This window comes from Nuphar pumila, chromosome 10 (assembly GCF_984573655.1).
Source record: "Nuphar pumila chromosome 10, dmNupPumi1.hap1.1, whole genome shotgun sequence".
NCBI lineage: Eukaryota > Viridiplantae > Streptophyta > Magnoliopsida > Nymphaeales > Nymphaeaceae > Nuphar > Nuphar pumila.
In genome coordinates, this window is record NC_143258.1 from 104321909 (window position 1) to 104392904 (window position 70996).

The window sequence follows — 70996 nt, forward strand, 5'->3', positions numbered from 1 at the left end:
AAATGCTTTTTCCCATTCAAGATAGCATCCATTACAACACACTGATCATCAATCTTCTGTGGATTTCAATAAAATAAAACTTATTCTATTCTAAAATGTTTATACATGCAATCTTCAGTGGTTCCATTAGACAATACAACTACTTGAAAGCCAAATGCCTCTTTCCCATTCAAGATAGCATCCATTACAACACATTGATCATTGAAAATGCCATAGAACTCAATCCTAAAAAAGAACCAACACTAAATAAATAACAATAATAATATAGCATTAACATTTTCCCTTTAGAGTTGTGTTAGAAAATGAAGTTTTGAAATGATAAGTTGAAAAAAGTGAAACAACAGTGTTAGGGATCTTGAATGGAAAAAAAGAAGAAACTAGTACACATATAACAAGATCAACGCAAAGATCTGATGCTATGTAAAAGGCAATGCATGTACTACTACTCTTTTGTAGTTTTCTTATCCATCTCCTTAAACTTTTGAGTCAGAATTTATGATCCAGTAGGAGAAAGCATGTGCAAAATAAGAGCTTCTAATGTTCATGGAAAGTTTTCTAAAAAAAAAGATGGAATATTAACAAGAAAAAGTAAATCAACAAATTATATAGGAAAAAAAACTAAACACTTGCTGCAAAAGGAAAATTTGTCCTTCATGGTCAAGAAGTTAGATATTATGCACTAGCTTCCTAGATAACACTTGGATCAAATAGTACCATAGTTTATTTTGTAGTTTGTTGGCCAGAATAAATCATCATATCTTGCCACCACCATTTATTGGCTCTTATTAGTGATCAGTAGAACAAATTTTTTCTACTTTCCTAATGTTTTCCCTCGGATCTTTCTCATTATATTCCATACTAGTGCCATGTTTCTCATATTCTTATTACTTATTTTAGCTTATTTCAGGATGAGTTAAGATGTGCATAATGTTATGACTTATTTTGATCATTTAATTCCTTTCCTACTTGAAGCATAGAGAAGCTTAGTCTCAGCACTTGTTCATGCCTTGGCTCGTGGCTGCTTACAAAACTGCCTGAGTCTAAATTCCTCCATTACTAGCATCTTTCTTTTAGACAGAATATCTAGCAAGAAATTTTCCTGTTAGAGCATACAATTTTTAATTTATAATAGAAATTTCCATTCAGATCCATACAAACCAATATATACCCTGCAATCCAGCTAAACTAATGAAACAACTTAGTAAGACCGTTCAAAAGGTATAAGTCTTGAGGAGCTTAGAGAAGTAAATTCACATCACTTTTGTTCTATCTTTTATGGAAAACAAGAAACCGCCAAAACCAAAATACTTAGGGCACCTTTGGAAGCGAGAAAGATGTAGGAAAAATGATGCAAAATGGAAAACTTGTATGGATTTTCTGACCCTTCCAAACGAGAGACTTTTTCACTGAAAGTTTTCTAAAAAGTACACTTTTTGATAGGAAACATTCCTCCATGGAGGGGGTGGAGGAATGTTTCTTACCAAGAGAAAAATTATTTTTACGCTCCCCACCTCCCCTCTCACCACATCTCACCACCACCACCACCACCCACCATCTCACCATCACCACCACCATTCATCTCACCACCACCACCCACCATCACTATTAAGAAAGAATCTACCATTGAAGGAAAGTCTGGTCATCTAAAAAATCAGACTTCTCAACGTGAAGAAGGAAAGATGCAACCTAACTACACGTTTCAAGGAAAACTATATTCAGAGAAATCAAAAGAAGGTAAGCAAATCAAGGTTGATCCTGACAATCCGAATATGGTCAGAAAAGATAAAGGAAATTTCAATCAAAGTGAGATTAATTCTGTTGTGCTCAACAAAACGTTGCTAAGAAGAAGGAAAATCAGAAATTTAATAATAATAAGGGGCGTGGGAGTGGCCCTAAAGAAAATGATAAGGGTCAATATCTATATCAACACCCCAATGATTCAAATCAAGGTGCAAACAGTGGTTCAAAAGGAAAAAAAATTGAAAATGATATTTGTCAAATTTGCCACAAGAAAAATCACTCTGCCATAAACTATTTCAATCGGTTCAACCATGCTTACCAATATGAAGAGATCCCTCAAGCCCTTGCTGACCTGATTGTTGTCGATAGTCAAGATTCAGAATGGTTTTCGGACACCAGCGCTAGTGCACATATGACAGGTAATAATTGTAAGTTATTTAACCTCAGAGGATATGATGGTCATGATTGTGTTATGGTTGGGAATGAAGAAAAACTAAACATTTCTCACACGGGTGACACCAAAATCAATTCAAAACCATTGCCCATTACTTTGAGAAAAGTTTTGTATGTTTCAAAAATAAAAAAAGATCTTTTATCCATAAGTCAACTTACTACTGACCTGCCATATATTTTTGAATTCTCTACCTCTGGTTGTGTCATAAAGAACAGGACAACGAACATGATAATGGTGACAGGGAATAGGTGAGGAGGCCTCCACACGTTGGATCAAGGTCTTTCGGTTTGCCTTGCTAATTAGATTAAGAAAGTGTCAGAAGAAAGGTGGCATGAGCGACTTGGGCATCCAACCATTGGTATTGTTTATCTCTTGAAAAGGAATAATCTTATTGATTTCTCTAAAGACAACAATAAAAAGGTTTTTTTGTTCTAGTTGTCAACTTATAAAACCGTCCAAGCTTCCATTCAAAAACTATGAAAGCATAAGTCTTGAACCTCTTGTTAAAATTCATTCAGACATATGGGGACCTACACGCATCCTGTCAAGAGAAAACTATTGATATTATGTTATTTTTGTAGATGATTTCTCACGTTTTATCTGGTTTTACCCTATAAAAAGAAGATCTAATTTTTTTTATTGTTTCAAACATTTCTATAAACTTGTAGAAAGACAGTTTGACAAAAGAATAAAAAAATTCAATCTGACGGGGGTGGCAAATATATGAACAATAATTTTATCAAGCTTTTAGATGACCTTGACATTAAAAGACAAATTTCATGTCCAAAGACTCCTGAACAAAAGGGTTAGTTCTCACTATGCTCTTCCATGCCAATTTACCAAAAAGGTTTTGGGTTGAAGCATTCTCCATTGTTGTGTTCTTAATTAACCGACTACCTTTCATATCCTTGAAAAATATTTCACCTTATTTTAAGATCCATGAAATTCAGCCTAACTATTTCTTTTTATGCATTTTTAGGAGTCGATGCTTCCCCTACTTACATGATTGTTGTAAAAACAAGTTTAAACAAAAAATGTTGCCTTGTGTTTTTTTGGGGTATAGTATTCACTATAAGGGCTACAAGTGTTTATACCCACCAACTGGAAAGATGTATATTTCCCAACACGTCGTTTTTGATGAATCAAATTTACATTTTCAATAACCTGATTTTTTATTCAAGAATGATGGCATTGAGGGGGGAGCTTAGCTCTTACCCAAGTTGGGACGGTGATGTTATTGCTAAAAATGATTCTGAAAAAGATGTCAAGCCCACATTTATTTGATAACCATGATTATGTTGTTGATAATGATTGTGAAAGGGACATACATGAAAACATTGTTTAGAATAGTTTTGAGCAGTCTGCAGAACAAGAGGTACAACAACCTCAAAATTTTCAAGAGACAAACATGCCTGATCAAGATAATGATCAAAGCATTTTTCTAGATGCCAACAATAGTTTGATGCCTCAAGAAGGCCCCAATATTGAAACTGCCGAAGACAATGCTGAAATTGAAATCAACACTGGTAACAATGAGATGCTTGTTTCTCAATCTGAATCCGATAATAGACTCATGACCAGCACAACCGAAGCAGACATTGATAATAGGATTAGTAGCAAAAATTGGGTCCATACCAAGTCAATGTCTAGGTCGATCCCTGAAATGCAGTCTGATGTCATGACCATCAATAATGATCATGTTCTTACTAGATCCATGCATAGAACTGTTAAGCCAAATCCCAAATATTTTGGGTTACATGATCTTGTTAGATCCATTCCCAAAGAACCGTGAAGCATTAAGACTGCTTTCTCTCATCCTCGATGGAAGACAACTATGGATGAAGAGCTGGAAGCTCTTCTTGCCAATAATACTTGGAAAGTCATTCTTAAGGAAGCCAATGACTATGTCATAGGCTCAAAGTGGATCTATAAGGTCAAGCTCAAACCTGATGGGGCTCTTGATCAACTTAAATCATGTCTCATTGCTCGAGGTTTTACTCAAATCAAAGGGATAGATTTTTATAAAACTTTCTCCCCTATGATAAAAACCAAGAAGCATCAGAATGGTGCTCATGGCTGACATCGTTAAAGGATAGGACATTCGTCAACTTGACGTCAAAAATATTTTTCTTTATGGGTTTTAAAAAAAACAAGTTCTTATGAAACAACCTTTTGAATACGAAGATGTGACTAAACCAGAGCACGTTTACAAATTAGAAAAGGCTCTCTATAGACTCAAACAAGCTTCAAGGGCCTGGTTCCATAGACTAAGTGTTTTTCTCAAAAATCTTGGATTTCTCTATAGTACCACCGACCCATTAATGTTTGTTAGCCATAGTTCCTATGTAACTCTTATTTTGCTTATATATGTGGATGATATGATTTTGACTGGAAGTAATGAAGATCTCATAAAAAAATTTATTAAGAAAACCGGGTGAGAGTTAATTTCCCATTAAAGACTTAGGACAACTTCATTTTTTTTTAGGAATTGAGGTTAACTATAATGATCATGTAATTTTTTTATGCCAAGAAAAATATGCTAAGGATCTTTCAGAACGGGCACAAATGCTTGACTGTAAAGCCATAGCTAATCGCATGGCTCAAAAGCATCAATCCACCTTCACTAAAAAAGTTCATGATGCAATGGTGTACAAAAGTCTAGTAGACGGGCTTCAATACTTGATTATTACAAGACCCGAATTATCCTTTAGTGTCAACTATGTCAGCCAATTCATGCATGATCCCACGATTGCTCATTTTTAAGTTGTTAAGCGGATTCTCTGATATGTTAAAGGAACAACAATATTTAGTTTAAGGATATTAAAGCATAGTACTCTTGATTTATACGCCTTCTCTGATGCAGACTGGGCAGGATGTCCTAACACTAGATGATCTACTACTGGCTTCTGCATGTTTCTTGGAAGTAACCTCATATCATGGAGTGCCAAAAAACAAAGTTCAGTAGCTCGATGTAGTGTCGAAGCTAAATATAGATCCATGGCTTCTACTACTGCTGAAGTCACTTGGGTATCTTTTATTCTTCGAGATATTGGAATTCCTTTATATAGAGTGTCTTTGCTTCATTGTGATAACATTAGCACATGCATATGTTAGCCAATCATGTTTTTCATAATCGCACAAAACACATCCAAATTAATTATCATTATGTTTGTGAGAAAGTAGCTCAAGGAACCCTAATCACTAAATATATTCCTTCAAAACGTCAACTTGCAAACATATTTACTAAACCCCTAACCAAAGGACCATTTATTAGCCTAAGAGACAAACTCGACCTATGTAAATGTCATCGTTTGAGGGGGAGAATTAAGAAAGAATATGTCATTCAAGAAAAGTCTGATAATCTAAAAAATTAGACTTCCCAACATGAAGAGGGAAAGATGCAACCTGACTACACGTTTCAAGGAAAGCTACATTTAGAGAAATCTAAAGAAGGTAAGCAAAGCAAGGATGATCCTGACAATCCAGATATGGTCAACAAAGATAAAGGAAATTTCAATGAAAGTGATATTGATTCTGTCATGCTCAACAATAAGGTAAGTCAAGGAAACAAAAAATTATCCACCAAAGGTAAGTCTCTCAAAGAAATTACAGCATATGGAAGGAATAGAGATTTCTTAACAAAAGCAACCAACTTTCTGTCTTACCAAAATCAGCATCACCGAGGGTCATCTAAGTCAATTTTGCATTAGGCTCAAAATTTGGAAATGGCATCAATCATGGGTTGTCGTCCCCCTCCTCTTGCACCTTGACATCTCTTCACATCTATATAAGTCTTTTGTATTCCAGTGTATAGACATCGAAAAATAAAAAGAGCTTTCTTCAGTCTATGGACATAGGTCTTTGACTGAACCACCTCAATTGCTTGTTATTCTTTTTTTTCTTTAATCACCACCACCCGACTCCTCCCTCTCATTTTTTCACATTTTTCTGCTCTATTTTTCTCATGCTACACAAACAAGCAAAAAACTTTCTTTTGAGAAACTTCTCATATCAAAATCTCTCATAGGCACAACTTTTTTTTCCTATGAGAGTTTTTCTCTCTTCCAAACGTGCCCTTAGGTTAGCACCCAACACAGGTAAAAATGTAATTTAAAATCATAATAGGTCATTTGTATTAAAGAAAAAAAAGACAAAACATTACTATGATCTCCAGATCTTTCAAAGAGACACAAGACCCTGAGCCCCCCAAGGCATGAGATTAGTTGTATACTCTTCAAGATGAAGTGTAGCCTCAATTATTTATAAGCGATACATGCCTCAACCATCAACATTGTTGTAACTCCATAAGCACCTGCAGGGAAAATACCTCCAACTCTCCTTGAGGCATATGCATCATATTTCAAGGATGACACCATAACCTCTGAGAATATAAGGTTAACCAAGCGAAAAAAGTATGGCACATCTGAAACTTTTCTCTAGAGAAGAATAAAGGCAACTCGAGGTTAGCAACTATATTTAGGAAAAAATAACTTTGCACCTGAATTCTGAAGCTCTTGAGAGTAAGATGTTAGACACATTTCTCAGATATGGAAGAAAAATAAGCTTCTTTTACATATACAGACTTATGACTACTGGTTTGATCCACAAGATTCTGGTTAGTATAGAAGGATCCAGGTTTGATCCAGATCATATCTAGCCCATCTTCCCAAATGATTAGAAACCACAGTTTCAGACCCCACTTCTTAACAGGTTGTCATGTCATGATCCAACCTGGATGTTAAGATCCAACTCATATCTGATCAAGGACTAGAGCCCATTGCATCAAAAGTTCATATAAACAGTTTGGTCCAGATCTGATCCATTTCAACCCTAGATTTAGTTGTTTGACTTGCACTTACATCATCCTTGTATCTTTAGTCCTCAGTAAAGGGTAGTTGTGTTTTTTGTCATTTAATATCATCTTTAATGAGAGCAAAGGAAGATGTTCTTTACACTCCACATATTCCCCCCCTTCTTTCTCTTCTCCTCGTTGTTCTTCAAATATAGTTGTAGATTAAGAGCCATAAACACGACATATAGAATCAACTGGTCTTTTAGATGAAGCTAACACATTGAGACTATTAGATTTAGGTAACCTTTGTTCCAGAATAGCCAAGAGAATAAGAAGAAGGCGATATCGAGAGGCCTCAGAAAACTGCCTGATTCCTAATAGGGAAATTATGGATATGCTTCCTCTATTAATAAAGAATCATCAATATTACATAAAGTTACAAAACTACCACCATTAAAAAAGTTACAACAAAATAGTTATGAAGGACTACTTAAACTAAACAAAAATATTAAAACAGAAACATTAAAGTGACAATCAAAGTGTCATTCAGATTTCCCTCAATCCCATACATCATGACAAAACCAAGCACATTGAAATTGATCAGAATTTCATTCGACAAAAGATTGAAGATGGAGAAATTGAGCCCCATTATGTTCGAACAAAAGATCAAATTGCAGATTTGCTTACTAAAGGGCTACAAAATGTCGATTCTGGTTTTTGAAAAGCAAGTTGTTCATGGTCCAGCACCATGCACAACTTGAGGGGGGCTATTATAGCATGCACGTGTGTATTTAATTATTAAAGTCATAGATGGATATTGGATCTGGTTTTGGATCCATTGTTATACTATATCTTAAATGTATATCATGTTGTAAATACTCATTAGATATAAGGGTATTCCTGTAAAGCATATTAGGGCACTCCATTTATTTAATAACATCGATTCACGTCCTGCAGAGAAGGAGGATTTCTCCAAAGCAATTTCATTTTCTCCTCTACTTTTCTTCTTTCTGATTGCAGCAGGTGCCGGTGGTATCTCCCTCATTTTCTAACAGGGCCATTAGCATAGTTTCTAAAAGAGGGAGGTATTATACCTCAATATACCATGCCTGGTAGTGCTTACTAGAATGGTGTAGCTGAAAGAAAAAATTGTATGCTTAAATAAATGGTTTGAGCAATATTGAATCACGCAAACTTTTTCTTGACCTTGTGGGGTGAAGCTCTTAGGACAAAAGTATATATTTTGAATAAGGTTCCTTCGAAGGTTGTCCAAAATATTCTTTACGAGATATGGATTGGTAGAAAACCTTCTTTATCATATATGCACATATGAAGTTGTTCAACTGAAGTTAAATTATATAACCCACATATAAAAGCCTTTGATCATAAGAACGACTAGTAAATTTTTTATTGGTTATCAAGAAAGATCAAAGGGTTTTAGGTTTTATTGTCTATCTCATGCACCATAGATAATAGAAACAGATAAAGCAAGATTTCTTTGAAATAGTTCTATTAGGATAGATGCATATCAAAGTTTCAAATTTGAGGAAATACAGGATTTAAGTTCCATACTTGTGAAGAAAAAAGGTCAAGTTTTTTTTATCATTGTTTTTTTGGATAATGCTAAGAAAAATCCAGTCAATGAACATCAATCTCAAGTATAACAAGTTGTTGATGAAGATATACAACAACAACAGGAGGCAAAGGTTCATTTTGAACCACCTGTAGCACCTGTATAGAGGTCTACGAGGACTAGAAAATTTGCTATCCATCTAGACTATGTGGTGTATTTACAATGGTCCAATGATTTCGTAGACATTGATGATGACCCCTTTACCTTTTCAGAAGTCATTGAAAGTAAAAAAAATGATTTATTGAATCAATGTCATGAAAGAAGAGCTTGACTCTATGGCAAAGAACTAAGTGTGAGATCTTGTACCTCAACCTGATGGAGTAAGATCTGTTGGCTGTAAGTGGATCTTTAAGACCAAGACAAACTTCAAAGGGCAAGTAGAGAGGTACAAGACTAGGCTCGTTGCAAAGGGTTTTACACAGATGGAAGGCATTGATTATAATAAAACTTTTTCTTTTGTCTCAACTAAGAAATCGCTAAAGCTAATCATGGCCCTCATAGCTCATTTTGATTTAGAGTTACATCAAATGGATGTGAAAATTGTTTTCCTCAATAGGGATCTGAAAGATGAGGTATATATGCAACAACCTTCTGGCTTAAGTGTAGATGACTTGAAATCAATGTATGGACTTAAACAAGCCTCTTGTCGGTCACATAAAAAGTTCAATCAGGTGATTTTGAACTTTGGATTCATTGAAAACATTGTTGATCAATACATATATCTTAAGGCTAGTGGGAGTAAATTCATAATTCTGGTTTTATATGTTGATGATATTCTTCTTGCAACTAATGAATTAAACATGCTACATGAAACAAAAAAAATTCTTTCCTCTCATTTTGACATGAACGACATAGGTGTGGCCGCATATGTCCTTGAAATTGATATCCGTCATGATAGAACTAAGGGTGTCCTTGGCATCTCTCTAAAAAAAATTATATTCTTAAGGTTCTTAAAAGATATGGAATGGACAAATATTTTTTCTGGATTGACACCCATAGTGAAAGGGGATAAATTGAGCCTAAAGAATTGTCCTCAAGATGATAATGAAAAGGCTCAGATAACAACTGTCCCATATGCTTCGACGGTTGGGAGTTTGCAGTATGCGCAGACTAGATATCTCATTTGCTATGAGAATGCTTGGTAGATATCAGTTTAATCCAGACATTACGCACTAGAAGGCAACAAAAAAGGTCATGCACTATTTACAAGGAACGAAGGACTATATTTTGACCTACAGAAAGGTTGACCACATAAAGATCATTGAATACTCTAATGCGAACTTAGGAGGATGTCTCGATAGTAGAAAGTCCACTACTGGATACATCTTTCTACTGGAAGGTGGTGTCATCTCATGGAGAAGCGAAAAGCAGTCTACAACTATTACTCATACCATGGAGGCAAAATTCATTGTTCTATACGAGACTTCATCTCAGACCATTTGGATAAAAAACTTCATTATGGGTCATGGGATTGTGGACTCTATTGAAAGACCACTAAAGATATAATGAAGTTGTATCCTTCTCGAATAACAATAAAAGCTCAACCTTGTGTCAACACATGGAGTTAAAGTACTTTGTTGTTAAAGAAATGACTGAGAATCATTTAGTGTGTATTGAAAATATCGGTATAAAGGAAATAACTATGGATCTTCTTACTAAAGGGCTAACACCGGGATTGTATTCTCAACATGTAATGAGGATGGGTTTATTTAGTTCATTTTGATGTATGATAATATATTATGGTTTTATGCGATCACATTTCTAAAACTAAATTGATTCTTTATGGTTTTGTGCATTGTTGATTCTGTGTAAAGAGTCTCTCATTTTGAAAAGAGAGAATAGCAGAATAACAATATTAAAAGAACCAATAGAATGGGTTAGAGACCAACCTATTTATAAAGGTATTCTTAATATGCTAAACACTGAAAATGAATAATATTGTATTATATGAAAAAATGATATATCATATAGAGATGTTCATCTCCATGACTTGTATGATTCATTCTTGTGATACATGATAGCATGTGAACCCGCATGAAAATTGAATTGAGAAAACAATAAAACCTTGATAAAGTGTTTTTTCATGTCAATGGGTCAAGTGAAAGAATGTTAGAATATGAATTGTATCCAACCTAATACGACCCGGTTTGACATGGGTACATCATGGGATAACATGGCAGGGCAATTATTGCAAGTACCTATGCAGGGTAACCACTAATTGTGGTAACCTCCCACTACAGACTTTTCTGAGAAGTCTATAAAGACCCATGGTAGTGTGATGAGTGCTAGCTCTTCTCTCAACTTAAGGGTTGGGCTCATCGAGGGCATCGATAGGTTGAGGAAAATGATGAACACCTGCGTTAATGCTCCCTTCGCTCACTTTTGTTCATGGCAGATACCGGTATGTGGTTTTGGTTTTTACATTCCGGTTATATATGCCAACACAAAATACCTCCCAATCTAGGGCTTATTATCATGAATCCTTGCATTTTTCACTCTTTTACTTTTTTCATCTTTTTTCTCAAAACTGAAGTCTAGTTGGTCTTGATCAAACAGTCTATCATCCTCACCTAGCTCTTTCTCTAGTTGATCATCATACTGTTGTTCATTGTTGCTTGGAGATCACTACGGGTGAGTGACTACTCAATCTCTAGTTGTTCTTCTTAACGAAGTAATATCCCATTGGCACATCCTAAACAAACTTGAAGTTAAAATGTGTTCAGAATGAGTGGAACTCATATAGATTGGGTGAGCTGCTAATCTGAATCACCATTAAGGAGGTAAACTCCTTCAAATACATCTTAGTTTAGGACTTCTTACCATCTAAAGGAGGAATTCTTATTTTTTTATCATTTCTTCCCTCCTTTTCCTTAGAACTGAAGTTTGACTGATCTTGAGGTCACCATAGTACTTACAAGTACCTGGCTGATCTTCTTTGTCGAAGAAGTTATTTGCCTCTTTCCTTTCTCTGAGGTAGGAAGAAATCCTAACACCTCTCTCTCTCTCTCTCTCAAGTAGTTGATAGGAATGATTTTTTATATGCTTTTTGCTTATTTTCCTTTGACTTTTTGTTATATTAGTTTATGTAGTTTTTTGTTTTTTGTTAGCTTCCTTTGTGAGAGAGAGAGAGAGAGAGGAACACAGTGAAAAGGATAGTTGAATTAACTGAAGCATTTGAGCATTGTAGAACTCTTCAATTTTTCCTGAAATTTGTAATGAGATCTATATAGGTGTCCCATACCACAAATCTGCACTGCCTGCATTCTTTCTATGGTCAGTTGTATGTTCCATTGAACTGTTATGCAGGCATTCATTAAACTCAGGATAATTTTGGAAAGCCTATTCCTTATAACTACATCCCAATGAGTTGCTTTCTGTTTCCTGAATTGTTTTCACAAAAAAGTTGATGTTTCTGCATATTTTAATGATTTAGCATAATTATTTTAGCTCCCTGATGAGTATAAAGCAACCTATTTCAGGGTTCACCGAGCCAGGCCATGGGAGCAATATACTTTAAACCTGAAGAATTAAATGCAGCAATAGTAACTTGTGTGGGTCTTTGCCCTGGTCTTAATGAAGTTATAAGGCAGGTTGGTGTAGACCGTGTAAACTTATCTGTTTTCCTGATCTCATTTAATAAGAAAATTCTAAATTGTATCTAGGAAGATCTTTGTAAATCCTGGCATGAATTTCTTGTAGCTACCTATTTTGTCCAATTTCACAACTCCATGTTGCATGTGGAACCCAAATGAGATTTACTGATGGAGGGCCCTTATTATCAATTCTCCCATTCTATACAAAATTTCTTATTTTTAGTTGTACAAGTTTCATGTTTTCCTATTCCGCTTTTCTGCATTCTCTTATTTATAATTGCCAATCATGAATTATTTGTGCAGTTTTTATATTAGTGCAATATTTCCATGAGATCATCTAATAAAATGAGTGAAAGCACAGTTACAAGCAAAGATAGATGCTTGCATGGACTATATAATGTCATTATGTCAAACCACCACAGTTTTTAGGTAAGTTGTTCCATGCTTTGCATTTTCTTCAATTCTGCATGAGAATTTTATGGGTTCAATTAAACTTACCTAGAAAGCACATTTCACTTGATCTATCCCGTAGGCAATGGTTTTCCAACAAGATGCCACTTGATCAACAACATAGACATTGTTTTTCCTGTAGCTGTAGTGGTTTCTTAACATTCCAAATTGTTGTTCTCATATAATTTCTAAAGCTTCATATTTGGTCTGACATAAATTCCTTAACAAACCTTGATTCTAACCACAATTTTGGTAAATCCATTCACTTTGTGATTGGTAGAGGACCTTATGCCTTATCTTGTTGGTGATGGTAAATTATAATTCCTGATGATGATAAAGGTATAGCTTTTGCAATATATCCTTTTGTTTGTTTGGAGTTTGAGGAAAATTATTTGCTTCTTATTGTGCTAATAAATTAGATATATCAGTAATCATTGTACTCCCTAGGGTTCGTGAGTTCCCAAACCATTGTTTGGCCTCTTTCTTACTGCCATTGTTAAAATATAATAATGGCCTCTTTCTTACTGGAATTGTGGTGTTACTTTTTTCTTGAGTTTAGATAGGAATTGAGTGACGCTATTAGCTGTTTTATAGAAATATGCAGTCTATCTAGATATGTATCCTCTGTCATCCCAATTGGAGCAATGTTCGCTATGACTTTGTGGTTGGGGAACACCACATACCTGTACATATCTTCTGCATTTTAGTTTAAAGGTGTGTTCTTGTGGCATCGTATGTGTTGTTGTCTGAATGCTAAACACATAAATCTTGTATCTTCTGTCATTTTCTGCTTTTTTCTTTTGGTATGCTTCGTTTTATGTGTGGTTTCATAACATTATTTTTTCTCTGAAAAACTGCAAATCAGAGTGAAGTAGGTTTTTCAATTAGCGATCGGACTGAAGAAGTTAATTAAAGACAGAGAGATCAGAATAGCCTTGTGATGTTATTTTTGGCATTTCATTTATTGGATCTGCAGTTCTTAGAGCTATGCAGTCAGCGTAGCCTGTTATGTTTCTAAGCATTTCATTGGTATACAAGTTGTTCTATCACTACAACAAAGCAGTAGATTAGCGACGACCACATTCCATCGCTAATCCGTCGCTAACATGGTTAGCGACGGATTAGCGACAACGAGGCGACAGTATGCTTACGTCGCGAATATTTCGACGTTAACTGCCGACGGAATTATTCCGTCGCCAGGTCCGTCGCTAATTGCGACGGAATAACGAGCGCTATATTCCATCGCCAATCCGCCGGTACTAAACGGCGACCACGGCTTGGCGACGGATTTAATTTCGTCGCTAGATTAATATGTATAGCGACGAAATCATTCGTCGCTAATCCGTCGCAAACACGAAAAAAAATCAAAAAAAAATATTTAAAAATTTATATTTCCTGTACAATTTCTATTTCCTGTAAATAAAAAACAAACCACACAAAAAAATTCATATAACAAGTATCTACAATAATTAATTGTTCCACCTTAAAATTAAGAAGTTTAATTATTTACAATTCAACAATTACATTTAGGAAAAATAAAAAAAATAGAACTTCTTCAACACAGTCCTCTAATCATCGCCAAGATTTTGTGCGTCTTCTTGTTCATTGTCTTTATCTGTCCCTTCAGCTCCACTATCCTGATTATCGTTAGCAGCCTACACAAGAAAAGAACAGTCAGTATTGATAAACAAAATATAATGAAATAAATTACACACTATATGTGATTCTATCATGTGCTCATGTGTGATCTAAGGCAATAAAAAAACTCTATATGTGATTCTATCATGCTCATATGTGTGCTAAGGCAGTCAAAAAATTGAATATGTGATTATAGCATGTTCATATGTGTTCTAAGGCATCTAAAAAAACTCTATATGTGATTCTACCATGCTCAGATGTGCTTTAAGGCAGGCAAAAAACTATATATGTGATTCGATCATGCTCGTATGTGTGCTAAGGCAGTAAAAAAATTGAATATGTGAATATAGCATGCTCATATGTGCTCTAAGGCAGGCAAAGCCAAAAATTTTATATGTGATTCTATCATAAATGATATATAACATGTTCATATGTGTTCTAAGGCAGTTAAAAAACTCTATATGTTATTATAGCATGCTCATATGTGTGCTAAGGCAGTCAAAAAACAGAATATGTGATTATAATATACTCATATGTGTTCTTAGGCAGTCAAAAAACTGAATATGTGATTATAGCATGCTCATATGTGTTCTAATGCAGTCAAAAAAACTTTATATGCGATTCTATCATGCTCATATGTGCTCTAAGGCAGACAAAAAGTTAAATATATATATGTGATTCTATCATGCTCATATGTGTGCTAAGGCAGTCAAAAAATTGAATATGTGATTATAGCATGTTCATATGTGTTCTAAGGCATATAAAAAAACTCTATATGTGATTCTACCATGCTCAGATGTGCTTTAAGGCAGGCAAAAAACTATATATGTGATTCGATCATGCTCGTATGTGTGCTAAGGCAGTAAAAAAATTAAATATGTGAATATAGCATGCTCATATGTGCTCTAAGGCAGGCAAAGCAACTTTATATGTGATTCTATCATGCTCATATGTGTGCTAAGGCAGTAAAAAAATTGAATATGTGATTATAGCATGTTCATATGTGTTCTAAGGCATCTAGAAAAACTCTATATGTGATTCTACCATGCTCAGATGTGCTTTAAGACAGTCAAAAAAACTATATATGTGATTATACCTGAGAGGGACCTGGAATCGAAGATCCCCTATCCTGAACAGCGGCCTTGATCTCATTTCGGAGAAAGGGGGCGACGGTGTATTGGAAGTAGTTATTCAGTGATTCATTAATGATCTCGCGTACATCATCACCAGAAAGAATAGTCGGCTGCTTGGAGCTTATGTCGGCGCAAGAAGTCGGTGAGCCGTAACTGGAAGAACCAATAACTGGTGAAGTGTTCATATTACTCCCAAACCCGAACACGCGACCTTTTTTGGGTTCACCTGCTGCAGTCACCCATGCTGTAGGATCAAATGATGGATGCTGAGTAGCGTCTTCGCCATATCGCTCTACCATCTGTTGCTCATATGCCTCCTACAAAATAATGTTTAAAGTATTCATTAATAATTAATGATAACATTATGATAACTTGCATATATATTGCAATGATTATTAATAGAATTAATACATACCGTTGTCGTTCTCGCCTTCTCTGATACGAAGACTCCCGTGGTCTTCCGTTTATGTGTTTCTACAAACACATCCTTATATGGTACACTGCCTCCTTTTTCTGCTTCCTGCGAAGTTAAATGACAAAAGATTTAGTACACAAGTTTGCAACAATACTTATAAAATTAATATTATATATTGATGAGTTACCATTTTCTTTAGGTGGCTCCCAAATGTCTTAGATCCACCTGTGTGTAGATGGGCTTCGAGCATTTTCGATCGATTTTGTGAAGCCTTCGCAGAGCGATTTTTAAATGCATCTCCCGCCCACTTATCGCACATTTCATCCCAGTAATCTCTCCTGATAGTAATAGGACCATGGCCCTTCCACAGTAATGGATCATCTACTACGCCAGATACTTTTTTTGCTGCAGTCTTCATAGTGTGCAGCATGTCTGCAAATCGATTGGCAGCCACCTTCTGCCACACCTTCCTTGCATCATTTTCTTCCACCGTAGTTGCAAAGCGATTCGAAGCCTACAAATATTTTCAAAAAGTTAGTAGACATTGCTTAAATAAATTAAATATGAAACACATTAACTATGAGGAACAACTATATACCATGAATGAGGACCATAATCTGTCTAGCACCTCCTTTGGGTACTCTTTCCATTGAGCAACTGGTCCTGGTAGATGTTGAAGAAGTGAATTCCTAATCTCCCGTACTATTTCTTGTGGCTCAAACCTCGTGCTGCACATGAATTGTTACACAGTAAATATCAATATAAAATATTTAAAAGATATGCAATAATTGAAAACAAAATACTTATGGTCGATTATCGATATACACTATTCGAATGAGTCTTCTTGTGCCAGCCTGAGAAGACCCTGTTTCCTGTGTTGGCTGTTGACTTGTGCGATCAACTGGTGTAGGTGGGTCGTGTACAGGCGCAACATCATCTGTAAAAAAATACATTAGAAATTCTCAGAATGTGCATTTGAATTAATCAAGCATCTAATTAGTTATATGATATACCTATCACAGGAGCCCGTGAAGATGAAGGTTGAGCCTGGCTACTACTGGATGAGCGACCACTATAACCTCCACGAACCATATTCTAACAAATAACATATGTCATACAATACATTCAAATAATTCACATCAAGTATTATAATGCATTCAAGTCATTCACATCAAGCATTGCAATGCATTCAAATAATTCAAATCATTGACATCAAGTATTGCACTAATTCAAATCATTCGTTAATTACATAAATTATAATACATTCAGATAATTAAAATCATTCACATCAAGTATTACAATGCATTCGAATCATTCGTATCAAGTATTACAATACATTCAAATAAAATTTTTAATCATTCACACCAAGTATTGCAATACAACTCACATCAAGTATTACAATGCATTTAAATAGAGGTTTGTAGTATAAGATTTTGCTCACTAGCTTGAGAATTCTTCCTCGTCACTAGTTTGACTTTCTTCTTCTTCTTCTTCTTCTTCTTCTTCATTGTTTGCCCATCCACTTGGTACATCATTTGGATCACATTCCTCTATGAATGTTTCATCAGCCAATGGAGATATGACATGCATATCATGTGCAACATCGTGACCATAAGCGAAGTCACAGACATCATCTGATTGATAGTAATCACTGTCTTCAGCTAACTCATCTTTCTGTAACTGATCATACTCGGGGTATAGTTTGGATTTCACCTTGCAAACTGCCCACCATTCATTTCTATCTGACTTTTTTATACTCGGATATGAAGTATAATAAACTTGTTGAGCTTGCGAGGCTAATATGAATGGTTCATATGTTCCAAACCTGGATTTATGATTCACCTCCACAATGCCTGAAGCTTTGTCGAGTCTTGTTGCAGTTGGATCAAACCAATGACACTTGAATACCGTAACCCTGTTATTCATGCCTAAGTAAGTCAACTCCATTATTTCCTCTATAACACCGTAGTAATCATGTTCATTTTCACCGTAGCTGCTACCCTTGACACACACGCCACTATTTATCGTTGATTTGTTTATACCGTAGTCTTTTGTATGGAATCGATAACCATTTACGATATACCCGTTGTAGCATTGCACAACTTTGGTCGGACCATTTTCTAAATCACATATTCCTTGATCTTTAACATCACCATTGCGAACCTACGCACAAACATAAACAATGATTGTGATCACGATCAATTAAGTAACTTAGTGTTGTTTATAAGTACAAAATTTATGTTAGCTTCTTTACCAACTGTTTCAACCACTCCACAAACTTAGTTTCACGTTCTTTTTGTACTTCTGCATCAGTGAGATGTGAAACTTCGTTTCGCAACTCCAGATCAAATCGTCTGCAAACCACAAATACTTATATTACCGAGTCATGTATCCACATATAGAACATAAAATGATTTATAATTGAGTTGCATATACATATACTTACTCGATGTATGGGTCGATCGCTGAGCAATTAAAAAGAATATAGATGTGTGTTGCATCTTGCTCTCGATCTGTCAATAGCCTTGATCGGCAACTACCAAATGCATGCCCAAGTGGTTGAAATATCGACAGCTTGTCAACTACAGTTACTTGTTCTCCATCATCGTTACGGGGCGGGCATGTGTAATGTGTTGAAATATGAGGTTCGAAGTACATAGATGAGAAATTTGAAATCTCTTCTAAAGTGTACGCCTCACAAATAGACCCTTCTACTCTTGCTTTATTACGAACCTTTTTTTTTAGGTCGAACATGCATCTGACAAGAATATACATTTCAAATTTTAAATATCTGTCATTAAAGAGACAAATATAAAAAAACATATACCTTTCAAATGGATACATCCATCGATATTGCACAGGGCCACCAACCCTTAGTTCATATGGCAGATGTATGATCAAATGTTCCATAACATCGAAAAATGCTGGCGGAAATATCTTTTCTAACAGACAAACAGTGGTGATGACAGAGTCCTCGAGATTCTTTACATCTGATACAATGACCTCCGATGCGCACAATGTTCTGAAAAATCTGCTCAACTCAGACAATACCCCCCATATAGGTTTGTCTAACATATCATGGAATGCTAGGGGTATCAATCGTTGCATAAAGATATGACAATCATGGCTCTTCAACCCATATAACTGTCCATCGTCAATCTTCACAGCCCGAGCAATGTTAGAGACATATCCATCTGGAAATCTCAGTTGTCTCAACCATTGACATACATGTTTTATTTGATCAGGTCCGAGCACGTACTTCGCCTTTGGTTTCAGTACTTTGCCATTATACTCTTTGAGTTCCAATTTTGGTCTTTTACATATTAATTTTAAATCCATACGGGCCTTCGGATTATCCTTCGTTTTTCCTTTAATATTCATTACTGTATTAAACACATTATCAAACACATTTTTCTCTACATGCATCACATCCAAATTATGTCGTATCAATAGGGTCAGCCAATACGGTAGTTCCTAAAAAATAGATTTTTTCGTCCAATTGTGTTCCTTCCCAAATCCACGGAAGGGTGTAGGACTGCGGGCATCTGTTAATACATCTGGAAAGTATCGCAATCTTCTTAAAATCTCTATGCCAGACAATCTTGAGGATGGACCTTCCGTTTCAGTTGTGCCTGCTGTAAATGCATTCTTTTGACGTCGGAACGGATGATCGCTGGGTAGAAATCGACGATGGCAATCAAACCAGCAAGGCTTCCTTCCATGCCTCAATCTAAAAGCTTTGGAATCCTCTATGCAGTACGGACAAGCCAACCTCCCATGTGTGCTCCAACCAGATAACATACCATATGCAGGGAAGTCACTGATTGTCCATAGAACAGCGGCCTTCATGTTGAAATTTTGTTTTTTGTGGGCATCATACGTGGTAACACCGTCATCCCACAGTACTTTTAATTCATCAATCAATGGCCTTAGATATACATCAAGATTTTGGCCAGGTGAGGTCGGACCAGGGATCAACAAAGACAAGAAAAGATTTGGACGTTTCATACACAAGCTTGGTGGAAGGTTGTATGGAGTTATAAATACTGGCCAGCATGAGTATGGAGTTGATCTACCCCCAAATGGATTAAATCCATTTGTACATAGACCGAGTCTAACATTTCGCACTTCTATTGCGAAGTTCTGATGAGTACGATCAAAGTGCTTTCAAGCTTCAGCGTCAACAGGATGCGTGATCTTGTTTTCATCGTGTCGAACTTTATTTGCATGTCATCTCATGTGTTTAGCTGTCTTTGAAGACATATACAATCGCTGCAATCTAGGAGTGATAGGAAAGTAGCGGAGCGACTTGTATGAAACTTCCTTTGATCTCGTGCTACCATTGCCTCTTGTCTTTGGCTTGAACCGAGGATGCCCACATGATGGGCATGATATGTCATTTTCCTGCTCCTTGAAATACAACATGCAGTGATTTGGACAAGCATCAATCTTTTTGTAACCCATACCTAGAGCGTTGACCATAACTTTCGCACGATAGAAATTTTGTGGCAATTTCTCATCTTTAGGCAACATACTCTTCACAATCATGCACAAACGGTCAAAACATGATTGACTCAAATTATACTCGGACTTCAAATTCATTAGTTGAAGAACTGCAGACAAGATAGTGTGACTCTCACAACCGTTCCAAAGTGGCTCATCAGCATCTTTAAGTAAATCATAAAATCTACTACCTGCATCGTTTGGTGATTCTTCATCTACGGCAGTTCTTACATCACTAGAACTCATAGCAGAACCCAGTTCTGTTCCTGCAGCATCAAATATCAAATTCGTATATGGATTATCGTGCACCACATTCATCCGTGCATCAAAATTGTTTCTAAATTCTTCTCCATGAAACGTCCAGTTCTGATAATCACTCACAAAACCCTTCCTGTATAGGTGATGCCTAACGCCATGAGGTTCTACAAATCGATTATTCTTACAAATCTTGCAGGGACACCTAATCCGACCTGTGGGATCTACCGTACTGACACTCGCCGTTGCAAATTCAATAAAACTATCGACACCATCCATATATTCATGCGATAACTCATTGTCCACTATCCTACGGTACATCCATTCACGGTTTGCAGTCATTCTGTCGTATGATGTTACGAATAGTATCCTAACGAATTAAGAAAAAAACAATCAGAATGCTACGATGAAGAAAATATCAAATTTATCATGCAATATACTATGTCAAACAATAACAAGAATTTTGATGCATGCATTGATAACTTAATATTTTCATGTGCAAACTATTAATGACACGATACAATCATTTGAAGCATGCTTTTATTATAAAATTTCACATGGAAGTCAAAATCAAATTGAAAGTAACTACATGCAAGCATGGATACAATTACATCAAACATTGCAATACATCATAATCATTCATATCAAATAAATGGCAAACATGTACCTGCAGCAAACACACTTCAATATCTCACTAACTACTACCATGCTTAGCATGGACTCCGTACTCCAAAAATAAGAACACTTCCATATTTCTACATTAAAATCATGCTCAGCATGATCTCCGAACTCCAACAAAGCAGTCCTAGATATCAACAACTAAGTGAGTGTGTGAACAATAAAGTGTTGCATTCAATAAATTAAATAACATGTGATACGTTTGCATCACTTACTCACCACGGGTATTTACCCGATTTGCATTATTTTTGTCATTTACTTACCACAGGTGGCCGAGCACGAGTTGGTTCCGTTGAAAAATCTGCACAAAAATAAAATAAATTAAGTAACAAACTAACTAATCATGAAACAAGATGAAACACTAACTAAAAAAATTAAAACAAATTAAAACAACTCTAACTAATTGAAAGAAGAGAAAAGAAAAATAGTATATATGTTAAGACAAATCTAACTAGAAGATGCTAATTTAACAAACCAGCTATAACATGTTGAACCAGTCGACTAACATAAAGTCATAGACAATTTCTAATCTGAACTACTTGGCAAAGGAATAGTAAATTTTTATCAGCAAATAGTCAATTTTTTATATATATATCAGCAATTAGACATTCTTTTTAGCAGTTGATTTTATGACAGCATATTTAATATAATTTCCAGTAGTTTGATTCAATCTTTTCACAGCAGTTTGACAAATTGCAAATCAGTAGCTTGATTTATCATAGTTCAGTAGTGGATTTTGATTTCCACAAAAATTTAAGAATAGTTCTACTTTTATCGACATGATTTTCAAATACAACAATTTGTTTTCAATTTGTTAGTTTGTTTTCAATTTGTTAGTTTGAAAGCACGACAGGGGGTTAAACCCCCTGCCGGAAAGGCAGTTCCGGCATGGGGGGTTGACCCCCTGCCGTGCCTTTACGGCATGGGGTTAAACCCCCTGCCTTTCCGGCAGGGGGTTTAACCCCCTGCGTTTCCGGCAGGGGGGGTCGACCCCCATGCCTTTCCGGCAGGGGCATGGGGGTCGACCCCCCCTACCGGAAACGCAGGGGGTCGACCCCCTCTGCCGGAAAGCACAGGGAGCGGCGGCTGGCGAGGTCGCCGGTGGCCGGCGCAGTCGACAACAGAGAGGGGGAGACCTGGAGCGAAGCTCGGGGGGCACTGGGTCGCCAGAACTCAGAGCGGAGGCGAAGAGGTGGCTGCAGGGAGGATCGTCGGTCGTCGGCGGCTGAGGACGCCGGTTGCGAGTCGTCGGCGACCGAAGGGGAGACAACACCTCCCGGCAGCAGCCACAGGGAGGAACAGCAGGGAGGAGGAAGAGGTCGGCGGCGGGTCGCCGGTGCTCGGGGTCCCTGGCGCAGCCGCTAGCCAAGCAGGGAGGTCGGCAGCGAGGATCGTCGGTGAGGCGGCGGCGGCCGGACGGTGGCAAGAGCCGAGGCGGCGGCGGCCGGACGGTGGCGAGAGCCGACGGGCGGCGGGAGGGAGAGGGCGGCGGGCGGGAGCAATACAGCGAAACAGGAAAAAGAGAAAGAGGGATGGGATTAGGGATTTACGCGACATTTAGCGACGACTTAGCGACGGAATGTTTCCGTCGCTAAGTCGTCGCTAAATCAAAATACAAAAAACGCGACGGAATATATTCTGTCGCTACGTCGTCGCTAATTAGCGACGGATTAGCGACGACAGAGTTCCCTCTCTAAATCCATCGCTAAAATTGTGTTCTTGTAATAAAAAGTAGCGACAAAAAAATTTAGTCGCTAATCCATCGCTAAGTAGCGACAGATTAGCGATAAAATTTGTTTCCTCGCTAATCCGTCGCGAATTAGCGACAGATTCTATCTCTAGCTAATCTGTCGCTAAGTAGCGACGGATTTTTCCGTCGCTAATTAACAATTTTCTTGTAGTGTATGAAGTCATTTATAAAGGTCAATATCTAATATCTAAATTCCTAGATTTGGGATAGCACATCTCTGTTTCTGAAATTAAATTTAGTCCAAGCTGATGAACAAGTAGATTTAACCAACTGAAGCTTATCTTAGAAGAGCTCAAAGTTTTACCTGGGCAGAGTATCACTAAGGTAAGTGTAAAGTTAGATTTAACTGAAAAAGCTCTGCTATTAACAGGATGGATGGGAATGATGGAAGGTATCCAAGACTTTGGAGAGAAGACTGCTAGGTGTTGAGCTCCCATGGGAGCTTACAAAATCAGAAGCATACACAAAAACAGATGCATTGTTACTTGGACTGCAGTGACCTGTTTTTTTTATCATGTATAGTGAATGTATATCCCACCAAGTTTTATATTTGACTTTTTACCCATTTATAATGTCCACGTCATATTCTTTAAATAAAAATTCAAATTTAATTATAGGAAAATGATCTGGCAAAGAAAATTGTCGTGCATATGCCGCTGGAAGGACATTGCTTCAAACTTTATGAATAAAATAAGCAGGGCATTGCAGAATGTAGAGATATGAATACATACCTTTCAGTTTGTTGTGGAAGCGAAAAGAACAGCAGATCGATGATGCTTGCTTTGCTCAACGAGTTCGTGCTCTCACTTGGAGAGGACGATTATCCACAGACCAAATGCCCACTGATTCACTATCACCGTTGCTTCTTCTTTCTTCTATTATGCACATTTAACTACTGTGTACACACACAGCAAATGTGCACAGCCGTTTCACTCTTTTACACAGTAAATGTGCAAAGCTGGTTTCCTCTTTTGCACAGCAAATGTGCACAGCACTTTTCCCTCTTTTGCACTTCAAATGTGCACAGCACTTTCCTCTTTTGCACAGCCAAATGTGCACAGCGCTCTTCCTCTTTTGCACAGCCAAATGTGCACAGCACTTTCTCTCTTTTGCACACAGCAAATGTGAACAGCACTTTCACTTCTTTTACACAGCAAAATGTGCACAGCCGTTTCTCTTCTTTTGCACAGCAAAATGTGCACAGCACTTTCTCTCTTTTGCACACAGCAAATGTGAACAGCACTTTCACTTCTTTTGCACAGCAAAATGTGCACAGCCGTTTCCCTCTTTTTTTTGCACTTCTTCTCTGTGTTTTCAAAATGAGAGAGAGAGCCTAAAAAAAAGAAGGGAGGCATCGGTTTCTAAAACCGTCCCCTCCTTAAGTGGTGGGCCGGGTTCGGATCTCGCCCATCATGGGCGGACCCGGTACCCAACCCAACACAGAAAAAAGTCATTATTTGAACAAAACAATGTTATTATCTCTTTCTCTCAGCCCTTTACCTGACTAAATTTCTGTGACTGCAGGTGGTATACATATTTGAATTCAAATTGTGTGAAGGAAGGATGGTCTGAAGAAGAAGACATACTCTTATTTGAGGTAAGAACATGTGCCTATTGCAACTCAGGTTGATAGTGGGATATCTAAAATTGCTGACATTTCTTGATCATAGGCACAACTTATAACCTGTAACATCACATTGTTAACCTCATAATTATTACTAGCAAGCATGATATTCACGTTTCCTTGAATGTGATGTCACAACTCCTTATATTCCACAACCAAGTTAAGCTATTAAGGATTTTTATACTGCAATTTGATGGCTCAGATAAACCAAACCATGTACTATATATTGCTTAGAATTCAGTTCACTTCTGTTTTACTTGGAACTCAGTCTGAAAATGGTTTCATAGACTTCACCCATCTTGCAAAGCCCAGTTCTACTTAAACTCTTAATTGAAAGAATTTATTACTATTTTTGCTATGTTGATGCAACCCCTTGAAGTCATTTAGTGTAATAATAGTTTCAAAGACTTGGATGAGTTCTAATGTTCTTGAAAACTATTATAGAAGTTGTAATTTTGCATAGATCTATGGATCTGCATTGCAAAAGTTTCAAAAATCCTGGTTTTCTATTTCACAATGGTTTGGAGCCCTTGAATCAAGACCCACCTCACCTTCTGAGTACAGGTGTTGATCATTTAGATAAATTTTATGATTCACCACCTTTTTGTGGTCTAGCTACATTTTGATGCAAAGATGAATATACTAGTGATTGCGAGGATCCCAAGACTATTATCTACAAGCTGTGGAAGGTGATCGCTTGCAGCTGAGCTCAATCATGCCCTCAAAGACCATGTAATGAATGACACGGACATTCTGGAGAAGTATCAAGTCTCGGGGATTCAGTGCAATCAGGATTCAGCACATGGTTATAATTACAACTTGATCCTTATGCTGATTTGAAAAAGAAGTGCTCAGAGTATGCCGATATTTACTGCCATGAAAGCCTAGAGAAACACAATGTTTGCTGAGGTGAGTAGCAGTTGAATCTGAAAAGCTGGGACTATGAAATCAATGTCTATGTACTCAAATTTTGGCAACCATCCCAGGGGAATTAGAACCTTAGAGGTTCCTAGGAAGGGAGTTGAGTGTGCTTCTAGAACAGGATGCACGCAGGCCTGTGATTTCCCTTTGTGGAAAGAATATGCCCCCAATGGAAGTCTTGCCTTACAATACATGAAATAGCACTTCCAACCATTCCTCCTTTCCTGGTAATAAAGCAGCAAAATTTAAAAGCATAGCAACATTTCATAATGACACATTTGATTGTTTGGTGGTGTCTGCACGTGGACATGCATGTGTCCGTATGTGTAACATTGACTGATTAACTGATTTTCTTTTAAGATCAAGTCTTCGTGTATGTGCGAGTGTGGACATGCGTGCTATTTATGTAAAACATATTTAACTATTATAAACATTTAAATATATTTAAACATAAATATAAAATATGTAAATAAAATCTAAATTTTATCTTTTGTAAAAAACACTATTAGTGACTGCTGAAACTGTCACTATTGGGAAAGTACTGTCTTTCAAAGCAAAAATTTATAGTGACAGCGACAGCCAAAACCGTAGCTGTAGGTACCCTCTTGTAACAGATTAGAGATTTTATTTGATGACAGTTTGATCTGTTGCTAAAACATTTAGTGATAGGACATTTAGCGACAGCTCTTGGGGCCTTTAGCGATGGAAATGTCTGCCACTAAAAGCTTATTTTGTTGTAGTGATCTTTTTAAATAAAAACTAGTGAATTTTCAACTGGATATAAATTTTAGTATATTAAATTCGATGACTTTTCATCCACATTCTTTGTTAATGCAACTGCGTGTGACATAAAATTGTTCTCCAATCAAATTTAGACTTCCAAAGGAATTAACGGCTTAAGTACTGGAAAGAAAAATGGGTGCTTCCAAAGAAATAACAGATTCCACATATTTTTTCTACCAAGGGGTTGGGGTTAGGGGGGGGGCGGAGGGGGGCTCCCCTTGTTTGGTTGGTGCAGTTAGTGCATGTCACCTTGTGTTGAGACTTTGCAAGTTCAAAACCCAATCGTACGGTTGTATAACTGGTGGGGATGTTCCAAACCCCAGCTTGACTATAAAAAAAAAAGTCCATCTTTTTCTTCAAATCCATTCCCTTGAAATCCAATATTTGCAATTCTCCCAATTCCATCCTCCCAAACACAGCCTAAAGTGGTATATTGCACTTTGCCAAGTACACAATATTCCATATTGTCTCACATTTTTAGATAAATTGTTCATCCAACAAAAATCTCTAGAAGAAGTGGCGAATTATCTCGAGTGCATATTTCACATTATCTCCCTCGCCTTCAATTCAATGTCAAAAATCTAGTTACCGACATTTTCACATAAAAAAGGTCTCCTAACAAATTAAAGAAAAAAGTGCTTTTCACAAAAAAATATGCTAAAAACAATAAATTTATAGTACACAACTATATAACAACATAAAATATTTTTTTATTTGGAAAGTCTTAAGAATGCATTAAAATTGCAATATTTTTTAAAATTGATGATATTTTGAAGACGTGATTTTTAAAAAATCTGTTGGCTTTTGAAAATCTCACGATAAAATCAAGTTTTTTTCTAAATATTGTTCATTTTACTAAACATATTTAAGTTTCATGTGCTCTATTAATAGTAATGATAAGGGGCGTCAAGAGCACCTACAGTCACTAGGAACCGTGGGTTTAGCCGTGTAGGCTTCATCATCTTAATCAGATAGACCTCATAAATGTATCGAGGAGCATCCAACCATGATTAAAATACCTGCATACGCATCACAATTACCTGATTCAGAAACTTTCCTTTTACTAAGAAATGTATGTAAATATCATATACCGACGAGGGCTCAGCTTGTTTGGCACGTCACCTTGTGATGGGACGTTGCAGGTTCAAAACCCAATGATATAGTTATAGAATTGGTAGTGATGGTCTGCCTAACCCCTGTTAGCCTTTAAAAAAAAACGTATGTATATAGATCATACGTGTAGCCTGTCATTAATGAAAGCATAATCTTAGATATCACGATAAACTCTAAATTCTAAATATTTTGATGACGAGTCACTGGAATATGTGAACCACAATTTTTATAAAGTTTTTATTCTTTTCTCTTGAGTCTAACCATACGGATCTACATGTTTGGTTTCATGAGAATACATTCTTGAATCATTAGATTTTGATGCATAAATGAGATTTTTTTAAGGCTTTAAAATCAATGGCTCACATGCTTCATACATATTCAAGCATTCAAAAATCATATTTTTCCATCAAAATACATGATCCAATGTTTGGTTCTCAGCAGATTCATCATGCCAAACACATCCACATGGTTGGATTTGCAAAAAAAGTGTTGAAAATGCCCATATTTTCAGTTCTCATATTTTGGTTATCATATTCTAGTGATTCTTCTGATAACTATTCAAGATTTTTCAGAAGATGATTTCGAGATAGGATCCGGTACAATATAATTGTACAAAAATTATGCATTAAGCACCCAATCGGCATTCATGAGGTCTTAGGCCCCACACCTGATAGGTCTGTCCCCAAGATGGAGGGTGATCAGGTGCTTAATGCACAAATATTTGTGTAATCTTTTCACGATGAAAACACAAGGCAGGGGGCGAAACTCCCCCTGCCTCCTTCGGCTTCTCAGCAGGGGGCGAAGCCCCTACTTTCTTTCTGTTTCGTTTTTAGCAGGAGGTTGCGCCCCCCTGCCCTGTTTCCTGTTGATGTGGGTTTGGCAGGGAGCCTCTGCTCCCTCCCCCGCCTTGTTGCTTTTGTCCCTCTTGTGTAGAGAGTTGAGCTTCTTGCCTACCCTAGTATTTGGGGTCTGGTACCACTACAGGTTTTACCAAACCCGTTCCTCGTGATATTATGGCATACTAACCTTTTTAGCATTGCAGGTTGCACCACGGAGCATTCTCGTGCTACGCAGTCCGAGACTATGATCACTTACGCTCACAAGCGTATAGACCCTCGCACCCCTTCTAAGTAGGGGTTTGCATAAAAAAGAACAGAAACAATGAACTGCTAAAAACAAATGACTTAATTAATAAATTAAAACATTTACATATAGTATATATGTACGTCTTTTTCTGCACTTTACTTATCGTTGTTGTCGCGCTATATGTGCCAAGGCTTTCCTTTTAGTGTATCTTTCTTTATTGTCTTTTACTTTTAGGATGCGGTTTCGCGATCCTAGTCTCATTTCCTTTCTGCACTTTACTTTTCGTTGTCGTTGCGCTATATGTATCAAAGCTTCTCTTTTTGCACTTTCCTTTTTTGTCTTTTACTTTCAGGACGCAGTTTCGCGATTCTGGTCCATATTGATTTCATTTGTTGTTGCTTCTGTTATATATATATATATATATATATATATGTCACTCTTCTTTTTAATGTCGTAGTCTCAGCCCTGTCATGGGTTGGCAAGGTTCGACAGCAGAGCTTAGCATAGCGTAAGAGCGCAAGTATCAGCGTTCGAACTCTGCAGTGAGTTACGAAATGAAATATTGGTTTTCCTAACTCGAGACAAGAGCCTCATTGCACGAAGGGCTGTTGTTTCTTGAGTCTTGGGAAAATGTTTGGTTTTTGGTACTATTGCAACGCTAATATGGTTGACATAGTGCAATGAGTACTACGAGGCAGATTAGACCTCGTTTGTGCAATAATACTGATTTAAAATACAACTAAAGGGTCTCAGGCGCCTTCACATGCAAGATGTTCGTTTGGGTCTAATGGACCAAAGCATGAAGAATGAGACGGCGGTTAAAAAACCTCGTTCGCGCTCGATTCGACCTAGCTTCGCCAAGAGAGAGGACGAAGGGTACCAACTCCGATGGACAGGCCATTAATGGCTATTTACGGGTAAAAGACTTGGTTTTCCCGGTCATCGTAGGTTAGGGGAAGGGGGCTGCACTAGATAGCCTAACACTTCTGCAAAAGTTGGATGCATCCATATTGAGCCTTTGGGGGTTTGCTCTCTCGACCACCGATCGTTCCCTTAGGATAGGATTCAGTCAGTCAACCGATATATCTTAAAATAAATAGCATAATAAACCTTTGGATTGGTCTCGATTGTTTTGGCTCGTGTGTCATGTATGTACTTGCATGGCCGATTAACAAGTGATAACTAAATTAAGCATGATTACCCTTCAACTGTTGTTTTTGTATACTTGTGGTATTACGTGCTAGCATATTGGTGAGTTCTCTGTGCAGTATATTTTTTCTCATTGTTGTTGTTGTGGTATGCTTAGCTGCTTTACCTGCTAGTTGTTCTTGTTTTTTTTGCACTCATACTAGTTTTTTGTGAGACTGATCTATTTTATGGGCATGTGACAAGTAGCGATGATAGGCAGTCAATGATGCATGCGACGTGGCTCGAGGCTATACTTTTTCTTCCAGACTTCTGGTTGTCGTTGCAGGATTTTGGGTTTTTTGTTTTCACTGAGGGTTGGGCCTCCTGATGATTTTTCTTATATAGTGACTTTTTATTAAAAATTTAGTATTCTTTTCATTATCTTTCGCTGTGTTCATGTTTGAATTGTCATGCTAACATGCCTTGGATTTACAAAACTTGGTTTTCAAAATAAAAAGATATTTTTTGAAGAATTTTTGGAACAATAGAGTTCAAGCTTTCAAAAGCTTTCCTCAAAAAACTTGTTAATTTAAAAAATTTTGGAGGCGTTACAGATTTATTAGTTTCTTTTAATTGTGGGGGCAAATCACAATACCTATGATTGAGTAGAGAGCCACGTTGTGGCTACTTTGTTTTTTATTGAGAGAAAAAAGTCGTCCCATCCTATACAATCGAAAGCAGATTAAAGTACTTGCCGAATTAATTAATGCGACGTAACACTCCTTCGTTTCAAAAGAATGAATTGTGGCATTTATCGATTGGACCGTCCTCTTGGAAATGTATCATAATTGAGCAGTGAAAATAAGTGGCTAGGGTGGTACCATCATAATTGAGAGATCTCGTCCACAAGAGCTCAAATCTTCGTGAAAAGATCAGGTGCAATACGATTGTATTTGTGCATTAATCACCTGATCTTCAACTTCATCTTGGGAACAGGCCTCTGTGGGCCCAAGGCCTGATGGAGGGCGATCAGGTGCTTAATGCACAAAATTTGAACCATGTGATTGCACCTGATCCGGCCTCCCAATCATATAGTACGAGTTACGTGTCAGCAAGGTAATGGAACGTCACGAGAAGTTCGAATGCGTTCTTGCCACAAAGGTCATTGCGTGTCAGACCCATACGAAGGGGAGTCCGGATCCGGTGCAATATGATGGCACAAAAATTTGTGCATTGAGCACTCTATCACCCTCCATCAGGCCTATCTAGGGATGGCAGTGGACCGGAGGAAAGCGGGGCCCGCCTCGCCCCGTTTGGACCGGGGATGAAAGGTATGAAACGGGAATGGAGGCGGGGATCCATCCCCGTCTGGGGGTGGAGGCAGGGATGGACGTGCACTTTTCCCCACCCCGCCCCATCCCCGCCCCGACCACTTTTCCCCGCAATATCCCCGCCCCTCCCCGTTTGAACCGGGAACGGAAGACATGAAACGGGGATGAAGGCGGGGGTGGAGGATAAAATCGTGAGGCAGGACGGGGGTGGAGACCTTGTCCCCGGCCCCACAATCCCTAGGCCTATCACCCTCCATCAGGCCTTATCCTCAAGATGGAGGGTGATCAGGTGCTTAACCCACAAATATTTGTGCAATCATATTGCACCTGATCTTTTCATTGGGCAGGGGACCAAAAGCAGCCTAAAAAAAATAATAATAATAATAATAATAATAATTATTATTATTATTATTATTATTATTATTATTATTATTATTATTATTATTATTATTATTATTGAGGGTCTGTTATAAGTATATAGTTCTGCATTGGTTGATACGCCTTAAGGCAGAAATTCAATAAGTTGCAGGCCTGAATCAGCTATTTTTTAATAAATATAAAAAAATACAAAAAATAATTTTTATTTCCACTAAAAACATCATGAAGATCACATACATGGGGTCACTTGGATTAGAAAAAAAGGAAAAATTTAAAAAAAAAATACATGTTGCTAAGCCGTTTGTACGCTTGTCTGGCAGAGAATAAATACTACATGATTTGGCCAACGTTCATAGTTCAAATGGAAGTATTTCTGGTGGGAAGAGTGCATTATCTTCGTGCTTAATAGATTTGATTCACTTATGCTATTTAATATCTTGTTTAAGATCATGCTTTTCCTGATTAATGATAAAATACTGTATGACAACTTTTATATTTTTATGATTTCCATGCGCATGATATTCAACCATTAATAAATGTTATGTTTAAGATCATTATTGTGACAGAAAGTAACATTTAATAAATGATAACTATGTTAAGGTTTTTGTCCAAACGGAAAGGGATTCTCATTATAAAAGCCCAAAAACCGCAGCTTCAAAGTCGAAGATAAGCACACAATGGAAGAAGCCTATGAGTTATCTCTTGCCATCTTCATCATCATTTCCTCTGTTTCTCTGCTCCTCCACTTACTCAAGTCCACCACCACCACTGCAAACACCGCATGTTATGGACCGAAGTCCTACCCAATAGTCGGAGCGGCGTGGTCCATCGCTGCCAACCGCCACCGCCTCCCCCAGTACCTCACCGAGCTCATCCGCCGCTCCCCCACCCTCACAATCACCGTCCACCGTCCGTTCGGATCCAAGCAAATTGTGACCGCCAATCCCTCCAACGTGGAACACATCCTCAAGACCCGATTCCATGCCTACCCCAAGGGCCCCCTCCTGCATTCTGTGCTCTTTGATTTACTTGGCGACGGCATCTTCAACACCGATGGCGACACGTGGAAGATCCAAAGGAAGCTGGCGAGCCACGAGTTCAACACGCGCTCCCTCCGCAGATTCGTCGACGTCGCCGTGAAGTCGGAGGTCTCCGGTCGCCTCGTGCCGCTGCTGGCCTCCGCTGCCGCCGGGAAAAAGGTTTTGGATCTCCAAGACGTGCTCCAACGGTTCGCTATCGATAACATATGCAAGATCGCCTTCGGGTCGGATCCTGGCTGCCTGGACCCAGGCCTCCCAGGGTCCGTCTTTGCCAATGCCTTCGACGAAGCCGTCCGGCTGAGCGGCCAACGCTTCAACTCCTCTTTCTGGATCGTATGGAAGCTCAAGCGGGCTGCCCTGGTAGGGTCTGAAAAGCAGCTCCACAATGCAATCCGCATCATCGATGAGTTCGCCGGAAATCTGATTCGCCAGCGGAAGCAGCAAATGGCCAGTCGGTCGGAGGAGGAGAATTCCGATCTCCTGTCGAGGTTTATAGATCTGGGTGATGTCGACGAGGGGTTCATTAAGGACATGGTGGTCAGCTTCACACTCGCGGGCAGGGACACGACTTCGGCCGCACTTACGTGGTTCTTCTGGCTGGTTTCCTGCCACGAAAGGGTGGAAGACGAGATCCTCAGGGAGATGCCCGGCTTCCGAAGCGAAGTGGTTGGATTCGAGGAGGTGAAAGAGATGAATTATCTGCATGCAGCCATCTGCGAGAGCATGAGGCTGTATCCGCCGGTGCCGGTTGACACCAAAGAGGCCGCCGAGGACGACATCTTGCCGGACGGCACCCCGGTGTCAAAGGGGAACAGGGTGACGTACCATCCTTATGCGATGGGGAGGATGGAATCATTGTGGGGGAAGGATTGGGAGGAGTTCCGGCCGGAGAGGTGGCTGCAGAAGGACGGTGGAGATGGGAAGTGGAGGTTTGTGGCGGAGGATCCGTACAAGTACCCGGTGTTTCAGGCGGGACCGAGGGTGTGCCTGGGGAAGGAGATGGCGCTCGTTCAGATGAAGAGCGTCGCTGCGGCCGTGCTCAGGCGGTTCAGAGTTGCACCGGCGGTGCCGGATTTCGAACCAATTTACGTGTCGAGCATGACGTCGAAGATGAAAGGTGGTTTTCCGGTGACAGTTGAGGATAGAAAACCATGAAGATTTTAGTGGTTTTCCGGCATGTTTGTTCCTAGTAGTCTTGGTTATAATGCACGCTAAAGTCCTATGCCGCACACCATATGTCGATCGTAGCCGTCCAAACAACGCACCTGGACTGGTATGCTTAGTCCACTTTCTGGGTGACAATGTGGACTAATCTTAGTCGTCGATTGGATGGCTAGATCGACGTATGGGATCCGTGCTTGCCGAGTCTCGGCTTGAATCGAGAAGCATGCTTGTTGTACTTCCAATTAATAAGTTAATGGATATCTTTTCATTCCTTTAAAAAAAAATTGTTATATGATTGATACTTTTTTTTATTTTTATTCCAAAAACCCGCCCCAAGCACAGAAACCTAGCCAAGCTGGCTCAACCTGCTGTACTTACAAACTGTCCTGTCAGCTCTAAAACTTCAAGAGCTTACCCCTCCATCAGGGAGAGTCACCGGCTTACACGAGATGACACCCATGGGATTTGAACCTAGACTACCCGTCAAACCCCTTAGGCCCTCATCCCACCACGCTAAACCCCTTGGGTTTCTATGATTGTTACTTTGGTATATACAGTGTTATGAGAATCGTATCGAATCTGCCTCAAAACAACTCACTTCTGGGTTGATTCGTATCTCGCTAAAAAATCGTCCAATTCAACCCCGAACTGGGCTTCTCAATTTTTTATAATTAATTTTTTTATTTTTTTATACTTTTTTTTTTAATTTTAAAGAGGATTGAATCTACCGACTCAGCCTGATGGTTCAAGCCTGAATCGGCTTATTCTCTGAAGCTTTTTGAAAATCGATCCAATAAACCGATTTTGAAAATGTTGGCATATACTGATGGTTCATTCTATTTGTAGCTTTCCGTTTGTTTTTTTTCTCGGTTAGTCTAACCCTGCAAATGTGATCTAAAGTCATGAACGTATAAAAACAAATTCTATATAAAAGAATAAATTTTCATTAAAAAAAATATAAAACACCATTTCAGAGTTGATTCCTAGCAAATACATCTCTGATGTGTCAAATGAGCAAAACAGACTTGCACTTATGAAATTAGGGTTGGTAAACATGCCGAATGAACCGATCAGGGCATGCCCCACTGGCACCTTTTGTCAAGAACTGGATCACTTAATGGGCCAGAGTCAGTGTTTGATAGCATCAGATTTTGTCGTCGAGCTTGCATCACATCAACGTGTGCCCCCACACCACCTAAAATCTTGATGAGATAACGAGAGGCTAGCACATGCCTCATAAAAGTTATGAAAAAGAACTATTATATATCCGGTACATGTTATTTAAAATGGCCAAAGCGTCGCAAAAAATATGATCATGATGAGAAGAGCGTGGTTGGCATATCACGAATTGCACAAATTGCACGACCTCTTTCGAAAAAAAATAAATTAAAAACACGAATTTCATGACGAGGGAAAGCGTACGATGTCAGCCTCAAGAGAAAAACATATGCCACAAATAATGAATCTCATTGTCTGTCTAATTACTTGGGCAACCTTTTTTTTTTTTGTCACAAATATTGTAAAAGTCGTTATAATGAAAAAGGACTTTTAATGGGTGTTGGATCGTAGGGATGCAAACGGTTTGGATTTTGAATCCCAAAATACACTGGGGAGTCGGATCGGTTCAGATCCGGGACAGCCAAAATTTGCAAAGGTCTTCTCCTGAATCTGACCCGTTGGCAACCAAATTGGATTGAGTGGACAGCAGCATTTGTAGGTCACTGTTGTTCATGCCACACACCCGATGCAGACAATGTACATGTTTTAGGTGTCTCGCCATGCTCCATCCCATCTCCCTAAAGTCGTGGTATTGGGAACATCTGATATATAAACCAAAAAAAAAATGAGACAAAAGCTCAGCTTGTTCGGGACACCTCTGCACCCGACCAACAATGTCTAGACCAAACTGTTCTACACAGTTCTGTCCATGCAACTAAACGAGCCCTTAAGGTGTGTTTGATTGCCTTTTCAATATTGGATGGAATAGTAGAACAGAACATAACAGACTGAAGACATGTTTTGTTTGCTACATAACAACTGTACTATTCATCAAGTGTTTGTTTCAAAATAGACAAGAAATTGTGTTCCTTGTGTTTAGTGTTTGATTTGCATTATGCAAACAGCTTGGATACATGGATAATGAGTCAGATAACTTCATTTTGGATTTTATGACTCAATTCACCCCACCATATGAGTGTTTTAATATATTTATTATGTATTTTAGCCTCAGATATGGATCTCAAATTGGATTCAAATACTAAAAACAGATAAGCCATTTCACTATCTTATCCCTAACTGTCTCACACCGACCCCTCTTTCTTCAAGTTTTCCAAAAAATAGGAGACTATTCTGGTTAGGCCTTATCACCATTTGGGGATAGGCCTAAATCCATTTGGGTTGAATCCTGAGAATCCAACAACCCATATCTCGTTCAAAAAACCTATAAATAGGACCCCTGGTCATCTAGAAATTAGATACCGAAGTGCTAGTCCTACAGAACAAGCCTACTCAAGCCCTACTGACACTCTATCTCGATGCCATTAAAGAACCTTTGTACTTACGCATATGTGTTGTCGGAACAAAATGAGCCTACAAGCTAAACGGACCCCCAAGTCCAAAAAATATATTTTTCAGATCTCTAATCTATTTATTTTAATTTTATTTTATTCTTTTAATTGATGCTTATACATGTTTTTATTTTATGTACATATCTGAATCTGCGACGGTCCGATTTGATATACGAAAATCAAAAACTTGCCTTGACCTTACCTCTTTTTTAGTCAATGGACGGTTAAGACTTGCATATGACGTCCCCATAATTTCAAAAAAAAAATTTTGTAATCCCAGTAAGTCTAATCTTTTCCAAACTTCCAATTTTTTATCAACAGTTTTATACGATCACAATGGAATGCCATACTTTTTTCGATTTTGGTAGCTAGAATTGCATTATAGGGAGATTTTGAACCCTAACGAACCCAAAATCTCTATTTTAGGGTTTTAGTCTTTGTTCAAACGACAAATCTTGTTTTATTATTCGCTGACTTTTTGTCATTTGGCTTTCGTTGTCCGCTGACCTTTTGTCATCCAGCTTCTATCGTCCGCAAACCTTTTGTTGCCTGGCATTGTGTTGTGCAACAAGATTTTGTGATTTGCATATTCAAAGTCTATAGTTTTTTTTTCTAGTTCTATCATCCGCAGACTCGCGTGTCTGCAGTTTCACCGTCTAGCAGACAATGTTGTTCGGTAGACAAGAAGTTCACAGACAGTGTCATCTGGTAGACAATAACGTCTATAGACAATGTCATTCACACAGTTTGCAAAATTGACAAAAAGTATCGGATAGCAGGCTTTTGTAGCTACAGACAGTGTCGTCTGCAAACAGGCTCATTTATTGTGCCTACAGTCATGACCAGTTTTGTCATCTATTTTTCCTAGTTCTTCCATTCACAGTCCTACATGTTTGTAGTTTCACCGTTTGGCAGACAATGTTGTTTGGTAGACGAGTCCTTCGCAGACAGTGCCATCCAGTAGACATTAACGTCCGCAGACAACATCGTTCGCTCTGTCTGCAATATCAATAGAAAGTGTCGGATAGCAGGCTTTTGTGTCCACAAAGAGTGTCATTCGCAAACAGGGTCGTTTGTTGTGCTTGCAGTCATGGCCAGTTCTATCATCTATTATTCTACAGTCTGACAGATTAGTCATTTGATAAGTTTTGTTATCCAAACAAATGTGTTCATACAATGTTTTCCTTTGATTCTCTTTGATAGATCCTCTATTTTTTTTCTTAGTTGTATATCTCACGTATAGGTTGTTTTGCATTAGATATATGCACAAACACCAGGTTTAGGCCTATTACACCTTTCAAACTCATGTTAAAGTTTTTCATGCCACAAAAAAAAAATACAACCTCCAGCAAGTTAGGATTAGTTTGGGACTTAAACCAGATCTCTTTTGTGTACTCTTTTTTCATCTTCCTCTCTTAGTCAAAGAGTCTCTCATTTATTCAGAATTTTCAAGATCTCCTATCCTAATATTTGGATCTTCAGATCTCGCCATTAGTAACTTTTAAGTTGTTAGCTTAGGTACATCAGTAGTGGTACCACTGGAGCCAGATAATCCATATTAGTATCATCAAGTTGTTAGCTTGGATATAGCGGTGTGGACCCGAGATAGAACCCTAAACCTAAAAACCCGAAGAGACCTCGCAAATCCATGAATACATCTTTCGAGGAGAACTAGGGTACCCATTATTTTTTAAAATCTCTTGTTACTTGTTTGCGCCAGTGTGAACCAATTTCTTAAGGTATAATGAATATCTGATCCAAAACCTGAAAACTATAAATCCAATCCATCTTAGATGAACCACCTCTCAGAACCCCATGTACGGGATGACACCCCATGTGATATCAAACATCATATTCGACAAGGATCTTGAAAAAAGGACTCACACTAATGTTCCTGATGAATTTATGGACGATCAGAAAAGAAAAAAGTCTCAAACATTTCTTGTGTTCAACTCACATCAGTACCTTCATCGAGCTTGTAAAGTTTCTCATGTAGGTTACAAGAAGCACGGATGAGTCTACCAAAAGACGAATCCTAGTGGCCTCATATTTCAAAGCTTAGTCCAAAAAAGACACCCTCACCAGCCTCATAAAAGTCTTCGTGCAGGTTACGAGACAGACTGCTGTAACACATGTGAGTCTACCAAGAGACGAACATCTAGGACCTCGCATTTCAAAGCCCGATCCAGATAAAGGAATGTGCTAGCATAAGCTAGACAAAATATGAAAATGATAAAGAAAAAATAAGATAGATTCAAAAGTAACTAGAACAAGAGCAGGCACGAGCCAACAAAAGGGTCAGTTGTAAGAGAAACATAATACATGATCAGAAACTCATACAACCCCATAATATCAGTTCATTTATAAATTACGGATGCAAAAATCTCCCTGTGATCAAAACTCACATCATATTTTCCAAAGAAACTTCAACCGCCTCCCGAATTTACAGCATTTTGTTACCAATCACATTAGGTCGTTCACAGATAGAGATCAAATATTACATCAATTTGGTAAGGGAACTTCGAACTTGTTTCTCTTCCATAACCAACTACGGGGAATTCCAGCAAACCCAACCGAAAAAAAATGTGATAGAAATATAAAAAAAAAAGAGGCTTAGCATTCTATAGAACACAAAAACCGGGCAAATTAAAATTACCCAAAAACAAGAAGAATAAGAAACCTGCAGATAGTCGAGACCACCATTCGAAGGATTCCACTTGGTGATCGCCGCCCATTCTTTCACACACCCACGAAACACCCAGAGAGAGAGAGAGAGTTTAGAGTTTCTTCATTTGGGACTCAACAAATTTGAGTTCATTTGAGCAGAGAGAAATTCTAATTACGGCAGGAATGCATTTGGCTTCGATCTCGGAAGAGAAGAACGAAGCCGAATGGATTTCGTGGAACTCCCGGGACAGCCAAATATTGCAAAACCTCCATACTAGATCAGACCCATTTGCATCCCTACCTACTTTCAAGCCATAAAAGCCCCTTAATTACCACCCTTTGCTCTCAAGTAAGTCTGCTCTTAGTCTTCAGTTATAGTAAGTTTATTCACCAGGATTTTATTCTTCTTTATAATAAGAAACTGCTCATGGTTGCTAAAAATGTCTTAAAACATTTCTTTCGTGCTTGCCCTGCTATTGTGTATTTTGTCTATATATATTGTTAATGAAAAATGACCGTAGTGTATCACAAATGTGATGGGATTTCTCAATTGCACTAAAATTTTTAAAAATTTGCCAGCTGTTCCAAAATGTAGTTAGAAAACTTTTTAAAACCTTTTTATCCTTTACCCAAGCAAATCTCACAAAGTTAAGGCAAAACCTCACTTAAATGTATACTTGCACATATTTTTTTTGTGGTCCTCGAGAAACATTCAAAAAAAATTATCATTTACATGGTTGTTTTTATTAATTGCAAATCGCAAATACCATAGTAAAATCATATGTTTCATACCAAAATCACGAAAAATCGTGTGAACCTCCTTTTTTCTTTCTTTAACCGTCACTTAAATGTATGTTCACATTTATTTTTTGGGGGTCTTCACTAAGCACGCAAAAACAAGTTTTGTGAATCACCTTATGATCGTAACTTCACAAATATACTTCACATCGTATTTTACGTTCGATCTTTGGCTTTGTAATGCCAATCAAATTGTTTTTGTCTATAAACTCCATATTCTCTCAAGTAAATGATTGAGGTGAAACCGCCTCCTCTGCACATTGTCCACAATCAGGACTTTTTTCTTTTGCCAAGGATCGTGCATCTCTACCCACTATCTTCAAAATCTTCTCCACCTCAACCATGACATCATCCTTTTGTTGTTCCAAAGTCTTCTCTATAATTGCTTTTTAAAGGCAAAAACAAACCCTAAAATATGAACTATCACTTTTTTAATATCGAAGCATCATTTTAAATATCAAAGTATCGTAATTAATGCCTGACATGCAAAAAATTTGCGCATATCGATATTGATTGGCAAATCTCTTGAGAGAAAATTTGCATATTTGGAATGACTTCATATATTTAAGAAAAAATTCACATCGTATGAGTATTTGCAAAGTTTTGTGGTTTAAGTTGAACACTACATGAACTTTGTGGTATTCACAAAGAAAATGTGTAGACCTCCTTTGCTATACATGACAAGCGAAACAATATATCACACAAACTTTGTGAGTTTCGCACATGTGAAGGTTAAATAGGACCTTTTACAGTTGGATATTTGTGATCTTTGTCATCAACAAATTTTGGCAAATTGTAGGGTTTTTGGAAAAACACATCATTTGATTAATTTTTGTATTGCTAATCTTGTGATGCCTTATAGCTCACTTATCTTAAAAAAAATAAAACAAATTTTCTTTATTCTAAAAAAAACTTTTAGGTCATCACTAGCTACTTAAAGTGGTACCTTCTAAGCAAATAATTTTATTTTTTGAAAAATGTTTGTATTGTCTTTGCAAAATGATGTGCTCCCCAAAATGCCTAATAATTTGACAAAATCATATGTATATAAAAATCTCTGAGTCTCAACTTTTGTAAAATATTTTTGCACTTTGTACATACAAACCTGGTAACGTTCAGGCGATATATAGGTATATAGGTATGCTGTAGGAAGTTTGCACTCTTCAATAAAAAGGAGATCGCATGCGGAGCTTCTCAAAGGTAGTACTACCTTTTGCAAAACTCCCTTAAGTAAATATTCCTTGAGAAGTTTCACAAATATATGCCGACGTTCAGCAGTCACTTGTTGCAAAAGTCTTTGATGTTCCCCCTGCACAAATACAGTAAGACCTTCGCAAATATAGGATGATCTTACGAAGAAAACTTAAGAACCTCTTTTAACTAAATACTTATCACGTACGTCCGCAAATGTCTGATGACATCCGCAAAAAACATTTTGCTGCCCTTGAAGAATAACCGGGTCAGATTTGGTTTGGACATATGAAACTATGCATTATTCAATCCAACCTGATGGGATACTGACTAATGAGATGCATTAGTCAAGTTCAGACTTGGGTGGGAAAATCTAGCACATAGTCCGGATCCAACTAGCTTAAATAATTCATAATCCATACCTTTTACGTGTACTATGATACAATTAGGATTCCGTAGGATTTGTTTAATAACAGAATCCAAATAAAATTATTACTCGGATGCAAACTATGTCATTATATGGATTCGAATTTGGTCAGATATCCGACTCAAATCTGAACCATAAACTTCCCTAAGCTAAACAGACAGAAAGCCCCAAAAACGCCCTCTAAGGATTCCCTTCACCGATTCACTAAAGTGAACGGGTCAGAATTCCATCTCACTATAAGGATTTATTTTGTAGAAAAATCCAGATATCATTTTAATTCTTTGTATTAGATTTCATTAGCCTGACCAACGGGGTCTCCGCTTGTCTGGTAGGAGCACATAGTGCACGCCACCTTGTGTTGGGACGTTACAGGTTCAAAACCCAATGGTATAGTTGTATAACTGGTAGGGGTCTGCCTAACCCCAGCTTGCCTTTCAGAAAAAATCATTAGCCTGGCCCATGAATTTTATCTGGATGGAAACACGTGCATGAGCGCGCACACACACACGTATGGAGAAAGAGATACGGGAAGGAAAAGGTTTACCAAAGAAAGATTTCTCCATTCGTTCTACATGATCAAAGATGGAAAAGGCTTCTTAGTACAGACAAAAATAAGCAAGAATTTCTCCTAGAAGGCATGGAATGACATTTTCTATGTTAAAAAGAGGTCTTTCCTACGTATTTCCTCAAGATGCCGTAAAACAACCACAACTAAGCTTGTAAAAAAGACAAAAACAATAAATAATTATTAAAAATATCATTTATTCCTTCACCTTTTTTTGTCTGGAAAGGGGTTTCACAGATAGAACAAAGCCACCATCTGAACGGCAAAGAAATAAAATAAAATAAAAACTTCAGCAACTTACAGGTTACTCTTTGCATGCAATATGATGATCAGGATAAATTGTGTTAAAGGAAAGAGCTTTATATGGGGGAAATACCACGTACTTGGTTTGAAAGTGGTATCTCATTATACCACAGAAAAGTCTGAACTAAGCTCATAGTCCTAGAGGAATGAAATGACAAGGTTTTCACACAGGCAACTAAGGGAAGAAGAAGAAGAGATCCTTGTTATCCTTTCCTACCATATCTTCATACTTGGAAGTAGCTAACAATGGTCCTTTATACAAAGCATCTAAAGTGCATGTAGCAGAAAGAAGAGGATAAAGAGCCAGACCATGAGAAGTAGATAACTGCATGCCTCTGAACCAAAGCGACTAAAGGATGCCTGTTGGGAGCAATTTGTAGAATGCCATGGCACAGTCCCTTTGTGACTTTGTGTTTTCCCTCAATCAACGATCCATCTTTTCAAGAAACGGGCAAGCTCCTTGGTCTTTGTCATAGCATTGGTGTATCTGAATCAAGAGGAGCCTGTGTCCAGTACTGGCAACCTGCAGTGCAAGCTGATTGATTTGTCGGTCTGTCTTGTGCCCGGAATGAAGAATTGGAATATTATAGTCAAGCAAGCGCCCATAGGTGATATACCTGCAATTAAATGTTGCAAATATTTTGAGAAAATAAGGGTAAAAAAATGCAAATGCATGGTAGAAAGAATGTTTCTGCTTTTCAGGTGATTACCATAGAAAGCACAATCCGGCTTAGTCCAATGACACTGCAGACTCTTGCCAAAATGCCTCATACTAATTTGCTGCACAATATAAACCAATTTAAGTGTAAAGTACAAGTCAGAAAAAGAATTAAAGACATGTCATATAAGAATATAGACAGAAAAGGCAGAGAGAGAGAGAGAGACCACAGATGAAGCATCTCCTCTCTGTATAGCCAGTTCCGTGCGAGCTGGAGCGCTGAGATCTGCATCCCCACCAGGCGGGCTTGCTGAAAACAATGAAAGAAGTAGGTCGGTACCAAAATATTCTCCTAATTAGTTCTGAGCAAGATCATCAAGACCCAAGGGGGAACTCAACATATGCCTCTAGACTGAGGCTACCACCACGTCCTGAGAGATTACTTTAACCTAATTGTGATTTGTCTGTCATGTAATCATCAGAAGGGTAAACTGCGGAATAAACAATGATGACTGGCAACATGTAGGCACCAGCATTAGATTATGCGTGCTTTTTGCACTCGAGAAAGATCAGTACCGTATTCAAGGAGTTATGATAAAGTCAAATTGCACTTAATGCAATATGTGTTAGTTCTCCTATACAGTAGCGGACAATACAAGATGATTCTTTATGTTCAACTAAGGCAAATGAAGAGGAAATGACATGATTGTCAGCAGTAGCCGGGAGCAACTCATGGGGGGATGGAATCATTGAGAGAGAGAGTGTGTGTGTGAATGCATTTTTAAAGTTATCACACTTTTCGAGGATATTTTTCAGAGCACAAAGCTTCAAAAATATCATGATAACTTAAAAAGTATCACAATATATTTGTTGCAACAAATTTAAAATTCCATGCATTCATGTGTTAAATGATCCTTGACATTTTGCTAAGGAGAAAAACTGATACTTTTTATTTTCCCCTAAAAAGACTCCTGCCAATGTTGTCAAAAGAGAGTTTGTGCGCCCCTGTCCTTTCCTATATCCCGATCCTTCAACCTATACCATCCTATGATCACCCAACTTCTAAAACCTCTTTGACTTTTGCAGTTTCATCATTACATTTTATGCAATCTTCTATGTAGTTATTGTAAAGATATTTTATTAATCAAATTGCAGAAAACTTTTGTCCTAGTGATCAAATTACCTTTTTACTCCCAAAGTTTTCGAGACATCCCCAAGTGGCAACCATAGCGGAAGTATATTGCACAACTAAAGAATATTTATTACCTAAATGGCTGAAACTTCAAATCAAGTATACCATCTCACAAGAAGAAAGGTGTCAATGCCAGCACACCTCCTCTCTGCCTTTGGTTTGAATTTCTGGTCGGTATGCTCCCACTAATCAAGGATTATTGTCACTCAGTGCTTCACCAAAAAGCCTCTTTGTGCCAAAGTTTTCCATGAAGAATGGCAGCCCAATGCAGCAAACAAAGCACCAATTGAATTCAAACCTTGACGAAATTCCTCCAAATGTACCTCCTCGTGTCCAGCCAAGATAACACAACAGGTGGTCCATACTCCATAATGAAATTCATCAACCAGTACCTTAGGTCATCAAAATTTCCCACCTCATTCCTTCTAACCTATGTAACACAGACTCTTCTAACTGGGCACCGCACCCGCACCCATGTGGGTGCTACACTTGGACATGGCTTCCTTTGTGTCAGGTGAAGTCAACCACACTGAGGTCCATTTCTGTACAAAAGTAGATTCAGTTAACCCTAACCAAGTCCAGTTTTATCTATATTATATATATAAATACATAAATGCACACACATACACGTAGTGTTAACTTAAAACTGTTATATATATATATAAACCTCCCCGCACCCATGCACCCAAGTTTTTTTAAAGTGCTGCATAGTCACATCCGCACCTGCACCTATGTGACATAGCTTCTAACTAATGGCGGAGAGTAAGCAAGCTACCTTGGCCTCTTGGCAGGAGGTTTGTTGTCCCCGCTCCTTTCCGGTCCAGCCGCGGTACGGTACCTAAACACGAAGCTTCCCCTGATGAAGACAAGATTTTGGACATAGTTGCTCACCAGCAGTAGCACCGGACCCGAAGCTACGATTCTCGCAAAGGTTATACCTTCCTTTTTGAGCTACATGAAATGCAGGCAAGGTCCGACCTTAATGAGGCTTCCGACGGAACGTGCCATATATAGGTATCCCAATTCGATTAGCTCTGACACTAGGAATAGTTAGTCCGTAAGACCTATAGGGCAATTAGACTGAACATGGCATGTTTGTGTGATAAGCCAACCGCATATTCTCAATCTCGCGTTCATCGAAGTCGCGAGGTGAAATTTTACTGATCACAAAGGCCCTCAATCCACAAAGAAGAATATGGACATGAATAGGGCTCAGAATCCGAACTAGAATAGACAACCATTGAATCAGCTGTGGGACAATGCTAGTATGTGTTTGCTGACGTGACGAAAAAGTGGCTTAGGACATCTAGGACTGCTGCCTTTATATGCTAAGTTAAAGCCCCCATATGTTGATGAGTTCATTGTTTTGAATTTTGATAAGTAAAACGAAATTCAGATCCCAGGGAGTTCTAGCCCATATGTGGGGATCCAACCACTGAATCATTTCTCCTACTGTCATAGTTCAGGCTTAAGACTGAAAGGACCAGCCTTTCTGTGGTTCTCTTGGTAGGTGCCCGGCAAATGCCCTCAATATCCTTCAAACTGTTCTGAGCCACCATCCTTCGATTAGATGTATAAATGTATCAAAACTGACACATACTAGCAGAATGACAGCAGCAGTCACAATTTATTAATCAATTAAAGATCTTAGCCATGTCAAGTGGAATTAGCATGACCAAGAAAGACCTAGTATCACTCTGTGAACACAGTATCCATTATGAGATACATGTTGGTTTGATAAACAATCAAATATCAAATTAAACTACTTGTAAAGGTGAAAAGCCCGAGGCTGTTGTGCTGGAAAAGGAATTTGATTCTATGTTGCTCTCAGAGAATGATATGTAAAGAAATGAACTCTCAATTTCTTGTATCTAAGTGATGCTTAGCAACCAATTTCTTGACACAATAGCATGTGATACACATATATATGTATAAGTATATGTTTATAAACTTTATGAGCCTATCCAAGTGAGCCAAGCCATAAAGCACTTGTTCAAGCTCAGCTCATTCAACATAACGAGCTTGTTTCTAGCTGAATACAAGCACTTTTTACAAGTCAACAAGTTCATTGCGGAGCAGACCCAAGAAGAATCGCGAGAAGCTTGGTTCATTTGATAGCCCTAGTTGTTGACCATCAAGTGCCGACACCATCCTTGCCTTAATAACATTCCTGTGCACAATCAACTTCCACATATCTGACTTGTAGTCTATCAATCACTAACTAGAGACCACAGGATATAACCTGGGGACAAAGACCTTTGTCCTACATGCTCTCCAATAGTAGTCGATACTAAATCACCCGATGGCCTTCTGGGTCCTTTTTGTTGTAATCAAGACTTTATGCTTCCAAATTTAAGGTGTATTTTTGTCTTTTACTGTTTCCCATTCTTTTCTTGTAGACCTACTTTAGTGAGTTCTGTCACAGTGGATTTTAATTGCTGTGTGGCTTTTTCCTTTTCTTCCTTTGTATTTTAGGACCTAAAGTCAAGGGAGATTTCTGGTCATGGTGGCTAAGAAAAAAGGCAACAACTACAAAGCACTATAACCTAAATGTTAAACACAAGCAAGCTATCAGATCCATCAACATTTGATATCAGAAATTCATCTCACCAAACATCCACATTGTAGCATATCATCAAGATGACCAAATTTGCGTTCTTGTGTGGCAATATTTGATACAAAGAAGGAACATATAAAAGGAAGAGGAGAAAGAATGAGGTCACCTTTCACACCAAGAACCTTTAATTTTCGATATTCAACACCAACGTTGATGAGAGTTGTGGCAACCTGCAGATGGAGATCTCCATAACGAGTAATGGCAACATCAAGCAACTCCCCCACATGCTTCAATCGTTCCACCAAAGATTGCAATTGAGGTAGATCAGAAACCTGGACGAGAGTCTACGCAAGGAGAATTAAAATAAGAAAAGAAATTTTAGAACTACTCAATCGAGTGAGAGAAGAACAGAAAAATAACCTCAGGAATATCCTGAGCCATGTCGAGTGCTGCCTGAAGCTCAAGCACTTCTGCTCTTGACAATGGTTTCGACACAGGTACGTCTTGAATCACTGCAGATTTGTAACCCTGTTTTGAATCGGTAAGCATAAAAAAAAGAGAGGTTATACATGGAAAAGGAAGAAAGGCGAAGCACCACCTTGCTCTCGAAAGTCAGGAAAGGCATGGGCTGTTGGGAATTGACAGTTTGCTTCTTGATGAGCTTGATTTGCAGTTTGTCACCAGCCATGCTCATACTGCTTCTTAAAGCTCGGTGAAGCAATCCGAGATCTATGGTGAATGCAATTCGGTCATCATTCTGGCTTGAAATGTGGTAATCTTCAAACAGGACCTCCTGCATCAGATTCCATGATATAAACGTTAGCTGAATTGATGAGAGAGAGAGCATGTGAATGTTTTGTGTGTGTGTGTGTGTGATGGCTTAACCAATTATCTAGTGGAAAGAATGGGTGCTTACCTTCTTGAATTGTGCAATGGCCTGCACCCCATCCCCATTGAGAAGATTGTGGAGCAGAATGGCATGATCACGCGTTAAATATAGGTGGCATGTTTTCCCAATCTTGTCGAAAGCCGGGATGAATCCTGCACCAAACACAAGCGGTTAAAATAGAGATCCACCTCCTGGCCCTCCCATCCCAGATATTTGCATCCATCTGTTCAGATTATATTACTAATTTTTGCATCGTAAAGAAGAGGGGAAGAGGTAACCAAGGTTTACGTCGCTCAAGCAGATTGACTCCATGATCAGAAAGAAAAGCCTTGAACTTCATTCTCGCTGCCACAACTTTCACTTTAGCTCTTCTGTCAACGTTTTACTACTAGCCACATTCCTCCTCACCCTTGCAGCATGAGTGACCTGACAAAGCTAAATAAGTGGAAAGGGACAAAAAACAGAAATAGTTCATAGTTATTGGAAGGGCCTCCGAACCCGAAAACTCCCCGGGAAACTTGCTTCCTTTTAGTGGGAAGGGGAGCGCGCTATGTATATAATCGGAAACATGCTTCTCACTCACTTCGTAAATTGCTTCCCAATCGATTCCCTTCAACAAACACAACTAATCTAAAACAAAATGCAGAACAGCACGCTAACCTAGGAGAAAATTCCTGGTTACCACCTAGAAGATGACCCAACCATATCAACAAAAATAAACTAAAAGGATCAACAGGGGAGGATGCAGGAACCCAAAAGGGGCGTCATCACTGCTAGAGAGGCGTTACCAGCACTAGACAAAAAGCCCTGGTTTTGATAAAACTTGATAATGAGAAAAAAACCTGAGTCCTAAAACCTTGAAAAGTTGATGTTACCGCAATTTACAAACAATTGACCTGGTTTTCAGTTCTTTGAATGATAATTAACCCTATCCTTTGATTTTGTCACCAAAATGACTCTTTAATTAAGCAAAATACGTTTTTTTACTGTGATTTAGCATTCTCAAAGAAACAAAACCTTAAAAATTAGGGTTTCGGAACTAATAATCGCAAGAGCATTTCTCATAACCATCTGATCAACCTACGTGTAACGAATAAAAACTATGGAAACACGGAATCAAACGCATAGAGAGAAAAGACATAATCACAAGATAGGACGCATTCCCACGTGAAGAATAAACGAAAACAGATCTCACCAAACCAAACACCAAAACACGAGAAACTGGGAACGAAAAACAGACATTGCAAAGAAAGCATTATCATACCATACAAATAACAGAAAGAATCAAGATTTCACGAGAAAACCCGCGGAAAACCCTACCCGAAGCATGAAAAATGGGATGAATTAGGTTTTAAGGAAATATTAACGAATTACAAAGAAGAAGAAAAAAGACACACATACACAGATAAAAGAAGAAGAAAAAGAAGGAGAAGTTTACGTGGTGAAGGTTGAGCCTCGTATGTAATAGACCGTCTGGTTTTTACGGCCACCGGACGCCGGTCGTAGTCCACCAGTAGCTTAGGAACTACTTCCCTCCGTAGGGTTTTGCTATCCGTAGGAACTAGGAAGGAAGAACGACGGGGGATGGGAAGGGTCGGATTTAGGAGTCTAACTGGTTCGGGTCGATCTGACCCGAACCAATGTTTGAAACCGATTAGACCCGACCCGATTGCGTCAGGTGTTTGATTGCACAGACCAGAACTGTGTAAACTAGGGTTATCAATAGGTTGGGTTTGAGTCGTTTGACCCTAACCCGATCCGTACCAAATCTTATAAGATTAGGGTTTGGAGCTAGAATTTGGGTCAGACTCAAAGGGTCTGGTTAATAATATGGAGCCACGTATAGTTTGTGAAATTTTATACCAGACCTGGGCCTGACCCGAGTTTCAACTAAGATCCCCAATTTTTCAATGTAAAAGGTTTAAAAGTTAATATTTTACAGTGTATGGTCCAGGTCTGGTGCATGTAATCCTTATAGGATCTGGTTATGGTTTCTCTTATAATAGGTTTGAACTTTGATTATTACCTAAGTCCTAACCCAGTACCAGGATCTCAAATCAGATCTGGGTTTGATCTTACTGAGCTCCTAATCAAACCCAACCAAAACTCACTGAATTTGTAGATTCCATTCTTCCGTCCCCAGCTACCATGGACGCCTAGATTCCAAACAGTACCTGAGTTTTTATTGTAGGTGTTCTGGTCACCATTGCTCCAAGGAAAAGGATTGAACACAGTGTTCCATGCATTCCACGTTTGCATAGGGCAGAGACAACAGTGACCTGAGGATGCTGCTGTCTGTGCAATCAAACACTCTCATCTTGAAAACGGCTTGATTAGGTTAGGTACTTAATTAAAATGAGTCTAATTAAGATCAGATCCAATTCATTTATATTCGGCCTGATTTATATCGAAACTGATTAACCTGCACGAGTCTAATAGTTGGCCCGTACTTAGACTCAGACTTGGACCCAAATTAAACTTGGTGGAGCATGAGTCCAATTTTTAGGCTCAACTCAATATAATACTAGACAACGGGTCAAAGAAGAATTGTTATTATGGATTTTCAATATTTGATATTTTTGTCAAAAGAAATTAATGGATTACAGATATCTTGTATATTTTCATGTATTTTTTTGTATATTTTTAAGTTTACTGTTTGAATATGTAATTATTTTCTCTAGATATTTCTCAAAAGGAAATCTTTTAAGTTTCCACAAGAGTTTTCTTTTTTTTATTTGAAGTTAGTTTTTGGCTTCCGAGATTTTGCTATGCTTTCACTTTTCCTTTTCCATTTGGATAGAACCAATCTCGAAGTACCAACGGGGACTCTCCGTGGTTGGTAGGAGCTGTCAGTGCACGCTTCCTTGTGGTGGGACGTTGCACGTTCAAACCCCAGTAGTAAATTGAATAGTAACTGGTGGGGTCTGCCTAACGCCAGCTTGCCTTTAAGAAAAACAACAATCTCGAACCTTCTCGGCGTCCTCATACTAAATCGAGCTTGTGGCTTTCTCAGAGGCCACGAGTCCCATAAAACAGGACGAAACCTACTGGTGCCATGTGTAAGGTCGGGATTAAAAGATGACGTTTCCCCACTCCAAGCCTCTACTTGGAGAGTTGGAGTCCTATCTCCCCTCTATATAAACACATCCATCACCAACTCCCTACTCAGTATTCACTATTAAGCGTTGGAATTCCCTGAATCCCAAACACTCTCTGCCTCTCAGCCTGTGGACTTTGAACTCCTCTCCTTCTCCCTTGCCTCTTTTGGTATTCAAGACAGATATGGCCACCTCAACTGCACTGCAGTCCATCGTGGCGCCGACGAGGCCTCGTATTGGTGGAAAATGGAAATCTCATGCCACGTGTTTCCCAAGTCAGAGGCGTGCCATCTTCACCGTTCGATCTTCACTCGAGGTGAGTTCCATGTCCTGTATGTCGAAAGCAAACTCTGGTGCAGCGGTTGAGACGGTGTTTGGGTATTAGGTGTTGGAAAACTGGAGAATGTTCTTGGTTTTCCAACTTCTGAAGTGCTAGGAGGGCTGCCCAAGTATGTGTCTTTCTTGTTTGGTGCTCTTGGAGGAGTTGCAACGCCTGGCATTGCAATTCCGACTCTCTAAAAATATCGTGTTTTTCTTTACGTTTTTAGACTTGTGATGTTTGTATGAAAGTTTTCTCCAAAAAAAAACTTGTCATTTTAGAAAAGTTCTCTCCACTTTTCCTATAGAAAAAAAGTCTGGTGTGGGGACAAGACAACCTACTTTTTTCCTCGATTACACTTTATCTAGATAAAGTTTATGAAAAAAAATCCCCCCGTGATCCAACTCAATGAAGCATTTCTACTTTTTCCTTTTCATTTGTTTTTTTAAGTCGGGGAAGTTGTATTTTGCTTCTCAATGGAATAACATCCCAACTTCCCCACAAACACCATTTTGCATCATCCATAATCCAGAAAATCAGGATGAGCTGAGAAAAGAACTTCCATGATGTATGAGAAACATATCTTGGCAACGCTGGAAAATTTTACATGGGAAAATTTTATTGACTCCTTGGTTGTGTCCCCCACACTGACAGGACCGCCCAGAGGAACAGCAAGCACCAGTGACATCACCCACCCCGGCCCCACCTCAGGCTCGCCCTGCCCCACCAAAACAAAAGGTAACATTAATACCCTTACACGTAATCACCATCACATGCTGACTCATCTCAATCCCAACAGGTGAGCACCAAGTTCTCGGACGTGCTGGCATTCAGCGGGCCTGCACCGGAGAGGATCAACGGTAGGCTAGCCATGGTGGGCTTTGTCGCAGCCATGGCAGTTGAGTTGACCAAAGGTGATGACTTGGTCTCCCAGTTGGCTAGTGGGGGCCTGTGGTGGTTCGCCGGGACGACCGCACTGCTCTCGTTGGCCTCACTAGTGCCCATGTTCAAGGGCGTCTCTGCGCAGGCAAAGTCAGGCGGGCTGATGACTTCCGACGCTGAGCTATGGAATGGGAGGTTCGCCATGCTTGGTCTGGTGGCCTTGGTCTTCACCGAGTACCTCAAGGGTGGTGCCCTTGTGTAGCATGGTCAAAAGTCAAACATGTCATTTCTTAGCTTCTAATGAGCCACAAGTTCCCACCCTTGTGTTGGGTGCTCAAACATGTCATTCTATATGTACTTGAAATAGAAGTATAGATATTGACTAAAATTTATCTCTTTTTCTCTCTCTCTCTCTCTCTCTTTATATATATATATATATATATATATTATTTGCTACAGTGGTTGTACATACAATTTACCAGGGCCTCATTTTTTCAACCTTTTGCAAATTTTTTTTTTATGATATGTGATCTACATAGTTGGTTTGGTAGAAAATATGTTTTGGATAATGCATTTGCAACATGTAAGCAAGTTTTTTAAAGGCTTCAAAAATCAAAAAATAAATTTTTTATGACAAGAAACAAAATCCAATATTTGTTTTCTAGCAAACTCAACATGTCTATGCCTGGATACAACTTGCAGAAATGATGTTTCAATTATATTGCACATACTGTAGACAGGCGCGCGCGTTTGTGTATATAATGGTGATGCAAACATGTTAAATGGGATTTTCAGTCTTTTTGGTTCCTTTTTCACGATTCTGTACCCCCATAGATGTGTTTGGCATGGTTGATTTACTAGAAATTGACATCTAGATCATGTGTTTTTATGAGAAAAAGATACTTGAAGCCTCAAAAATTTACAAAGATTTTGGACCGTTAATCTTTCGAACCATATAAAAACCTATCCATATGTCATAATGGAGAGCTCCAATAGCTGATCCCTATAAAATCGGATTACAATTGTATTGCCAGAATTTCAAAATAAAACAAAAGACCGTGAAAAACTCATTTAGCATATATGCATCTAATATTATATATATGGTTAATGTTTGGTGTTATTGAAGACACAGAATTATATGAAACTATTGAGCTGAAAATTTTAGATTCAAGCTTATGGACTCAATCTGACCACATAGATATGTTCAAGATGATTTGTTTGCTAAGGATCAAACCTTGTATTGTGCTATTTTGATTCAAAAATTTGCTTTTTTTAGTTATGAAATTTTAGTTCATTATATAGATCGGTAATTTTTGAAGCCCTTAAAAATCCTACTTATGTATCACAATCATATGATTCAACTAGAATTTAATCTACAAAAGAAATCTAAATCCTATGATTAGCAGTTCAATAGTTACATATAAATTTGTACATATATATATATATATATAAACACTTTTTCCTTGTTGCATTTTCTTCAAAAATCAAGCACCAACTATTCTTTTTTTTCAACAAAGAAAGATAGGAGCAAGGTTACCATAAATGCTACAGGAGCATGAAAAATACATTTATTGGGAAACACAATGTTTCTGAAATGTGTGGGAAAAGCTAGAAAAACATGTTTCCCACACGTTTTCCAAGAGTTTCCTTTTTGTGAGATACATGTTTCTCGTGTTTGTTTGTTTTTTCTTCTTGTTAAACGTTTCTCATTAGTCTCCCAATTCGTTTTTCGTTTTACATGCACCAAAAAACGTCTTTTCTCATTTTTTTTCTAAGACCTTTCCCATTTCCGTTTCCCTTTCAAACAACCTTGGTTAGGAGCCAACTGTACTATGCTTACTACGTTTCGAGCAACTATAGTACTAAACTTATGTTTTCCTTTATAGTAACAAAAAGTAGCCATTTGATTTGGCTTGTGAACCCACTCATGTGTGTGTTGAAACTAAATGCCATAATTTATGGTGATACCTTGGATATTATCTTCAAAAGCAAATATTAACCTTTCAATCATGTTTAACATATTCTCTCTCTCTCTCTCTCTCTCTCTCTCTCTCTCTCTCTCTCTCTCTCTCTCTATATATATATATATATATATATATATATATATATATAAAATATTTTCTACCGTCGGTTGTACATACAATTTAGTAGAGGACCCCACTTTTCAACCTTTTTGCAATTTTTTTATGGATCCAACCTCTCCGTATGTTTTGGATAGTATTTGCATGTAAGCAAGTTTTTTAAAGGCTTCAAAAATCAAAAATAAATTTTTTATGACAAAAAAACATAATCCAATGTTTGTTTTGCAGCAAACTAAACATGTTGAACACATCTATGATGTCAGATTGACTGGATACAATTTGCAGATATAATGTTCCAATTATATCCCACATACTTAGGACACTAGTGTGTATATATATATATGTGTGTGTGTGTGATGCAAACATGCTAATGGGCTTTTCTGCCTTTCTAGTTTTCTTTTCACGATTTTGTCCCCATAGATGTGTTTGGCATGGTTGATTTACTAGAAATTGACATTTATATCATGTGTTTTTTATGAAAAAATGATACTTGAAGCCTAAAAATTTTACAAAGATTTTGGACAGTTAACCTTTCAAACCTTATAAAACATATCCATGTGTCATAATCCAGAGCTATCCCTATAAAAATCAGATCACATTTGTATGGCCAAAATTTAAAAACAAAACAAAAAAACCTGAAAAACTCATTTAGCATCTCTGCATCTCATATATATATATATATATATATATATATATATATATATATATATATATATATATATATATATATATATATATATATATATATATATATATATATATATATGCTTAATGTTTGGTGTTATGGAAGACACAAAATTATATGAAACTATTGAGCTAAAAATTTTAGATTCAAGCGTTATTGACTGACTCAATCTGACCACAGAGATATGTTCAAGATGATTTGTTTGCTAAGAATCAAACCATGGATTGTGATATTTTGATCCAAAAATATGTTTTTTTAGTTATGAAATTTTAGTGCATTATGGACAGTTAATTTTTGAAGCCGTTAAAAACCCTACTTATGTATCACAATTATATGATTCAAATAGGATTTAATCTACAAAAGAAATCTAAATCCTATGAATAGTAGATCAATAATTACGTATAAATGTGTGTCATTATATATTTATATATATAGAGAGAGAGAGAGAGAGAGTAATAGGTTTGTGCTAAACCCATTTGGTGCTAAATGGGTTTTTTGGGCTTTTTCATTTTATTTTTAAATTTTGACAATGCAGATGTGATCTATGTACTTGATTTTAGAGGGATCAACTCTTGAAGCGTTTGATTCCAACACATGGGTGGATTTTTATAAAGTTTGAAAAATCAATGGTCCAAAATATTTTTAAGTTTTCGTGGCTTTGAACATTATTTTTTTATAAAAACACATGATCCAGGTGTGGATTCTTACTAAATCAACCATGCCCAACACATTTATGGAGCCAAAACTGCATAAAAAGCATTGAAGAAGCCCAAAAAACTCATTATGCATGCGGTTTAGCACCAAATGGGTTTAGCACAAACCCATTTTCCTATATATATATATATATATATATATATATATATATACACACACACACACTTTTGCATTTTTCATTTTCTTTAAAAATCAAGCACCTGTTCTTTTTTTTCAATAAAGAAAAATAGGAGCAAGGTTACCAGAAATGCTACAGGAGCATGAAAAACACATTACCCAGGAAATTGATTCTAAAATGGGAAACACGATGTTTCTGAAACATGTAAAAAATGCTAAAAAAACATGTTTCCCATGTGTTTCCCATATGTTTTCCAAGAGTTTCCCTGTTGTGGGATACAAGTTTTTCATGTTTGGTAATTTTTTCTTCTTGTTAAGCATTTCTCATTCGTTTTCTGTTTCACATTGTAACAACTCGATTTGGGACCTTTTCGGTTGGTATTACTTCCTAGAGGGAAAGCATACATAGTTCAAATAGAAAAAACATGGCTAATATTTTTTTCTTTTTCTAATAATTCAATTTCTTTTACAAAGTTCATCATTCATAACATGCAGAAATAATAATTACATAACTATTCAATAACAAGAAAGTAAACTAACAAGTACTTTGTTGCAAAGTCAGAGTAGCCGATTACGTTTTGCCTACCCTAGTGTTCCTGGAACCTACAATTGTAATTATATAAGAGGTGAGTGTACAACTCAGTAAAGAATATTTATAAGCAAATAATTACTTTAATGTACAAATGTTGCAGTAAGTTTTAAGCCCCTAGTCTGAGTTTAGTTTTCGACACACCACACACAAGGTTTGTATGGTTTAATTTTTTTTCTTAACTCTCTCAATCAAACACCCACTCACACCAAACTATAACACTAGGTCGGTTATACTGGTCATAGTCGTATGTGGGTGTACCAACCCGCGTAGAACACCACAATTCTACAATGTTGGCTAGACTATGAACTATATACTCCTAGTGATCCCTAGATCACCAGGCACTGTAGTGAAACAACAATTAGAACCTCGTCGATGGCTAGCTGGGAGGTCAGGCTCAAACTCAAACTCGTCATTGTTCATGCTATATCCTAACCATAATAACTTTCAATCATCCACTATTGTCTAGAGTCTCAAATACTGTGTGAATATAACCCTAAGTCATATTTTAGGTTCATTACTTTGAACCGTACTCTCAAGCTTGTATTTTACTCGTTCTCTCACGAGTGATATCATAAAATAATTATGACGGATTTCACTCACAATCTCAGAATGACATTAGGGTTCACACTTTGTATCATTCTAAGCAGGCAACGAGGTAGAGTCTCTACGTCGTTAAATCATCAGTGGCCCACTCTCCATGGTGTTGCACTCTGGTCATGAACCCGGTAGGCCTTTCCACAGGTCGTCACTTCCAAGATTTATTGGGTTATGTGTGCTTCAATGTAAAATTTATATGGCATGACTAGATTAAAGGAAATCTCGTCTAATAACAATCTCATCATAATGCATGTTATTTGCAAATTATAACATAGATGTGTTATCATAAAAACAAACTCTTTCTAATATATATGACATATCATGACTAATGTGTGCATATAAACATCTTATTGCAATAATCTCATGCATAATCATTTTAAGCATATCAAGCTCACACTCAAGAGCTATATTTTTAAATATGTTAATATACAACATCAATAATAACATACAACACAATATGGTTTGTTCACAACTAAGATTACTTATAATATCTCTTACCTTGAATACAAATGTTATACTCTGATCGCAATCGAGTCTCAAGAGGCTCTAACAAAAGAATCTAATCATCACATAAGCATGTTCATATTAATATACACAACTTCTTTATATTTTGACAAAATATTTCTCTCGAGTTAACTCGTCAAACCTCAACTTTTGTGCTCCTGATATGACCAAAACCAGAGGACAAAGAAATTTTTCTCTACAATATGAGTCTCACACACGAAACCTCACTCAACTATGAGTTTGTAGTGCAAAGTTATGCCCATTATACTTAATCGAATATTGGATACACACAAGGGTAATTTGATCATTTCAACTCTTATAATTTGACTTGACTCATCCTAAGTCAAAACAGGTTTGGTCTTTGTTTAGAGTATGAGGTTTACTGAACCTAGTCTCGACCCATCTGGGATTGGTTTAAAAACTCAATTAGATTCTTAAAATTCATAACTAATCATAAACTGGATCCAAATCCAATTCTGATCTAGATACAAACTGTCAAACTGGATTAAGACCCAGTTTTAATCTGGATCTAGAATTGATTCATCTAGCTATGAGTTGGATCTGGATTCAGCTCTGATTTGGATCCAGAACTGATCTATCTAATTAGATCCAGATCTAGTTTTGACCGATTCTGTTCAGACCTGTATGATCAATTTTTTTTCTTTACTTGGTTCAATCTGGGTGTGACCCAGACCGCCTGGTTCGGTCTAGGTCGCATCCAGACCGACCCAAGTCAGTTTGCTAGGTAAAAAAATGGGCGAAAGGGGCACGTCCCCTTCTCGATTTTTCTTATTCTGCAGTAGAGGGGTCAACAATCAGAGTCGTCTCTCTCTCTCTCTCTCTCTCTCTCTCTCTCTCTCTCTCTCTCTCTCTCTCTCTCTCTCTCTCTCTCTCTCCAACAAGTCTGACAACCATGGTTGCCGACTTGTCTATTTTTTTTTCCTTTTACAACTCACCGGCAGCTATGGCTATCTGCACTTTGATAAACCAAAAAAAGAAAAAAGGAGAAGAAGCATACCTACGGTGGTCATCGATGACAATATCCAATAATACCCTCCCCCTCTCTTTGTAACTCTTTCTTATTTTTTTTTCTTATATCCTCATGCTCTCGATGTCGCTTTGCGTACCGATGGGGTGGAGGGCTCACTGTGAGGGCTTTTTATTGGGCCCTCATGGTGGGTGAGGATAAACCTCACCCCACCTGTCGATCGTGGGGGTGAGATTTATCCTCATCCCCCCCCCCCCCTTGCGATGAAATGGGAAAGGCAGTTTCGCAAATGGGGAACCATCTTCCCCTTATCTTTTTTTTTCACCTCTCCTGGTTTTACAATTCTACCCCCATTAAAAGAATATTCGTCCTGAATCATACTTGAAAACAATTGTTAAAATTACGCACAGATGTCTGATTCGCACTCCCACGTGACCTCATTTTTGTTGTGATGACCCCATCTGACCAATATCAACGATATATCTTTATTTTGCAGCTTCTGCACTTTCGCATCTAAGATTTCTATAGGTTTTTTACTCATGCTCAGGTCATTCTGGATTTTCAATATTGACTCGACTGCATCCAATACGTGGGAGGGATCAGACACATACTTCTGTAACATAGACACATGAAATACGTTGTGAATTTTGGACAAGGAAGATGACAAAGTCAATCGATACGCTATCAGACCAACTCTCATGAGTATCTCAAAGGGTCCAATATATCTTGGACTCATTTTTTCTCTCTGACCAAATCGCATTATTTTCTTAAAGGGAGATATCTTGAAAAATATATGATCACTTTGCTCAAATTCTAACTCATGACATCTTTGGTCCGCATAACTTTTATGTCGACTTTGTGCTATCATAAGACACTTCTGAATGAATCTAACTTGGTCTATCATACACTGCACCAATTCTGACCCTAATAACCTTCTTTCTCCTACCTCATCTCAACACAAGTGTATTTGGCACTATTGATCGTACAATGCCTCAAATGGAGCCATGCCTATGCTTGCCTAAAAGTTATTGTTATAGCCAAACTCCATTAGAAGTAGGATGTCATTCCACAAGTTACTATACTCTAAAGTATATGCTCACAATATGTCTTTCAGGGTCTGAATGGTTCGCTTTGACTGTTCGTTTATCTGAGGGTGGAATATCGTGCTCATTTTTAACTGTCCCTATTGCCTCCTAAAAACTTTGTCATAATCGTGATATAAACTTGGAGTCTATATCCAAAACAATAGAATCAGGTACTCCATAAAGTCTGACTATCTTTTTAATGAAAAGTTGGGTCAACTGGTCACAAGTGTGAGTCATCTTACAAGCTAATAAGTGAGTTGACTTAGATAGTCTATCTATAATCACCCATACTGAATCCATCACATTCTTGGTCCTTTAAAGTCCTGAGACAAAGTCCATAATAACATCTGCTCATTTTCACTCAGGTATAAAAATTTATTGTAGTAGTCATTTAGGTCGTTGGTACTCTATCTTCACTTGCTGGCACACCAGACACTTTCTTACAAACTTCGCAATATCTCTCTTCATTTCGCTCTACCAAAATGTTTCTTTAGATCTCGATACATTTTAGTATTGCTAGGGTGGATGATATATCTTGAGTGGTGTAATGTGTCCAACAACTGATTTCTGAGCTGATCGTCCTTAGGAATACACACTTTATGACAAAATCTGAGAAGTCCCTGATCATCAACCCTAAAGTTTGATGTTATTATTGCAAAATTTTACTTTTGCAAGACAAACTAATATTTGAAAAAGATTTTGAAAATAACTCGCTTTTGTTTTAAAATGCAAGAAAAATTAAGGAATGGGACTCTTCTGTCGGTACGAAGTTCAACCATTTTTGGTGTCATAATCAGGGGTAATCAAACCAAGGATCAATCAAGTGCTTTGCTTTGCTCAACTTGTCTAAATCGATGTTCTATTTCCTAAATGAATAAAGAATCAGGCATGTGCTATGATCTTTTAAAAATGCAGATTGAAAACATGATGTATGCTTCAAATATTGGAGAATTCTTGGAAAAGGAACACTTTAAAAATCGTGAATCACATTGAAAAATGCTTTTTGAATAAAAGGAAAATTGATTTATGAAGAAAAGCCAGATGTTTTAAGAAAATCGATTTTGAGAAAATTCGAGATAACTTAGAAAAAATCAATTTTTCTAAGATGAATTTATGAATTGATCAAAAGAATGGGCGTGTGGCCCTGTGAAATCTTTTCATGATGTAGTCTAAACCTAGATGATATATGAATGCAATTTGAGAAAATATTTTTTGAAGAATTTATGAAAAATCTTTGACAAAAGAATTTTTGTGCCTCATAGAATTTAGATGAAATAAATTGTTTATATATTCCTGACTATGGCCACGAATATGCATTGAATATAGTTCATTTGATTCTAAAAAGGGAAAATACTTAAAAAAGTTTTGAAATATGCAATGATTTTTAAAAATGCCTAAGAGTGCAGGTTGTTTATAGCTTAAAAGAAGATGATAAATCTGGGTTTTGTTCGTATTTTGACTATGGCCACAAATACGAAACTCATCAAGTTTATCAACTCCTTAGAAGCTAGTGTGCGTGCCATTCGTGTAGACCATGGTGAATTTGAATATGCAAGAATCATCATCCATCACACATTAACATTATTTAAAAAATAAACTGCATGCAATGCAGCCCTATTCTAAGCAGGAAATTAAATTCTTATTCTAATATTTTTATAATTTATATCAATAATAAATTAAAATAAAGAAAAAATAAAAAAAATATAGTCTTAGGTATCCCTGTAAAACTAACAAACTTGTTAGTGGAGATATGTCGGCTTTTCTGCATTTATCCAACAATATCTGAAATTGAGAAATTTATCCGGATATAAGCCTTTTTTCATGCTTCTCTGAGATAAACATAATAAAAGATGTCACAAAATTGAATAAATAATAAAAGTAAATAACTTTAAAATTCAGAATTTTAATAAAATGACCAAAATGCCCCTAAAAGCAAAACTATGGTCTTGAAATCATGGTTTTCAGAAAAGATTTTTGTAAAACTTTTAATTCAGAGATTAAACAGATTCAAATCAACACCAAATCGGGTGTGGAGCACCCTAGCATGATATGAACATGATCAAACCCTAAAAATAAGAATTTTTTTATAAAAAAATGAAATATCATGAAAATATCAATTTTTGCTCGTGTTTCAGTTGAATCAGGACTCTGCGGGCGTCCTATTTTTATGATTTAACTAAATAATGTATCAAATAAATTCCAAAATCTATAAAAATTGACATGGATACTTTTAATAACCCTAAAATTAAAGTGTAATTAAAAAAAATATTTTTGATATTATTTTGATATGAAAATTAAATAAAAATATGAAAATATGTGATTTTTGCCTGCGGGCACGTACCTGTCACAGTGTTAGATCCCAATCAGGCATTAAACAGTAATGAAAAACTGCAAAATTTCACATGGAGAAACTAGACATTTGAACAAAAATATTTCCTTTTACAGATTGAAAAAAGCATCTCTGGTTAGCGAGATATTATTTCGGCAATATACGCTTGATTCTGGTGAACGCATAACGGTTTTAAAAAATATAGTTCTGGTTTTTATTCAAATAAAAATAGCAGACAGAGTTCAAAAATTATCAAAATCACACTGGTAAAACTAGACACGTTGCTGAATCTGTGACACCTTACGAATCAGAAAAATAATATTCGATTAGGAAGATACGATCCGTTCAAGTTGACCCAGGGCTTAAACGATGCGTAACGGCCTCTGTGAAACAGATTCTGATTTCTGATAGAGTAAAAATAAATTCTTTTTCGTTCTCCACCCATTGACACTTAGAAAAGAATTGCACATAGAATCTTCTCACAAAGGTGGACCAAGGCAAATAAGTGTCATGCTCTAGAGTGTCGTGGATGGTCCTCCGTCAGTGTTCTGCATTGCTTGTCAAGTTCGACATTGTTATCCATACCTTCTGATCTTCCAGACACTGAATGACATCTAAGGTTTTTTCCACTTGCATGAATCAATTCTTTGTTGCAACACTATCAGAAGTACCGTTGAAAAGTGGAGGTTGTATATTCTTGAACCTTTCATCCCAAGAGGTGATTCCTGAAATGATCGTTTGAGGTTGTCCTTGTTGAACTCGGGTGGTTTTCAAGAGCTTATACAAGATGTGGTTTGTAGTATACTCAAGAGGTATCCCCGTGTTTTCTCCTCCTATACTTCCTATCAGTGATTCTTTTAGGATCTTCATATTCTCCTCTCCACCACTGCGTGGAGCATGTCTCTCAGGGGTACAAAAAGATGAAGGCACTCTCTAAACTGGTGCACATCTAGATGTGCGAGATGATAAAGGCGCCCTTCGGGATGGTTCACCAAGGCGCTCTCCATCACCAATCACTGCATCAAGTTGCCCCATCTCTCGTATGGCAGATATAGTGTCCTTAGACAGATATGGCATTCCCTTACAACTAGCCATATATACTGCATTGAAATTATCACATAATTGATTTATCATTATTTGAGTCAGTTAGGTTATATTTGCACGAAATTCTATTACATGCATGCAATTATGATACTCATTTAATCAAAAATATTTTATTTTATTAATCATCCAAATACACAAATGAAATAAATCTATACAAAACAATAAGGAAACAAAGCAAAACCAGAGATCACTAAACTATACCAAATAAAACTAAACATTCCTAGATGCAAACATCATTTCACTTCTTAATCCATCTGAAACTTGCTTGTCTCCCTGAATTCCTTCGCGTCTCCTAAAGGTGAGGCACAAGAAGGGCACCCATATTATATGGGAAAGAAGCAAGAGTATAAGTAAGTGAGGCAGAAGCAACAAAGGGATCTACAGGCACAATAAGAGTACCCATATTGTATGGGGGTGAAGCGAGAGTGTAAGTAGGTGAGGCGGGCATAAGAGCGAGATTTTCATCATTGCCTCCTTCCCACAAACTTTTCAATATTGTTCGTTTCTATGCTAGTCTTGTGCTGCTTTCATTCACTTGTACAGTGTGTCATGCTACCTCTACGACATGAATTGTTGCCCTCTTGGTTTCTTCAGCAAGAAACTCCACGACTGGATTTGAAACTCCTCAATTGACTGCGCTCATGGCAGCCACATAGCTAGTCCGAGATATATGTCATCCCCTTGCACTAGCTATCCTAGACCCTCCCCGAGACGCAGAGTTTGCACTAAGGGATGCTCTCCTTATGACTCCTCCTCGAGCCGCCATTCAGTTCTTCATCGTTCGCCCACGCACTGACTGAGCTCTCTGGCGGTATGACTGGTGAGTCTCTCGCCCGTAGGGCTATGCCTGTGGCCCGTAAAACTGTAGTCGTTACCTCTAAATAGTGTCGAGGTCATTTTATCAATACGCCTCTTTCTTCAGCTATAATATAGATCAGCGGAGATTGTGGTGTCAACTCTCGTACTATTTGAGTCATGCTCATCATGACTTTAGCAACCATCACCATTGTAGCGACGAACTCTACCTCTTTTCTCATTTTTTTTTCAAGACCTTTCCGGTTTTCGTTTCCCTTTCAGAGAACCTAGGTTAGGAACCAACTGCAGTAGGCTTTCTTCTTATTTATTATCAAACTATGCTTACTCTTAACTCCATTTTGATCAACTGCACTAGTGAACTTTTTTTTAATTTATAGTAACAAAAAGTAGGCATTTGATTTGGCTTGTGAACCCAATCAATGAATTCTTGATCTGGGAACCCACTCATGTGTGTGTTGAAACTGAACACCATAATTTGTGCTGATACCTTGTTGGTTTACATGGATATTATCTTCAAAAGCAAATATTTTCAATCATGTTTAACATATTCTAATTACTATCTTAACATATTAAAGTTGATTGCAACAAGATGTTTTGGGCTATTTTAAACCATCATTGTCTTCATGAATTGTGAGCTGCTGATTTTTCACCATTTTGGATATTGAATTTTTTGACATGTTATATACGATTAAACCTACTAACATAGTAAATAAAACATGTCAAATACATCTGTTGGTTGGATCTAACATCTGATGTCCAGATCACAAAACAAGTGTATCACCATCCGGTTCAGAATGTGTCACACCGAGCATGCACGTGTGTGTGTGTGCACACGCATGCAAGCATGTGCACGTGCTCTGTGCATACATGCACAAAAGTGCACCTGAGTGGTACAAATATGTTGAGATATGATCAAATGAGATTCCAGTTGATCTTACATAATCATATTCCAATGCAGGCAGTCAAAATTTGTGTCCGGAAAATTTCACCAGATCCTAATCTTGCAAGATTTGCTATATAACTTAAATAAAGTTGAGCTGAAAAAACAAGGAACTTGCCTCTCCAGACTCTTAAATAAAAACCTAGACATTAAGGGGTCAAATTACAGGAGTAAAAGCACCAATCTCCTTGTGCTCATCAATAAGAAACACAACTACATACTGCCTTTTGTCTCAAAAGAAAAAGAAACACAACCCTTACACAGGCACTAGCCAAGTAGCCATCGGAACTGCTAATTTCTAACATTATCAATGCATTTTTATGTTCAATAGAAGTCCCCATCAGAAATTATTGAAACCCATTTCAATCCTAGGGGCCAAACACTGATTATTCTTTTGGGGGTGTAATTGCCAACTGCCAGGAGCAGTTGGCCATGACTTCATAGGTTCTGAGACCAGCAACCTCTTCTTCAGGCACTGCATCAGCTACCTCTTTCATGTCCTCAGCAGTGAGCTTCACCTTCAAAGCGGCAATGTTGTCATCTAAGTTTTTCACCTTTGTAGTACCTGCAGAAAGAAAATACATTTAAGGGTCAGAAATTCAACTAATAGAAAGATTCTTGCACCTTGCTAAAACTCCAATGCAGGAGTGAAGGAGTCTAGATAGGTTAGGTTTAACCAAACAGACATAATCCATAAACTCTCCTAACATCTTCCCTCTTCTTCCAAGTTCACTGAGACTAGAATCTGTTTGTCATAAGAAAATGCAGGCCGTGGTATAATTTATGTTACCTAGACACTTAGAGGTCCAACATATCTGTGTCTAGCTATGTCGGACATCAAGACCAACACCAACACTTCTTGAGACAGCTCGGACACAGTTATTTTTTAACTTCAACATGTTCGACACTAATGGGCATCTTAGGTATGGTGTGTCGAGTGTTGGACACTCGATATGTGGTGTATGGACACTTTTCTTCAAAATTAAGTCACATATTTGATAAACTGCCATTTATGTAATCAAGTAATGACTATATGTTGAGTGTAACGACTTCTAGCACCAAATAGCTTTTTATAATTCGACATGTTAGACACTTCATATCCATGTTTGACACTGATATTCATATCAGCATCCAGGTAACCTAGGATACAAGCTATGAAGAACCATCACATCAAACCAGCACACAAGGGTTGGCATTGCACATGCATTCATTATCAAGATTTAGGTCTTGAAAGAGAATGGACATGCATGGCAACACAAACAAAGTCTTTCTAAAAGCAGCCTAATGACAGTACATACTCAACTCATGGTCCAAACAAGAGCTCGCATGTTCATCTGAAAGTAATATATAATCTATGGGGATGCTGAATTATACCCAATCAACTATCACACTCACGATTTATGACATGTAAAAAATCTTAAACACTTTTAACATTTTGTGTGCAGACACACCAAGTCACACGGATATTAATTAGGCCAAATGTTTATTAGCATCCCTAACTAATATCAGGTTGCTAGCCATAACCCAGTTGTGCCCCATCGTACAAATCAGGTAAAATGATAAAGTCATAGCTTAGGCTAAGTCAGATGCAACCAGCAGCCAATGCAAGATGATACATCAACTACAATGATAAAGAATGCTAATAGAAAAAATGTTTTAAGTCCACCAGTAGGTCAAAATTTTGTCACAGACTGACAAAAATGCAAGTCTGAAGACTGCCAGTCTGCAAGCCTTGACCCAGGACAGGTCAAAAATGCGAGTCTGAAGCATAAACCATGATGACACAAGCAATGTTCGTGAATAGATTAGGGGTAAGCATGAGTCGCTGTAAGTGGAGGGGGTAAGTTATCATTGAAAAGATAATTAATAAAATAGAAAAAAGATCAAGACAGAAAATTGATAAAGCATGTGCCAAGTAACATGATAGTATAACTTTTGTGAAAGTCAAACAGGCAGCCACAACACCTACGCAAGCTTGGTTCTACTTTCACTTTTTTTCCTCCAGAATTCTGAAAAACATGACTTTGAAGTTGCAAGTGCAGAACTACTGTGGTCAAATGTGATGGCTAGATGGCAAAGTTGCAATACTGTGGCTAACTGGCTCAGATTAAAATTCCATGAGGGAGCTATCCCAGCTCTACTAGAAGAAAAAAAGTACAAGATGAAGAAATCAGTTAAAATACAAGCAGACGTTTAAAAAGGAAATTTTGAATTCCCCAAATAAATTCTCACTGTAATGTGAACATCTCAGTTTAAGCTTCCATAGGTCACTTTTCAACACTGGCAAGAATCAAAATAACATATACTTCTGCCTAGGATTCTTTTGCCAAAAGTGTTTGAATTGATTATCTTGATTCCCTTCTCCTAGGCTTGCAAAAATAAGAGAGCTTATAGGCAAGGATAAGGGAAAGTCTACCTGGTATTGGTACAACATTGTCGCCTTGACGGAGGACCCATGATAGAGCAAGTTGAGCAGAAGTGCAGCCATGCTTTGTAGCTAGCTCTGAGACACGTGTAAATAGGTGCTTGTTTTTGTTGAAATTCTCTCCAGAAAACCTAGGATGTGTGACCTGCACAACAAACTTTCCTTAGTAATTTTGACAACTTTAAATTATGGATTTGATGGAGGAAAAGGCCACCAGGTGAAAACGATAACAAATGGAACTCCATATAACACAAATAGCAACATGAAGCTGACACATACTACCAAACCCATTGAGTTTGGAGTACATTTTTCATTAGCAACCTAAAATGGCATACATGAACTTCAACAGGCTTAGATACAGATGTTAATGACTAATGGGTTCAAGCAGATGAAAAGTTGGATGATGCAGACCTCCTGTGACAAGAATATTTCACTATACCTAAAGGACCATATTCAAGGGAAAAATTAGCAAGTACATTTCACATTTTTCAAAGAAAGTGTACTTTCCTAGTCAGAAACATAACCCAAAAGACTAAGTTGTATCGGAGTTTAACATGAGACATGGAAATCATGTCTCTACATGCTAATCTACAAAATGGAGAGCTTAAAATCTCATTAGGGGGTCTTGGACAATTTGGTACCAATAGAGCATGTTTGTTACGGGGGACAAATGCCACACATACAGGATGCATGGTGTATGTCCCAGACTCACCAGTCGCATCCCTGGGGGTGTGACTGGAACGTCCTGTGCAGACGCATTATAAAGCATCGCACAGGACACACTTTGTCCTGTCCTGGATGCAGCATGCCACGTGTATCAAATGTGGGACAGCGCCCTGGCAGGGACGGGTCTGTCCCCGCACGGGTGTGTCCCGCGTATCAAACACACTCATAAGGTATGGGATAAATTACTAGAAATTGTGACTCAACCTTTTCTTTTTCATTATTTACTGAATAAGACAAGTTGTTCAAGCCCAAATACAATAATAAAGCTTACTCAGCAAATAGTTTTATCATTTCTCAGAGAGAGAGAGAGAGAGAGAGAGAATTTCTTTCCAATGCTTTGACACTACATGTAATTGTTCAAGCTTCCATGTCACAAACATAATAACAACACCCTAAATCCTAATCAACTACCTGAGATAAGTTGTTTGAATCACCCTCAATTTTCAGAAAACATAATTCATCATTTTGTCATGCTTTGAGAAAAGAAATCAGCTTTTAGGGAGCAAGGACAATGTTGTCACTGACTCAATCATCATTGAAGTTATTTTGACATCTGAAAGAATGTCATCCATTTGTATCAGATGTAATACTGACGTCAATGTATGCAACCCCACTTTGATATACACCAAATGGTCATCTCCAAACTGAGTCAGACCTAGCTCAACTGTTGACCAACCTTGAGATTTCGAGGCTCAACCTAATACATTTTTTGTTCATGTATTAAAGTCACCGACTTGGATGACTTCTTTCATTTAAGGAAAGCACATGAATGAGTAATGACACATCGGATTAGCGAAGATAACTAAACTTACAACATAATTTCTCCAAGAATAATACAAGGCAGAATATAATACAGGTATCATATCCAAGACAACTGAAATTCTTAAGTGCAGTTAGTACCAGAAAGCTCTGTGCTGGCAAACTATCAAGAACAGCTTTTCCCCCAAAAAAGCCACGCCCAAGTGGACTGTAAGGCACAATTCCGATACCAAGCTCCCTGCACACCAAATCCATGGTTTGAACAGATGTGTACTCAAGTATGCTCAGAAAGAATAGAGTACTCTAAATATAAAAAATGGAGATGCATCAAAACTAAACCACTATGAAGAACACCCATAAAAGACCAAAATAGCTCCTATACACAACAGTCAAATTAATTTTCTTGGATGACATACATTTTTAACATATATTTCAAGTATTTTTCATATAAAGAACACTTTAAATTGTTTTATTTTTTTATGATACAGTTGTCCACTGCATTTCTGCCTCCATGTGCACATTATTTGGATCATCTCATCATCTGTATGACAACCTATACATCTCATTTTCAAGAGTCAGAATGGCCATACACAGTGCAATCCTATACCCTGGGGTGCTTGGGAGGGGCATACTAAGTTCAGTCCTATTAGGATTTTTTGCAGGAAGTAGATGCCCTCAGAACTCAAACCTACATCTCTATGCTGACAAGTGACAGCCTGAGCACTTACCAATTACCATTGCACCAAGAAATGGTCCTTGAAGGGTCAATCTCCCCCAGTCCTGACAAATGAAACTGACTACTCCAATGAATTTTCTCTTATTATCAAACCCAAGATCCTGAATCTATTATGAACTCCACAAGCAAAAAATGGAGCTATTCACATTGAAACTTATTTAGGATATTTAAAACTTGGCATCTTCTTTCAAATTAACAACGAAGTTTTCTAACACCTGACTGAAAGATTGAAATTTCTTGACAAGAGTACATGTTAAATAAAAAAACATAATAGGTGTTAGTAGAGATTTGATGTTGCTGTAATGCTGAAAACAGAAGTGAAAGAAAGGAAGAAGATGCAGAAAAAGAATCAGTAAGCAATAAGATGCCACAATCACCATCATTTGTTTAATAAATATCTTGATGAAGAAATTTCCCAGGAAATTTTCCTTTTCTGTAAATCTCAATAAAATATCAGTAAAGGACATTAGAAAAGCAAAGGATATTTTATTTTTTCACTATTATCAATAACATAAAAAAGAACATGCGACAACAAACCTTTGGTTAAATTAAAAAAACAACATTTTCTCAACATCTTTACAACATTCTAAGAATTCTTCTGATATTTCTGAATTCTACGTAATTTCAGAATTTTCTTCAAAATCTTGGGAAATTCTGCGAAAGATACTTTTTCTCATTAACTTAGCAAATATTCATGACTATGTCAAACACCTCTCTCATACAAAAGATGATTCCTGTTAAATCAGGAACTTTTAGACATGGTTCAGTTGTCCAAAACATTGAAGACTATAATTGAAACAAGGCCAGCAAACCTGCAAAGAGGAACTATCTCTTCCTCAATATCTCGAGTCCACAATGACCACTCCATCTGCAAAGCTGTAATGGGATGAACAGCATGTGCGCGTCGTATTGTGTCCGGATTAGCTTCAGACAATCCAATGTACTTTATCTTTCCTTCTTCTACTAACTTCTTCAATTCAGCCATCTATATCATCAAAAGGGTTTAAGTCATAACCTATCAAGTCTGATTCTCAGTACACTTTAATATCCAAAGTTCAAAGAATTTGTGAACCCAAATGGGTAACAACTTGGTGGCTACAATCATTCAAACTGTATCCCTTGCTTACAGTTATTTGTAAAACTGTCAAGAAATACCCTTCCATTTTATTCTTGCACTCAAGAGATGTGACAACGTATGGAAACAACAGTTTTATCATGCTTGGTCCCACCAGAAATGTTCATTTAAAAAAAGGGACCTGGGAGACCAAATACAACCTTATCAACCAATTTATGATATTAACCATGTGCAAAATCTACTGCTGCAAATTCAAAGATTTGAACCTCCCAGTTGATCATAGTGTTTCTGTGAATGAATAGAATGCATGGAAGGATCATGGTAGTAATAGAAGTGCAAAACTTCCAATTAAAAACACTAACATGGACAGTTGGAGCAGTATCCATTTATCTGAAAGATAACATACATGAGACTGGAAATGATTAGGAGAATGAAACAAACATTATCGTGAATAGTGAAGTGATTAGACCATGTTTGAATTGGTTTGTGACTGCAAAAAGGAACAGAATCATTTCAAGAGAAATTATTAGTTGTGATCCTGAAGTACAATTTCAAAAAAGCAGCACATCCAGCTTGTGGCAAAACTGTGTGCATGGTTATCCAATGAAATGCCAATTAAAAGTTAAAACTACAGCATTCTACACAGTTATGTTTAATAACAAATAATAAAATCATTATCAATAACTAGAAAGCAACCAAAGAAAAACCATGGATCAGAAAAAATATCTTTAACTAATCAAGAGAATATGCTCAGCTTACAGTTTCCTCTATTGGCACATTGGTGTCAGTCCTGTGCTGGTAGTAAAGATCAATGTAGTCTACATCAAGACGCTTAAGACTAGCCTCACAACATTTTCGTACATACTCTGGTGTTCCATTAACCACTGTGACTCCTTGCTCAATCTTGACCATGCCAAACTTTGTCGCTAACTGGATTTTTTCTCTAGGTAATTGCTTCAATGCCTGCATTGTCGAGTCATCAACTGAATTGATCATTTACATGAGAAT

General features: G+C 37.6%; 5 protein-coding genes across 11 annotated transcripts in view; 2 read left to right on the plus strand and 3 right to left on the minus strand.

Moving 5' to 3' along the window:
- Positions 1–15390: 15390 nt before the first annotated feature.
- On the minus strand, positions 15391–16072 carry LOC149827735 (uncharacterized). The gene is made up of 3 exons (XM_090018566.1): positions 16036–16072; positions 15849–15953; positions 15391–15750 (listed from the first exon to the last, which is right to left on the minus strand). Exons 1-3 carry the CDS (start codon positions 16036–16038, stop codon positions 15391–15393), a joined length of 468 nt encoding a protein of 155 aa, XP_089874692.1. The 5' UTR covers positions 16039–16072.
- Positions 16073–32056: 15984 nt separating this feature from the next.
- Positions 32057–33882, plus strand: LOC149827736 (cytochrome P450 94A2-like). The gene has a single exon (XM_090018235.1). It carries the CDS (start codon positions 32076–32078, stop codon positions 33591–33593), a length of 1518 nt encoding a protein of 505 aa, XP_089874361.1. The 5' UTR covers positions 32057–32075; the 3' UTR covers positions 33594–33882.
- Positions 33883–42296: 8414 nt separating this feature from the next.
- Positions 42297–48971, minus strand: LOC149827737 (Hus1-like protein). Of its 6 annotated transcripts, none has more exons than XM_090019579.1 (9): positions 48855–48971; positions 47705–47842; positions 47444–47568; positions 47126–47320; positions 46948–47055; positions 46694–46871; positions 43006–43088; positions 42831–42900; positions 42297–42737 (listed from the first exon to the last, which is right to left on the minus strand). In XM_090019579.1, exons 2-9 carry the CDS (start codon positions 47754–47756, stop codon positions 42613–42615), a joined length of 936 nt encoding a protein of 311 aa, XP_089875705.1. In that variant the 5' UTR covers positions 47757–47842; positions 48855–48971; the 3' UTR covers positions 42297–42612. The 6 variants fall into 6 exon arrangements, with proteins under 6 accessions (XP_089875705.1, XP_089875706.1, XP_089875704.1 ...); XM_090019580.1 differs by having other exon boundaries at positions 46694–46859; positions 47705–47851; XM_090019578.1 differs by having other exon boundaries at positions 47705–47851.
- Positions 48972–50576: 1605 nt separating this feature from the next.
- ELIP1 (Chlorophyll A-B binding family protein) lies at positions 50577–52103 on the plus strand. Its single transcript, XM_090019589.1, has 3 exons — positions 50577–50830; positions 51488–51571; positions 51633–52103. The coding sequence occupies exons 1-3, from the start codon at positions 50699–50701 to the stop codon at positions 51975–51977; spliced, it is 561 nt and encodes a 186-aa protein (XP_089875715.1). The 5' UTR covers positions 50577–50698; the 3' UTR covers positions 51978–52103.
- A 12215-nt stretch (positions 52104–64318) lies between these two features.
- Positions 64319–70996, minus strand: part of LOC149827739 (putative aldo-keto reductase 1) — an 11560-nt gene continuing 4882 nt past the window's right edge. For both annotated transcript variants that reach the window (XM_090019584.1, XM_090019585.1), the window contains 5 exons: positions 70748–70951; positions 69726–69898; positions 68319–68415; positions 66684–66837; positions 64319–64832 (listed from right to left, as the gene is read on the minus strand). In XM_090019584.1, the coding sequence (XP_089875710.1) occupies positions 64654–64832; positions 66684–66837; positions 68319–68415; positions 69726–69898; positions 70748–70951 (807 nt within the window). In that variant the 3' untranslated portion in view covers positions 64319–64653. The remainder of the gene's footprint in view (positions 64833–66683; positions 66838–68318; positions 68416–69725; positions 69899–70747; positions 70952–70996) is intronic.

Bases quoted from the DNA above. Each gene is read 5' to 3' on its own strand.
- LOC149827735 (XM_090018566.1), bottom strand. The intron at 15,751-15,848 runs GTATGTATTAAT...ATTATTTTGTAG, and splicing joins AGAAGGCGAGAACGACAACG to GAGGCATATGAGCAACAGAT.
- LOC149827736 (XM_090018235.1), top strand. From the start codon at position 32,076: ATGGAAGAAGCCTATGAGTTATCTCTTGCCATCTTCATCATCATTTCC.
- LOC149827737 (XM_090019579.1), bottom strand. From the start codon at position 47,756: ATGAAGTTCAAGGCTTTTCTTTCTGATCATGGAGTCAATCTGCTTGAG. The intron at 47,056-47,125 runs GTGGTGCTTCGC...GATTCAAAACAG, and splicing joins TCCTGACTTTCGAGAGCAAG to GGTTACAAATCTGCAGTGAT. The intron at 46,872-46,947 runs GTTATTTTTCTG...CTCCTTGCGTAG, and splicing joins TGGCTCAGGATATTCCTGAG to ACTCTCGTCCAGGTTTCTGA.
- ELIP1 (XM_090019589.1), top strand. From the start codon at position 50,699: ATGGCCACCTCAACTGCACTGCAGTCCATCGTGGCGCCGACGAGGCCT. The intron at 50,831-51,487 runs GTGAGTTCCATG...CCACACTGACAG, and splicing joins CCGTTCGATCTTCACTCGAG to GACCGCCCAGAGGAACAGCA. The intron at 51,572-51,632 runs GTAACATTAATA...CAATCCCAACAG, and splicing joins CTGCCCCACCAAAACAAAAG to GTGAGCACCAAGTTCTCGGA.